At 38.8% G+C, this 72,089-nt stretch overlaps 1 protein-coding gene and 1 pseudogene across 1 annotated transcript; one reads left to right on the forward strand and one right to left on the reverse strand.

Moving 5' to 3' along the window:
- Positions 1–23,489: 23,489 nt before the first annotated feature.
- Positions 23,490–32,974, reverse strand: NAT2 (N-acetyltransferase 2). Its single transcript, XM_032159144.2, has 2 exons — positions 32,911–32,974; positions 23,490–24,704 (listed from the first exon to the last, which is right to left on the reverse strand). The coding sequence occupies exon 2, from the start codon at positions 24,696–24,698 to the stop codon at positions 23,826–23,828; it is 873 nt and encodes a 290-aa protein (XP_032015035.1). The 5' UTR covers positions 24,699–24,704; positions 32,911–32,974; the 3' UTR covers positions 23,490–23,825.
- Positions 32,975–38,541: 5,567 nt separating this feature from the next.
- Positions 38,542–40,940, forward strand: LOC116472479 (large ribosomal subunit protein uL1-like; annotated as a pseudogene).
- The last annotated feature ends 31,149 nt before the right edge of the window (positions 40,941–72,089 follow it).

Here is a 72,089-nt window from a genome sequence, read left to right on the forward strand (position 1 = left end):
GGGCCCAAGTGATCCTCCCACTCTGGCCTCCCAAGCAACTGGGACTACAGGTGTGTATAACCAAGTTCAGCTAACTTTTTAAATTTTTTGTAGAGATGAGGTCTCTCTCTGTTGCCCAAGCTAGCCTTAAACTCCTGGCTTCAAGCAATCCTACCGCCTCAGCTTCCCAAAATGTTGAGATTACAGGCATGAGACATTGTGCCCAGCCACATTTTCATATTTTATTTTACCCATCCCTGGGAAGCAAGGTAGAGCACATTACCCTCAGCCCCAAAGCCTTTAGAGATGGATGCCCTACTGTGGCACCCCTGGAGGCTTTGGGGCTGAAGGTAATGTGATGAGACCCGGGAAGAGGCATCTGGCTGCAGGAAGTTACTGGAGTGGGGAGGTCAGTGGGGACTCTCCCATGACAGTCCAGGAAGTTGAAAATTGCCTGAAGTAGGGTGGTAGCAACAGGAATCTGAAGGAGGGAAGTCATGCCAGAAGCACTGTGGTGGTTGAATTGTCAGGATCTGGTGATGGATTTGATATTGAGGTAAAGAAAAAAGGTAGAACTTAAAGGCAACTGCAAAATTTCTGGCCATGGGTGACTAGGAGACGACGATGCTATGCATAAAAAAGGTTCCATTAGAACAAACAGCTGGCTTGGGGGGCAGGTGCATGAACAGTTGGGTTTTGGACAAGATCTGGCAAGACACTCAGGCGTAGAGGTCTACAGGACAGTTACAAATGAGGCACCAGAAATTGGGGAAAACTTTGAAGCTCGAGATATAAATTTGGGATTTATCTGCCTCAAAGCAATTGTTTAAGTTCTGGGTAAGAATGTGAGGGTCAGATAAAATGTCCATTATAGGGCACAGAACAGTTATTTCTAGGAAGAGTACACTGGTGGAAATGCTCATGAAAACTTTTCTGTACAGCATAGAATTAAGATCATACGGCCTGCTGGTTTTACTGTTGACATGAAAATGAGCAAGTGTATTTGTTCTCCTTAGCCTTCAGTGATTTTAAAAATAATCATAACACCTGGATAATTACTTGAACTCTACACACTTAACTTTGTACAAAGTAACTATGCAACGTTGGATAATATTTTTGCATGATGACATTAAAAGTAGTAATTATAGGGTTCGGTGATATTTTCAGAAATCATAAACATTCCTCCTTTTGGCATATACAAGGAAAACCAAACCAATGCCAGGAATTTGGAGTCTATACAAAGTTAAATAGATCCTATCCAAAAACTACTTATTCAGAAGGGAAACAAATGAAGATATGGATTAAGACAGCATTTCTGTCTTATTGCTTTATTCAGGCAGAGAGCCAAGCACATAGCTGTGGTCATCTGCAAAACATCATTTAGGGAGAAATAGAAAGTTGAGCGTCTAAGAGACCCTCCTGCCACCTTACTTCTCCTTACCTGATTCCCGAAACTCTCCTGTGTGCTTAATACATGCCCTCTTTTTCAGCAGAGTTTCTCAACTGTGGTCATTTTGACATTTCAGGCTCAGATAGTTCTTTGTAGGAGGCAGACTTGTGCACTGTGAGATGTTCTGCAGCATCCTTGGCCTCTACCCTCTGAATGTCAGTAGCACTTCCCCACCCCAAAGTCGTGACAACCGAAAACATCTCCATACATAGCTAAGTGTCCTCTTGGAGGCAAAATCAGCCTGGTTGAGAACTGCTGCCTTAAAGATAAACGCTACTGTGAGCCTTCATTTGGTCTCTTTGTGATGAAAGGACCAGGGAGAGCTGGTCTGGCTAAAGAGAAGGGAAGACTGAACAGCAAGACTCAGGGAGAGTTTACAGAGGCACCTCACAGAGAAGGTGATAAAGAGAAAGTGCAGAATGGTTGTAGATAACAAGAGAATGAGCATACACTTTGCCAAGGATGTTTGCTATATGGGGAGCTTGCCACCCTTCAGTGATACGGCTCAGTGCTGGCTGAGGCTGCCGGTGGCATATTTATAGGCAATGCTCCTTTATGTGTGGCAGATGTTATGAGCTACCTTTACATAACCTTAGCTTGCTTTGGGTGGACTGGTGGGAATTTTGTGGCTCATTTGGGTGGCATTCACTGAAGTATGAAGTTAGAATTGCAGTCACTGGAACTGGACTGCCTGGGTTTCAAATCTCAGCCATGCCACTTAATAATTATGCCTCCCTGACTATCTGTAAAACAGAAGAACCATTATATGTGCTAAGTCAACTCAAGGTGCCATAACAAAGCACCACAGGCTGGGTGGCTTAGACAACAGACATTTATTTTCTCACAGTTCTGGAGACTGAAAGTCCTAGATCAAGGTCTGGCAGGGTTGTTTCTGGTGAAGGCACTCTCTTAGTCCATTTGTGTTGCTATAAAGGAATACTTGAAGTTGGGTAATTTACAAAGAAAAGAGGTTTATTTGGGTCATGGTTCTGCAGGCTGTACAAGAAGTATGGCACCAACATCTGCTTCTGATGAGGACCTCAGGCTGCTTCCACTCATGGTGGAAGGCAAAGGGGAGCTGGTGTGTACAGATCACATATTGCAAGAGAGAGGGTGGAGGAGGTGCTGGACTCTTTAATAATCAGCTGTCTTTGGAACTAATAGAAGGAGAACTCACTCACTTCCCCCAACTCCAGGGAGGTGATTAATCTATTCATGAGGGTTCCATCCCCATGACCTAAACTCCTCCCATTAGGAGCCACCTCCAACTTTGGGGATCAAATTTCAGTGTGAGGTTTGGAGGGGACAAACATCCAAACTATGGCAGGCTTTTTCCAGGCTTGTAGGTGGCTGCCTTCTTGCTATTGCTTCACATGGCCTTTCTTTGGTATGTGCATATACAGAGAGCAAACGGAAGTCTCTTTTTATATGGACATGATATGGCAGGGATTTGTGTCCCCACCCAAATCTCATGTTCAATTGTAATCCCCAATGTTGGAGATGGGGACTTATGGGAGGTGATTGGATCATAGGAGTGGATCCTTCATGAATAATGTATTAGTCCATTTTTACACTGCTAATAAACATATACCTGAGACTGGGTAATTTATACAGGAAAGAGGTTTAATGGACTCACAGTTCTACATGGTTGGGGAGGCCTCACAATCATGGCAGAAGGCAAGGAGGGCAAGCCATATCTTACATGGATGGCAGCAGGCAAAGAGCTTGTGCAGGGAAACTCCCCCTTATAAAACCATCAGATCTCATGTGACTTATTCACTATCATGAGAACAGCACAGGAAGGACTCCCCCCATGATTCAGTTACCTTCTACAGGGTCCCTTCCACAACATGTGGGAATTGTAGGAGCTACAATTCAAGATGCGATTTGGGTGGGGACACAGCCAAACCATATCAAATGGTTTAGCAACTTCCCTTTGGTGGTGTTCTTGTGATGGAGTTCTTATGAGATCTGGTTGTTTAAAACTGTGTGGCACTTCCCGCCTCTCTCTCTTCCTCCTGCTCCAGCCGTGTGAAGATGCCTGCTTCAGCTTTGCATTCCACCATGAGTAAAAGCTCCCTGAGGCCTTCCAGCCATGCTTCCTGTACAGCCTGTGAACTGTGAGCCAATTAAGCCTCTTTTCTTAAAAATTATCCAGTCTCGGGCATTTCTTTATAGCAATGCGAGAATGGACTAATACAGACACTAATCCTAAGGGATCAGGGCCCCACCCTTATGCTCTCACGTAACCTTAGTTACTTCCTTAGAGACCCCCATCTCCAAATACAGCCACACAGGGCTTAGGGCTATGGCATATAAGTTTGGGAGAATACATTCAGTTCATAACACCTACTTCATAGGGTATTGTGAGGATTGAGTGATTTGATACATGTAAGCCCTTTGAACAGTGTCTATAGTAAGCATTGACTATTATTGTAGCTTCATGAGTTTGTTGTTCATTGTGATTCCTAATGAAGCATGGAACATCATCAGGACCCTGATTAAGGTTTACTAGATGGATGAGGCAGGGACTAAATGGCTTCCCTGAAACAATCTCAGGATAAATTCAGAGACTTTGAGCTCTGATAAGGGGACAGATGTATCCTCTGGGAACAAGAAAGCCAATATTTGGGTAAAAAGTGAGAGAGCCTTGAGGATTAATTTGCCTTCATTAAATTGACCTGAACTCCATTTATATATCACATAAAACTTTTTGATAAGAAATAAGTACATTCTGATTTCTTCTACGACATTCATGTCTTCCCAAAGTACAAATAAGCCTGAGAGAATTCTATTTCAAATATAAAAAAATCAGACAGGTGTCAAATAAAGTTCTTGTACAAGTAGGTATCTTTGGTTATAGACTTTTTTTAAAAAAATGCAATTTAGGGATCACAAGGTGGTGCAATTTGAGGACTAAAGATAGCCCACTAAAAAGATTTCCCCTGGAACCTAGCACAGGGCTAGAAATAGTCCTTTATTATTATCAGTCCTTTAAATTATCAGCAACTTACTCCTTTTCAGAAAACTCCTATCCCCTTACACACACACACACACACACACACACACACACACACACACTAAATCTTTGAGGTGTATATTCTGTTTTATTCTGATTTTACAGGTGACGAAATGGAGGGACAGAAATGACTTGTCCGGTCTCACACAACTTGGACTAGGGACATAGGCTTTGAGTACAGACAGTATGGTTCCAGTATCCGTGCTTGTAATCATGGCTTCACATGGCTTGTCACCGGAAGACTCTACACATCTTCTTTGCTCTTTTCCTTTCACTACTCTGACCTGGAAAGAAGAGAAGGAAGACGATAAAGATTTGGGGGCTCTCTACTTGGTACCGTGGTACCAACATAGATACTGGAGTGGACTCCGGTATCTTCCCACAGCCAGATGCCTCTTCCTGGATCTTATCACATTACCCCCAGCCCCAAAGCCTTCAGGGATGCCTATTGTTAAATGTTCCACCTTGCTTTCCAAGGATGGGTAAAATCAGATATGAAAATGTGGCTGGGCACAGTGGCTCATGCCTGTAATCTCAAGCACTTGTTTTGCTTTAGCAGAGTCACACCTGCACAGTTCATCACCGACAGGAGGGAGGAGAGTGGGGACATTCGGAAATGCAAGTTGTCCATGGAGAGGCTCAATCCTGAAGTGGCTTGTTTCAACATTTTGCAGGGAAGGTAGTTGTGAGGTAATGATGAGTAGAGGCTTGTGTTATTGGCACCAGGTGTGACTCTGCCCACCTCTCTACCTGCCCCTTGGTGACCTCCACCAGATTCCTTTGTATTCTGAGAATCCTGCCGTGGTAGAAAGTTCCCACAGGTCTGTACTGTTATCTCAGTCTCCAGTGTATACTCCAACTTCAGAATGTTTTCAATTTTGCCCCTCTTTCCAAGTTAAGGAATTTGTGTCAGTAAGAATATATGCTTATTGGAATTAATCTGAATATATATTTTATGAAATTATTTCCTATTTATATGATTTTACATATAATGCTCACAGAATATTTCTGTAAATTCCTGAATCAGAGGTGTAAGACATTACAATTTAATAACTCATGGGTGGTAAGAAAAAAAATCCTCTAAATCCATCTCATCCTTTGTATAATTCTTTTTTGTTTTGTTGTTTTTGTTGTTTGTTTGTTTTTTGGAGACAGAGTCTCTCTCTATCCCCCAGGCTGGAGTACAGTGGTGCAATCTCGCCTCACTGCAACCTCCACCTCCCAGGTTCAAGTGATTCTCTTGCTTCAGCCTCCGGAGTAGCTGAGATTACAGGCACCTGCCAAGACACCCAGCTAATTTTTGTATTTTTAGTAGAGACGGGGGTTTCACCTTGTTGGCCAGGCCGGTCTCGAACCCCTGACCTCGGATGATCTGCCCACCTCAGCCTCCTAAAGTGCTGGGATTATAGGAGCAAGCCAGCGCACCCGGCCCTTCTTATAATTCTTCACAAACTCCGCACTATTTTCATTTTTCCAACTGGGAAAGAATCTACACCGGCACTAATGTAAAAAGGCAAAAATGGAAATAAGAGGTAGGAAAGAGTATATTGTGTATACAGCACAGTGACCATTACCATCCCGGTTCTACCCTTATTCACTGTGAGCTTGGGCAAGGCAATTAACCTCTCAGGGCCTCAATTTCCTCACCTGTAGCAGGTAAAGATAATAGTGGTATTTACCTCACAGGTTTTTTTTGTTTTGTTTTGTGTTTGAGACTGGGTCTCGCTGTGTCACCCAGGCTGGAGTACAGTGGAGCAGTCATGGCTCACTGCAGCCCCAACCTCCTAGGCTCAAGCAGTTCCCCCACTTCAGCCTCCCAGGAAGCTGGGACTACAGGCACGTGCCACCATGGCCAGCTAATTTTATTTTTGTACAGATGAGGTCTCACTTTGTTGCCCTGGCTGGTCTGGAACTCCGTGTCTCAAGCAATCCTCCTGCCTTGAACTCCCAAAGTTCTGGGTTTACAGGTAGGAGCCACCATGCCTGGCCTCATAGATTTTTTTTAATTTAATTTTTTTCAGGTAAGGGACCCTGTACCTTGTCTCATACGGCTTTTTGTGAGGGTTAAATGGGTTAATATATATAAAGCAGTTAGACTAACACTCAGATTATTACTGAAACAGAGGAACAAAAGTATGAATATACACTGCAGATATAGTCATACACCTAGAGTACCAATAAGTCACTGAAAGACCATTAGAAGTGATACGTGAGTTTAGTAAAATAAATTCAAATTAATCTCAAAAAAATCAAGCTTTTAAAATAATTCAGCAATAACCATTCCTATGAGCTGAATTATGTCACCTCTAAATTCATATGTTGATGTCCTAACTCCCAGTATCTAAAAATACAGAAGTGGTTGGTTTTGGAATTGAGTCCTGGGCAGAGGTTGGCAGGTTTTTGACATGCACATTAGAAAAAGCCTACATTACCTTGAAGAGACTGTTGCTAGCAATATGGACATTAGGTTGGCTGCAGTGGTTCACGCCTGTAATCCCAGCACTTTGGGAGGCATGCGGATCACTTGAGCTCAGGAGTTTGAGACCAGCCTGGCTAACACGGTGAAATCCTGTCTCTACTAAAAATACAAAAATCATCCAGGTGTGGTGGCAGGCACCTGTAACCCCAGCTACTCGGGAGTCTGAGACAGGAGAATCATTTGAACCCAGGAGGTGGAGATTGCCATGAGCTGAGATCACACCACTGCACTACTCCAGCCTGGGCAAACAGAGCGAGACTCTGTCTCCAAAAAAAAAAAAAAAAAAAAAAAAAGAACATTAAAGGTGCTTCTGGCAAGGCCTCAAACACTGGAGGGAAGGCGAGCCTTGCTATCATGTGGCAAAAGACTTGGCTGAACTGTATTCTAGGGTTTTGTGGAAGGAAGAACTTGTAAGTAACGAACCTGGATATTTAGCTGAGGAGATTTCAAACAAAGTGCTGAAGGGGAAAGGGGAGGCCTAGTTTCTCCTTGCTGCTTATAGTAAAATGTGAAAGGAGAGAGATAAATTGAGAAAAAGGAATGGTCAGGCAAAAAGGAACCAGAGCTTAGCTTGAAGATTTAGAGTTCTCAGCCTGTGCATATTGTTTTTCATGTTTAAAAATTTTTATTGGCCAGGCGCAGTGGCTCACGCCTGTGATCCCAACACTTTGGGAAGCCGAGGCGGGCGGATCACGTGAGGTCAGGAGTTTAAGACCAGCCTAGCCAACGTGGCAAAACCCCGCCTCTACTATAAATACAAAAATTAGCCGGGCATGGTCGTGTGCACCTGTAATCCCAGCTACTCAGGAGGCTGAGGCAGGAGAATCGCTTGAACCGGGCAGGCGGGGGGCACAGTGAGCCGAGATCATACCACTGCACTGTAGCCTGGGCAACACAGCGAGACCCTGTCTCAAAAAAAAATTATTGTATTTTTTAAAATTTTAGTTTTGGCGATACTTGTGAAGATTTGCCGTGTAGGTTACGTTGCAGGATGCTGAGGTTTGGGCTTCTCTGGATCCTGTTACCCAAATAGTAAACATAGTACCTGATAGGTAGTTTTTCAACCTTTTTCCTCTCCTCTCCCTCCCCGATTTTGGAATCCCTAGTATCCGTTGTTTCCATGTTTATGCCCATGTGTGCTCAGGGTTTAACTCCCACTCATAAGTGAGAACAGATGGTATTTGATTTTCGGTTTCCGCATTAACTCACTTAGGATAATGGCCTCCAGCTGCATCCATGTTGCTGCAAAGGTCATGATTTCATTCTTTTTTATGTCAGCTTATCCATATTGAAAAAGATGAGAAAGGGTGTTCTGGAGAGAACACCAAGTGTGTGGCTGGACCACGCTTTGATATAGAATTTATGAGGGTGACTCATGGATCCAGTCAGTAATCTCAGCAGAAATGCTATCAGCTTGAACTGAAGAGGACAAAGACAGAATGAAATGAAATAATTCTAACTTCTGGGATTTCTACAGGAGAGGCCAATAGAGCTATCTGGCTGCAAACATGCATTATTTTTCAAGAAAGGGAAGAATAACCCTGAAGGTGATTTAGAGATTAGTAGGACTACCAGTGCCACCATGAGCCCAGAGGGCAGAGGCTAGGGGGACAGAGTTGTCTCCTCCTTGGTTCCAGAGGGCAGGTTACCTCCTCGGTTTCATTGGGTCATGTTGCTGCCTCCAGGCCGAGAGGGTAGGGCCATCACTCTGGTTGGCCTAGAGGCTGGGGATGCCAGCCTTGTGGGTCTGGAGGATTGAGATTGGGGCCAAGGAGGATTCTCCTTGAGTTTTAATATCTAATACAATTTGCCTTCGTTTTAGATCTGGTTGGGGCCTCTTTTTTCTTTCTGATTTTTCCCTTTTGGAATGGAAATGTTTATTCTATGCCTGTCTCACCATTGTATTTTGGAAGCAGATAACTTGTCTGGTTTTACAGGTTTACAGCTGAAGGGGAATTTTGCCGGGGGATGAATCATATCTCCAGTCTCACCCATACCTAATTTAGATGGTATTTAGGTGAGATTTGGGACTTAGAGTTGATGCTGGAAAGTCATAGCTACTTTTGGTGCTGTTAAGATGAGGTGAATGCATTTTGCATACAGAAAAACATCAATTTTAGAGGCTGAGGGGTAGAATGTTATGTATTGAATTGTGCCCCTTCCCAAATTTATATGTTGAAGTCCTAACCTGTACTACCTCAGAATGTGACTGTATTTGGAGATGAGGCCTTTAAAGAGAGAATTAAGGTAAAATGAGGTAATATGTGTGGGTGGACTATAATCCAATATGACTTGTGTCCTTATAAGAAAAAGAGATTGGGACACAGACAATACACAGACAAAGAGGTGCCCTGTGAAGGCACAGTGAGAAGGTGGCCATCTGCAAGCCAAGGAGAGAGGCCTCAGGAGAAATCAAAACTGCCAACCTCTTGATCTTAGAGTTCTAGCCTTCAGAGCTGTGAGAAAATAAATTTCTGTTGTTCAAGCCTTCCAGTCTGTGGTATCCTGCCCTAGCAAAGTAATACAACCAGTTAGAAAATACAATGGGAAACTATCATTTAAAACAGCCACTAGTTCTGTGTTGTCAGACCAAAGCTCTTGAGAGCAGAGCGCATTGCTTCTTTAATGTGGGGCCTCACATGGTCACTTAGGCCCAGAAGCTACTGTGAATGCCCACATTATTATGAAAATCATCCATCAGCTTTTGATTTTTGCTCCTCTCCTGAGAGAGGCTCCTCTGAGGGTCTCCCACGTTCCCATTGTCATCCCATGCTGTGCTTAGGGAACTGCTGTTCCACATTTACTTTCTGGAAGATAGCTTTGCCTCACATTTGCAAAGCTAAAAGGTTCATATGGGGTTTTTCTCAGTGCAAACAATAAAGCGGAGCCAAGGGAGTACTGGAATCTCAGCATTTCGAGAGATGGTGGGGATAGGAACAACAACAACAACTAAGAGTTTGCTTTAGGAATGCAAGCAATTCCTTCCATCAATAGGCATTTCATACACGCTGATATTCGGGTTTCAGAATGGCATGTGGTCGTTTTAGCAGCAGGCACCTCATGGCCGGATGAGCTGTGCAATGAGCTGAATGAATTGTAGTCCCCAGACTTCAGTGTGCAAGAATACAACACATTTCTTTATTTTCTATAAAGGGAAGACTAAATCCAAATATTGAAAAAGCAAGCAGGCACTGAGTTTGTTTACTTGCTAGACAAGGGAACTCACATGAGTGAAGAATTTACTAAGTAGCTCCCTGGATAGGAAAAGTCAGAAGTTTTTATTGCTAGGAAGGGGAGTTTGGTGGTAGCCCCATGAATTAACATTGACATTTTCTGACTACCTGGAGACAAATAATTACTTAAGTTTGCATCTTGGTTAAAATAAGTTCTACTGTTCGTTGGTCAGGAAAGGGTCTTTAATTAGGTCCAACGAGGCTCTGGCATAGCAGCTAGTTTAAAGATCTTACCTGTGTTAAACAAAATGATGGAAGGCCATTGATTTAGACTGAGCTTATGTACTAGGCTTGAACAGACTGAAGCAAACCAAAATGGAGTCACTGATGCTAAATAACACATAATCAACCTGAAGCTTTAAGCAAGCACATAGATCCCAAAACAGACTTTTTTCTTCTGGAAACAGGAGATTCCATCATAATAAGAAAGTCTTCTCTGCTCTAACCCTTACAAAAAAAGTAACCTGAAGTAGTCTGATGTTAACCCATCAGTTTTTTTCTGTTATTCTCTTTCCTTTTTAAAAATTAAATTAAATTTTTATTTTAGATTCAGAGAGTACAAGTCAGGTTTGTTACATGGTTATATTGCATAATGTTGGAGTTTCGGCTTCTATTGAATCCATCACTCAAATAGTGAATACAGTACCTGATAGGTAGTTTTTCAGCCCTCATCCCCTTTCCTCTGTCTCCTCTTTAGGAATCCGTAGTGTCTACTGTTTCCACATTTATGTCAATGTCTACTCGATGCTTACCACTTATTTATAAATGAGAACATGCAATATTTGGCTGTCTGTTCCTGCATAAATTTGCTTAGGATAATGACCTTCATTTGTGTCCATGTTGCTACAAAGGACGTAATTTCATTCTTTTTTATGGCTGTGTAGTTTCCATGGTGTATATGTACCACATTTTCTTTATTCAGTCCATCTTCCATGGGTGCCTAGGTCGAGTCCATGACTTTGCTGTTATGAATAGTGCCGTCACGAACACATGAGTGCATGTGTCTCTTTGGGAGAATGATTTCTTTTCCTTTGAGTTGATACTTAGTAATGGGATTACTGGACCAAATGGTTGTTTAATTTTAGTTATTGGAGAAATCTCCAAATTGCTGTTTATAGGTTGATCTAATTTACATTCTTGCCTATAGTGTAGAAGCATTCTATCTGCAGCCTCTCCAACATCTGTTATTGTTTGGCTTTCTAATAATTACCATTCAAAGTGGTGTGAGATGGTGTGTTAGAATGTTTTGCATTGTTATTAAAAAAAAAAAAAAAACCTGAGGCTGGGTAACATAAAGAAAAGAGGCTTAACTGGTGCATGGTTCTGCTGGCTGGACGAGAAGCATGGTGCCAGCATCTGCTCAGCTTCTGGCAAGGCCTCAGGAAGCTTTTAACTAATGTTGGAAGGCAAAGTGGAAGCAAGCACATCACTTGGCAAAAGTAGGAGGGAGGCAGGGGGATGCCACACACTTTTAAACCACCAGATCTCATGAGAACTCACTCATTATGGTAAGAAAACATGAATCTATGAAGGATCTGCCCCCGCTACCCAGACATCACCCGCCAGTCCCCCACCTCCAACATTAAGGATTACAGTTTAACACAAGATTTGAGCAGGGACAAATATCCAAAGTGTATCAGATGGTATCTGATTGGGGTTTTAATTTTCGTATTTCTGGTGATTAGTGATGTTGAACATTTTTTATATGTTTATTGGCTGCTTGTATGCCAACAAACATATGTATGTATTCCTTTGATAAGTGTCTATAACCCACTTTTTAATGGGGTTATTTGTTTTTTGCTTGTTGACTTAATTTCCTTATAGAATCTGGATATTAGTTTTTTGTCAGATGCATATTTTGCAAAAATGTTCTCTCATTCTGTAGGTTGTCTGTTTACAATGTTGATCATTTCTTTTGCCATGCGGAAGCTCTTTGGTTTGATTAAGTCCCATTTGCCAATTTTTGTTTTTGTCACATTTGCCTTTGAGCTCTTACTCATAAATTCTTCACGTGGGCCAATGTCCAAAAGAGTTTTTTTTTTTAGATTTTCTTCTAGGATTTTTATAGTTGGAGGTTTATATTTAACTCTTTAAACCTTCTTCAGTTAAGTTTTGCAAATGGTGAAAGGTAGGGGTCTAGTTAAATTCTTTTGCATATGGCCAGCCAGTTTTCCCAGCACTACTTATTGAATCTTTCCCCATTGCTTATTTTTGTTGAGTTTGTTGAAGATCCATTGGTTATCAGTGTGCAGCTTTATTTCTGAGTTCTTTATTCTGTTCTATTGATCTATGTGTTTGTGTGTGTGTGTGTGTGTGTGTTTAACCGGTACCATGCTATTTGTGTTAGAATAGCCTTATATTATAGTTTGAAGTCAGGTAATGCTATGTCTCTAGATTTGTTCTCTTTGCTTAGGATTGCTTTGGCTATTTGGGTTCTCTTTTGATTCTACACAAATTTTAGAATAATTTCTTTTTGATTCTGTGAAAAAAATGACATAGGCAAGTTAATAGGCGTTGCACTGAATCTGAGGCTTCAGTGCAACTGAGTTATAGTGCATTATATTATAGTTTGAAGTCAGGTAATGCTATGCCTCTAGATTTGTTCTCTTTGCTTAGGATTGCTTTGGCTATTTGGGTTCTCTTTTGGTTCCATATAAATTTTAGACTAGCTTTTTTTTTATTCTGTGAAAAAATGACATTGGCAATTTAATAGGAGTTGCACTGAATCTGAGGATTGCTTTAGGCAGTATGGCCATTTTAATGATATTGATTATTCCAATCCATGAGCATGGAATATTTTGCCATTTGTTTGTGTCATCTATGATTACTTTCAGCGGTGTTTTTTAGTACTTGTAAAGATCATTTACTTCCTTGTTTAGATGTATTCCTAGGTATTTTATTTTTGTGTGGCTATTGTAAATGAGATTGCAGTCTTGAACTGGTTTTCAGCTTGAACATTATTGGTATATAGAAATGCTACTGATTTTTGTGTATTCATTTTGTATCCTAAAACTTTCTGGGCAACATTTAGCAGGTCTGAGTCTTTTAGAGGAATCTTTAGTGTTTTCTAGGTATAGAATCATGTCAGTGGTTAATAGAGGTAATTTGACTTCCTATTTTCCTATTTAGACGCCTTTTATTTCTTTCAGTTACCTGATTGCTTTCTGGCTAGCACTTCCAATATTATGTTGAATAGGAGTGGTGAGAGTGGACATACTTGTCTTGTTCTAGTTCTTAGATGAAATGCTTCCAACTTTTCCCCTTTCAGTGTTATGTTAGCCATGGGTTTGTCATAGATGGCTCTTAGGATTTTTAGGTATATTCCTTTAATGCCTAGTTTGTTGAGGCTTTTTATCATGAAGGCATGTTGGATTTTATCTGATGATTTTTCTATTCGTCTATTGAGATGATCATGTTTTTTCTTTTCAATTGTGATTATATGGTCAATCACATTTATTTATTTGTGTATGTTAACCCATCTTTGCATCCAGTAATAAATCTCACTTGATGATGGTGATTTATATTTTTGTTATGCTGCAGGATTCAGTTTGCTAGTATTTTTTGAGGATTTTTGCATCTATATTCTTGAAGGATATGGGCCTGTAGTCTTTTTGTGTCCTTGGCAGATTTTAGTACCAGATAATACAGGTTTCATAGAATGAAGGAAGAACTCCTCCTTGATTTTTTGGAATAGTTTCAGTAGAATTGCTATCAGCTCTCCTTTGTACATCTGGTGAAATTTGGCTGTGAATCCGTCTGGTCCATGGCTTTTTTTGGTTGGCAGTTTTTAAATTACTGATTTGAGTTTATAACTCATTATTGGTCTGTCCAGGTTTGGAAATTCTTCCTGGTTCAATCTTAGAAGGCTATGTGTTTCCAGGAATTCTTCCACTTCCTCTAGGTTTTCTAGTTGTTTGCATACAGATGTTCATAGTAGGCTCTGAGGATCTTTTGTATTTCTGTGGTGTCAATTGTAATGTCACCTTCGTAATTTCTGATTATGCTTATTTGGATTTTTCTCTCTTTTTTCCTTTGTTTGTCTAGCTGTCAATTAATCTTGTTTACACTTTCAAAGAACTAATTTTCCACTCTGTTGATCCCTTGCATAACTTTTAAAATCACAATTTCATTTAGTTCTACTCTGATTTTAGTTATTTCTTTTTCTTCTGCTAGCTTTGGGTTAAGTTGTTATTATTATTTTAGTTCCATTAGGGGAAATATTAGGCTTTAATTTCAGATCATTCTGTCTTTCCAATGTAGGAATGTAGCGCTACAAGCTTTCCTCTTACCACTACCTTTGCTGTATCTCAGAAGTTTTTGTATGTTATGTCTCTATTTTCATTTGTTTGAAATTATTTTTTGATTTCCACTTTAATTTTGATGTTTACTCAAAACTCATTCAGCAGCAAGTTGTTTAGTTTCTTTGTATTTGTGTATTTCTAAGAGCTCCTCTTGTTACCGATTTCTAATTTTATTCCACCGTGGTCTGTGAAGATGCTTGAAATAGTTTTGATTTTTTTAAAATGTATTGAGATTTGTTTTATGTCAGAGGATGTGGTCAATCTTATAGGATTTTTCATGCACAGATAAGAATGTATATGATGTGGTTGTCTGGTTGAGTATTCTGTAGATGTCTGTTAGATCCATTTAGTCAAGTGTCCCATTTAAGTCCAGAATTTGTTAGCCTTGATGATCTGTCTGACAGGGCAGGAGCACCATCGTCTCGAACAAACACTGCCACTTTAAGTTCCAGCTCCCTTTCTAGCCTCATGTATTTAAAGGAAATCACTTCTCTTCTAACTACAAGCAACTAGAAAGAGCAGACAGTAAAACACAGATAAGACAGCTCAGACACAGAGGGAGGTGGGGGGAAACTCTCCTGGGTAAGTGCCAAACTTCACCCTCATACAATGGCCTTAATAAGTATATTCCTTTCCCTTCAGGTGCACTAAGACAGGGAAGCTAAAACCAGACTCAGAGTTGGGGGTAGGGTGTATGCCTGCAGCTGCAGGAAGATGTATGGGAACAGACACACAACTCTCCCTCCCAGACAAGCACAACAAAAAGACACAGAAGCAGTCAAAGCCTATGATAAACTCTCACACCCTGAATCCTTAAAAACTCTTAGTCTTTAAGAAAGTGTGGCTCTGACCTAACTTGGCCAGAAGCCCCACTCATGTTTGTTTTCTAAAATAAACCTGTTCTTGTCTGTCAAGCCACCTTTCATGTTTCTTTCCTCTTTCTTTAATTCATACAGTGTCTAATGCTGAAAACCAACAAAGAAATTCTGGACTGAAGTGGTAATGCTGTCAGTGGGGTATTAAAGTCTCCCACTATTATGGTATGGCTACCTATGTCTTTTCTTATATCCAGTAGTAAGTTTTTGTAAATCTCAGTGCTCTGGAGTTGGGTACATACATCTTTAAGATAGATAAATCTATTGAATTGAAACTTTTATCATTATACAACATCCTTCTTTGTCCTTTTTTGCTGTTGTTGGTTTAAAGTTTGTTTTACCTAACCCAAGAACAGTGATCTGTTTTTTGTTTTCATTTGCTGATCAATCTTTATCCATCCCTTTATTTTGAGCCTATGGGTGTCATTACATGTGAGATGGGTCTCTTAAAGACAGCATGCTTGGCCTTTTTTTTTTTTTTAATCCAACTTGCCACTCTATGAATTTTAAGTGGAGCATTTAGGCTGTTTACATTCATGAGAGGTTTTGTTCCTGTCATTGCGTTACCTAGCTGCTTTGCAGTCTCTATTGCATAGTTGCTCTATAGCGTCTATGGGCTTTGTATTCTAATGTGCGTTTGTGTTAGCAAGTACCATTATTTTGTTTCCATGTTTAGCATTTCTCGTAGGGTCAGTCTGGTGGTAATAACTTCTCTTAGCATTTACTTCTCTGTGGAAGACTTTATTTCTCCTTTGTTTCTGAAGCTTAGTTTGGTGGGATATGAATTTCTTTGCTGGCATTTTTTTTTTCCTTAAGAAAGCTAAAATGCTAGGTGCAGTGGCTCATGCCTGTAATCCCAGCACTTTGGGAGGCTGAGGTGGGTGAATCATGAGGTCAGGAGATCAAGACCATGGTGAAACCCTGTGTCTACTAAAAATACAAAAAATTAGTCAGGTGCGGTGGCAGGCACCTGTAGTCCCAGCTATTTGGGAGGCTGAGGCAGGAGAATGGCATGAACCCGGGAGGCGGAGCTTGCAGTGAACTGAGATTGCACCACTGTACTCCAGCCTGGGTGATAGAGCGAGACTCCGTCTCAAAAAAAAAAAAAAAAAAAAAAGAAAGCTAAAAATTGATTTCCAGTTGCTTCTGGCTTGAAAGGCTTCTGTTGCGTATTCTGCTTGAAAGGCTTCTGTTGCATCCCACTGTTATTCTGATGAGATTCCCTTTATAGGTGATTTGACCCTTTTTCCAGCTGTCTTTAAGTTTTTTTTTTCTCTTTCATTTATGTTGTATAGTGGATTAGGCCATTTTTACATTGCTATAAAGAAACATCTGAGACTGAGTAATTTATAAAGGAAAGAGGTTTAATTGACTCACAGTTCTGCAGGCTGAACCAGCACAGTGTTGGCATCTACTCTCCTTCTGGGGAGGCCTCAGGGAGCATTTACTTGTGTTGGAAATGGTAGCATGCATGTCACACAGTGAAAGTGGGGCCAAGAGAGAGTAAGGGGGAAGATACCACACACTTTTATGAAACCAGCTCTTGTGTGAATTCACTCATTGTTATGAGGATAGCACCAAAGGGGTGGTGCAAAAGCATTATGAAAAAATCTGCCCCAGTGATCCAATCACCTCCCAACAAGCCTCACATCTCCAACATTTGGGAACACATTTCAACATGAGATTTGGAGAGGACAGCCAACACTATATCAGATACTCTAATAACTATGTGCCTTGTGGATGGTCGTCTTATATAGTATCTCATATGAGTTCTCTAAATTTCTTGTATCTGCATGTCTACCTCTCTAGCAAGAGTGGAAAAATTTTCCTGAATTACACCCTCAAATATGTTTTCCAGGTAGCGTTTTCTTAGTCTCTACTAGAAATGCTAATAAGTCATAGGTTTAGTGTTTTTCTTCCTCTTGGTCTGGTCTATTTAAAAAACCTTCAACTGTATTTTGGAATTCTGGTAGTGAATATTTCAATTCCAGCAGTTCTGTTTGGTTCTTATTTAATATAGTTACATTATTCTTAGCTGGCCTTTTTCCACAAGGTCTTGAATATATCATCTTATTCCTTTCTGACCTACAAGGGTTCTGCTGAAAAATCTGTTGATAATGTCATTGGGGTTCCATTGTACATTACAATTTGCATTTCTCTTGCTGCTTTCAAGACTATTTTTTTTGTCTTTAACTTTTGACAGTTTCAACTTTCTTCTGGACTTAAACTATATAATTGACTAAATGGACCTAATAGATATCTACAGAATACCCTGGCCAACAAACACAAAGAATATACATTCTTCTCATCTGCACATGGAACATTCTTTAAGATTGATCACATGCTCTGACATATAGCAATGTTAAAGTCTCCTACTGTTATTGTCTTGCATTCTATCTCTCCACATACACAAACTCTATGGTTTTACTCCTCTTCCCCCCATGTTTTATTTATACTTTTGATGCCACAATTTACATCTTTTCATAAGTCATATCTCTTAAATTATTGCAGCTTTAGTCATTTTTAATAGTTTTGAGTTTCAATCTTTATACTAAGTTTAAAGCTTATACCTTTAACCTTTAACCCTAGGCAATGAGTAGGTCAATTTAGTATATGTTAAAACAATAAAGGTTAAAGGTATAGAATATACTAAATCGTTTTAACATATACTAAATTGACCTACCCATTGCCATTACAGTATTAAAGTATCTTGGATTTGAAAATGTTCTTACTTTGATCAGTAAGCTTTATCTTTCATGCTACTAATTAGCATCCCCTTCCTCCATCTTGAAGAACTCCCTTTGGAATTTTTACAATGCATGTCTAGTGGTGATAAACTAAGCCTTTGTTTGTCAGTCTTTTTCACCCTTCATTTTTGAAAGACAGGATTGTTGGGTAGAGTATTCTTAATTGGATTCCCACCCCGTACCCACCTCCACCCCGCCCCTGCAAAGTTTGAAAATGTCATCTTACTCCTTTTTGGCCTACAAGGTTTCTGCTGAAAAATTTGTTGATAATGTCACTGGGATTTCTTTGTATATAACAATTTGCTTTTTTCTTGCTGCTTTCAAAACTCTCTGTTTTTCTTTAACTTTTGACAATTTGATTATGATGTTTCTCATTGTATTAATCTTACTTGGCATCTTTGAGCTTACTAAATCAGGATTTCTGTTTCCTTCTAAAAGCTTAAAAGTTTCTGGCTTAATGTTACTTTCTATATTTTTCTGGAATGTTGATAATGCATATGATGGTCAGTAGATGGTATTCCATTAGTCTCTTAAAATGATGTCACTATTTTCTATTTTCGCTCCTCAAACTGGGTGACTTTTTTTTTTTTTTTTTTTACTTAAACAACAGAGATTTATTTTCTTACTGTTGTGGAGGCTAAAAAGTCCAAATCAATGTGCCAGCAGAGTCAGTACCTGGTGAGGGCTATTAAATTAAAAATTATAGGAGGCAGTTGTTTTGGACTGAGATTCTACACCAAACCCCAACAGTCCAGACCAAAAATCACAATGGAGTCATTCAGGCTGTGGATCAACATCACTAAACTAAAACTAAGTTGTTACCTGACCTTCTGAGAAATCAGAAATTTTCATCTCTACTGGGCAGTAATAAGGCACCTTATCTTGAATGGCAAGGAGATTGAATGGGGAACTTGGATATTTATGTCCACCTGGCAGTAGAAAGGTGGCACTGCCCTTCATCCACCAGCATGGTATCTGAGGAAGCCTCTTAAAACAAAAGATAGAAAGAGATAACAGCCAATTTCTCAAACAGGCCAGTTTGAATCTTCAATCAGCATGATAAAGTTCCTTCTGTTTTAACCCTTAACCTGAAGTAATCTTAAGATTACTTGAATAGTTATTGTTCTATTTTTCTGCCTTAAATGGAAAGTAAATTTGACCAGTCTACTTTCCGTTCTTTATTTCTGCTTTCTTCTGTCCTTCTCTGTCTATAAAACTAACAACCCCTTTTGCTCAGCTCATTGGAGCACTAATTCTATTTTATGAAATGAAGTGTTGCCTGATTCCAGAATCACAAGTAAAGCCAACTGAGATCTTTACATTTGTTGTAATTTTGTCCTTTGACAGATCTCTCTCCTTATGTTGCAGATGGCTGCCTTCCTGCTGTGTTCTCACATGGCCGTTCCTTGGTACCTGCACTGGGAAGAGAGAAATCTCCTTTTCCTTATAAAGCCACCAATCCTATCAGATTAAGACTCCATGTTTATACCTTTATTTAACCTTAAGTATCTCCTAAAAGCCCTATTTCCAAACACAATAACTTTGGGCTTTAACATATGAATGTTGGGAGAGCGGACATAATTCAGTATATAACAAGCTGTAAACAAAGATTTATATGCAGATATTAATCTTATTTTTTTAACTTAACTTTTATTTTAAGTTCAGGGGTACATGTGCAGGTTTGTTATATAGATAAACTCGTGTCATGGGGGTTTGTTTTGCAGATTACTTTGTCACGCAGGTGGTGAGCCTAATACCCATTTCTTTTTTTTTTTTTTTTTTGCTTCTCTCTCTCCTCCTACTCTTCACCTTCCAGTAGGCCCCAGTGTGAGTTGTTCCCCTCTATGTGTCCACATATTCTCATCATTTAGCTCCCACTTACAAGTAAGAACATGTGGTATTTGGTTTTCTGTTTCTGCATTGGTTTGCTAAGGATAATGGCCTCCAGCTTCATCCATGTTTCTGTAAAGGACATGATCTCATTCTTTCGTATAGCTGCATAGTATTGCATGGTGTATATGTACCACATTTCTTTATCCATTGTATCATTGATGGGCATTTAGGTTGATTCCATGTCTTTGCTATTGTGGATAGTGCTGCAGTGAACATACCCAGGCATGTGTCTTTAGAATAGAATGATTTCTATTTCTTTGTGTATATATACCCTGTAATGGGATTGCTAGGTCAAATGGTATTTCTGGTTCTTGAAACAGAAACTTTCAATAACCTGTCTTTGAGTTCCCTGATTCTTTCTTCTGTTTGATGCAGCCTGCTGTTGAACATCTCTATTAGATTTTTTAGTCAGAGTATTTTTCAGTTCTATAATTTCTGTTTGGTGTTTTAAAAACTTTTTTTAAATGTCTTAGTTGAAATTCTCAGTTTTGTTCCTGCGTTGGTCACCTGATCAGTGAGCATCTTTATGACCTTTATTCTAAATTCCCTGTCAGGTAAATTGTATATCTCCACATCACTTGGGTACAGTTTTGGAGATTTATTTTGTTCTTTAATTAGAATATATATCTCTGTTTCATCATTTTCTTTGACTTTCTATGTTAGTTTCTGTATGTTAGATGAGACAACTGCCTCTCCCAATCTAGTCAGCTATAATTTTGTGTCTACTGATTCCTCCTAGAGTTTGTCCACATGATGAGCATCCCACTATTACAGCTTCCACCTAAGACTACATCCTCAACCTACTACCTCTTGGAGTAGAGGGAATTAGACATGTGCAAGTCTCTCTAGACCACAAGAAAAACGTGATTTTATACAGATGCATAAGCATTTCCAGGAGCCTTATCCCCCAGAAGCAGTGTACAGAAGGGGCTTTAAAATGCAGCTGTCTGTCACTTCCTGGAATGGGTTTATGCCACACTGTTCCAGTGGCTACTTGGTGGCCTGGTTTCCAATGTGCATTGGGGAGAAAGGAGACAGACAAATATCCCACTAGCAGCCTGAGAAGTAGGTTGCCTCTTCGCATGCTTTCTCCCCTAGCCAACCCCAGTGATAACTCCAGGTCTATTAATCCTACTTGAAGAGAGTTTGTCCACTCTTTCCACTCTTAGGACTGCATCCTAAACCTCCCAACTCTGGGTTGAGAGGACTAGGCATATGCAGATCTCTCTAGGCCACAGAAAAAGCAGTTTTATATCAGCCTGCATGCACTTCCACAGACTTCATACTGTGGGAGGAGTGTGGAGAAGGAACTCTAAAAATGCAGCTCCGTGTTTCTTCCCAGAAAGGATTTATGCCATGCATTAGGTGCTGCAGCTTTTATAGCAACCACGATTAACTGAATCCTAAATACCTTCTAGCTCAAAGAATGGAAGAAGGCATGTGTGAGTCTCTCTGGATTATAGGACAAAGAGGTGGTTTTCAATGGTCATCTAAGTACTTCCAGGGGCTACATCCTCTGGGTGCAGTGCAGAAAAAATACTGGAATGCACAACTCCCATTTTTCCCTCCAGAAGGATTTTCCTGCACATTCTTTCCAGGACTATTTGACAGGCTTGCTTCTAATAAATTTGCATTGGTGAGCAAATAGTAGCCCTCCAGGAATCTGAGCCACAGCTTGGCACTTCCTAAGCCTTTCTTCCAGCTCACCCCAGTAATAAATCTAGGCCCATTCATTTTTCTTGAAGAAGTTATTTCACACACCAAGAGCCACAACTTATATAGCTCCCACCAAAGGCACTGTCTTCCTAATGACCTAGCTCTGGAAATCAGTGGGGCTTTCCATTCCTGAATGTCCCTAGGCCACAAAAAACAAATAGGTGGATATGCCATAGGCTTACTTCCAATAGGTATCTCCCTAGGATTAGAGGCTGCCGCCTGAACACCAGTATAGGCACTTGCCCCATATAATCTCCCTGGCTTACAGCAGAGAGAGTGGCAGATAAACACACACACTCAGCTTCACCTTGAAAACAGAAGAACTGGAATATACATCCAACACCCTACCTTCCCAGTTACGTGTAGAAGGTTTGGTTTCTACCTTACTTATCTCAGAGTTCTAACAAGACACGCCACATCCTACTCTCTAGGGGGCCACCAAAAACAGAGACATGGGTTTGGACAAACACAAAGAATTAAGAGGCACCTTAAAATCTCTGGCCAAATCAATTGGTGAGATTCTTCTTCACTCATTTAGATTTCATTAGAGAAAAGGTAACATTGCATAATAAGGGCAGAAGTCTTCAACCTGGAAGCGAAATTGTATATTTCTGAATCTCTCTAAACATATTTTTGCTTTTTCCATTACGTACTATACATAATCAAGAACAAAACAATTGAATTGGGTTTCAGGATACTCATTGTGCAATATAATTTACTTGAGTCATTTGTATACAACTGTATAATCATACTTGAGCCGCATTTTTATCTGGTTTTTGTTTGATTATTTTGTTTTCATTTTTGTTTTTTGCCACCACATCCTCCTGTGAGGTGATCTTGGTCAGAATGTGAGAAAATTGGGTCTGCCTAGGAGTACCATTGGTGACCTGGCATTGCAACAAGATAGCAGCAGAGCTGAACAAGGCTGATAGGTAAGAAAGATGACAAGCTTTCAAATACTGATATATGTCTTTCATTTGTCCTTCCCACTGAGGCCAGATCTCCTACCCACCTCTTCCTAGCATATCTACACTCACCAGTATCTCCCAACTATTACACTGCTGCCTAAAATACTGATGCTTCAATGTAATTTATTCTGTTAATGAATATGTATCCATTCTAATGTCTGCTTTTCTCTTAAGATTATTATAGTCATCACAAGTCGAAGAGGGAGAATAGTGTTAAGAACAAATCTGCAGTTTATACTATAGCCCTGATACTGGAATTTACAAAAAGAAAATCTGACTTATGGATAAGTAAAGATTCAGATTTTGAATCACAAGGCACACTCTCAGATCTGGGACATCTGACATCCTATCAATATTTAATTAAGGAAGAAGCAGGCAGATGACAGTAGGACCAGAATTTCAAGTTACAGGAAAATAAAGCAAGATGGAAGGAGAACTTTCAGTAAATGCTGGCCCAATAACCAAAATATTAATGATGTTATTCATCCATATAACAAATAGCTTTGAAAATTTATATCTGACAGTGAATTATATCAATATTATTTGCATTTTATCTTTGAGGAATCAGAGCCACAGATTTTAAAAGTAATTCACCCTGTGTCCACAGGATTTCAAATCAGATCTACACAGTAAAGCTCATGTTCCTTATCTTGTGGCAAAGTATGGATGGAAGTAAAAGAACGTAACTAGGAGACAAGAAAGAGGATGAGAGGAAGACTCTATTGAGGAAAAAATGCCTAGCCCCATAATATCCTAAGTCGTCTAAAGAAAAATTTTGATCCGCAATGTATTAGCCAACAATGTTTTCATATACTTTAGAGATGATGAGTTTTTCCACAATATTCTTTTTCATTTACCAGTAAAAATTTACTATGAATTCAAAAATAAATCAAATTAAATGTTTTCTAGCATAAATCACTCTGCTTCCCAAGATAATCACAGGCCATCCTTAAAATGCCTTTATCTTTATTAATTTGAAAATGTGTCCTTATGTTTCTTTAAAAGGTTGTTGTTTTTCAATAAATGCTGACGTTTTTATGGGTGAAACTATTTGATGTCTAGGATTTTCTTCAAAATAATGTGAGGGTAGAGAGGATATGTGATAGCACATAAGTTGATAGTGAGTTGGGTGATACATACACAAGGGTTTATTTTGTTCCTTATTCTAAATAGTAAGGGATCCATCACCAGGTTTGGGCACGAGCTTTCTCCCCAAGGAAATCTTAAATATGTTTTTCAGCACTTCTTCAACCTCTTCCTCAGTCAGAGTTTTAAACTCGACCAGATCTGTATTGTCTTTATAATTGAATATTCTATAGGTGAGGATGAAGCCCACCAAACAGTGAACCCCTTCTGGGGTCTGCAAGGAACAAAGCGATGTGGTTATAAATGAAGATGTTGGAGACGTCTGCAGGTATGTATTCATAGACTCAAAATCTTCAATTGTTCGAGGTTCAAGTGTAAAGTAGTATATTTTTTGGTATTTCTTCTTTGGCAGGAGATGGGAATTAAGAAATTCTTCATTTGGAATATACTGCTCTCTCCTGATTTGGTCCAGGTACCAGATTCCTCTCTCTTCTGTCAAGCGGAAAATGCAAGGCACCTGAGGCTGATCCTTCCCAGAAATTAACTCTAGAGGCTGCCATATCTGGCAGGAACTTCCAGACCCAGCATCGACAATGTAATTCCTGCCATCAATGGTCACCTGCAGGAGAAGGTGAACCATGCCAGTGCTGTATTTGTTAACTGGAGGGATGTAAAAATACCCTCCTAACATTGTGGTCTGAAAACCAATTGTGGTCAGAGCCCAGTACAGAAGCTGATTGACCTGGAGACACCACCCACCCCGGTTTCTTCTTACAATGTGATCAAAAACAGCCTCCAAGCCCAACTCCATAGCTTGTCCACAATGCATGTTAAGGTTCTCAAAGGGAACAGCCCGGATCTGGTGCTCAAGAATGTCAGTTAATGTTTCCAAGTCCATTTTGTTCCTAGAGTTCTTATAGCCAATTCTTTCAAAATATGCTTCAATGTCCATGATACCCTAAGCAAGAAAAACAAAACATAAAAACATATCATACTTTAGCACTTGATTTCCTTGAGTGGCTAATTATAGGTATAATCTATTTTAAATATGTAAAAACACAATGGTTATAAGTATCTGTCATAGTAATTCTTTTGTTAGTATGTCTACTGCATGAATCCCTTTTACATGCATAAGTTCACTTAGTAGTCTCAGAACCCTGTAAGGAAAGTATTATTGTATCTTCTGTCTTTCAAGCATGAGGAGTTGGAAATCCAGATTAAATAAGGAGCCAAATGGTAAACAACTTGTTTGTGGTTTTCTTGGTGATGAGTAAAAAAGAGATTCCAATTGGTATCAATTATAATAGGCTTATAAACAGTTTCTGATATAAGCAGGAGAATTATACAATAGAGTATATCGTATTCATGGTACATGACCCACTTGATTTCCCATTTAGCTGTACCTAACACAAAGCTCCTCACCCAAAAAATATATTGATTAACTCATTCATTCACTGATTCATTCAAGAAATAGTTTACAGAATACTCTCGATGTGTTTCCTATTGACCTAGTGCTTGCTTGCCCTCAAAAATCTTATATTTTAATGGGAGTTGAAGTGACACAAATAGGAAACTGAATAAATGGATGAAAAATGCAGTCTATTAGATTGTGGTAAGCGCCTGGTGAAAACGAAAAAAGGGGTTAGTGGGTGCACAGGAGAGCACTGATTTCAAATAAGATGGTTAAAGAAAGGCTCACTAAGACTTTAAGGATGCTAGAGAATAAGTTCTGTGGATATGAATGAGGAGGATTGTTCCATGCAGTGGAACAGAAAGTACCAGGGTCCTTAGCTGGAACCTGTCTCGAGTGTTCAAGAAACATCCAGGAAGCCAGGGTGACTGGCGCACAGTCAGTGAGAAGGAGACTGGATTGAGATGAGATCTGACAAGCAACAGTGGCCTTGGAGCCAATGCTTACATTTTGGCCTTTATTCTAAACGAGATGAGAAATCAAAGTGAGACAGGATGAGAAAAGGGTTATAAGGGGAACAGTGTTTGCCTAATCAAAGTGATCTGTCTGGCTACCGTATGAACAATGGGCTGCCCATATTGAGCTCTACAGGCAGTCAGATGAACTATGTAGGACCAATTCAAACACAAGAGCTCTAGGACCAAAGCTTGGCTGATAGGTGGCATGTGACCTAAGTAGATCAGTGAAACTCTATTGAGGCATTTTTGCTGAAATCTAAGCACATATATTCTGCTGCAAGGCTAGAAGCTGGGAAGATATCAACCCAAAGCTACTGGGGAGAACCCACTGAAGAACAACACTAACAAAGAATTTACTAGTAACTTGAGCAGGGGAATATGTGACTCTTAGTAACAGCATAGGAAGTTTCATGGTTTTGTTGAAGACTTTAAATACACGTTGTAGCTTAGAAGACAGTGCTCCAAGGTAAAAGCTTCAGAAGTCAGTTTTTCTTTGGCCTTCTCCTGGCCTCCTAATCTCTCAGTCCCATTATTCCTCAAAGCTGGCCGTACAAACTAGAATCTCTTTCCCCAAGGCAGAACCTAGAAATCGGAACTCCTTTTTCTCAAAACCAGCCACAAAGCCTAAAAATATTACTCTAATTTGCCCTCTGCCTTTCTTTGTATGAATTAGCCATAAAGAAATTATCCAACTTACCTTGTTGGATTGTAGATCATAAGATCCCTATACCCAGAAGGAAGGAGTACATGCTCACAGAGGTCAAGAGGAATCTAGACAGACAGGTCTTGCTGGGTTTCCCCAGTCTATTGGCATCAGGTTATGCCTTTTGGCTCAATCATATTTTTATATGTGCCTATACCTTGTTGCACCTAAGCATGAAAAGGACAATTTCCCCTGTGTTTGGGTCTTTATTCTGAAGACTCCAGCATACACACTCCAAACAAATCTGCATGCCTTCTCTTCCACTGACCTGTCTTTTGTGAGTTGATTTTTCAGTAATCCTTCAGAGGGTTTCTGGCCCTTACTCATAGGAAGAAAAGCCAACAGCACAGAATTAAGTTATAATGAAAGAAAACATTGCTTTTTTGAAGCTTTAAGATGAAACACTTCAGCATCAGGCTATAGCAACAGATTTAGACCTGAAGAAAAAAAAAGTTGCCAGAGCCAACAAAAAGTTGAAAGAGAGAGTTAACATCCCAGCTGTTCTCAAATGAAGAAAAGGCTGAAAGCAGCAGGATACACCAGAAGTTGAACTTCTGAGATATCTGTCTGAGAAGTTTCAAAAAGAAAAAATAGGATTAAACATTAAAACTTCTTGGAATTTAATGAAGAGCAAATCAATACTGTAAGAAACCCTTATTGTTCTAACCAGTGTTTTGGTTTTGTATTTTTTTTTTTTTTTTTGGTTAAAGCTCAGTTTCCAGAAAGATGACTATAAATAATTCAATTTCAATTAAAGCCAACATAACCACAAACAAAATTTCTTTTATGAATTTGATTATACCCATGCCACTTCCAACATGACTGGACTTTCTGTTGTACCCTAAATTTCTCTCTTTCTTAGATAACCAGTCATCTTACTTCAGAAAAAAAAATTTACTATATAAAATTATTTATCATACAAAATAATTCTCTTTTCTTTTTAGTCTCTCTTATCACAAATACATCTTTATATCTGTAACTTTCTTTACATCTCTTTCCCCTACTTACTGGTTCCTTTTTACTTTGTTTCATAAATAACATTTGAATTAGACAAAAATGATTTTAATGAGAATACATTTTTCTATTTGTCTTATATTATTTTGTTTTTTTCATCAAAAACAGGTCTTTGACAGACTTTATATACAGAATTATATATTAAGTGGAATTCTTATTTTTAGTGACCTTAAACCTAGGAAACGTGAAATCCTAAACTGCATATTGGGTATCAGTACTTTATAGATGAAATCACTCTACAACTTTTAGGCATGTTTCTCCATATCTCTATTTAATTGGAAATGAGCCAAACTATTAATTCTTTAATCCAAAATAAGTTTAAGACTTTAAATTACATAAAAGTCAACCAACGAGCATTTATCCCTCCCATTTATATTTATTCAGTTTATTCATTGTTAGCAGTTTACCTAGATTGCTTTGAGAACTGAGACATTAGACAAAACTAGTCACATTTAAAGTTATTTCCTTGTTAACCATTTTATAGCCTGTGAATATCAGGTGTTCACCCAAGTATAAACCTTAATGTTAAACATATTTTTTTTTATTGATAGCTCAGGATTTAGCTGTTTTTAATGAAACGAATATTAAGCTAGTCTTATTTATTAAAAAAATTACAGGCTGGGCGCAGTGGCTCATACCTGTCATCCCAGCACTTTGGGAAGCTGAGGTGGGCTGATCAAGAGGTCAGGGGTTCGAGACCAGCCTGACCAACGTGGTGAAACCCCATCTCTACTAAAAATACAAAAATTAGCTGGGTGTGGTGGTACACAGCTGTAATCCCAGCTACTCAGGAGGCTGAGGCAGGAGAATCGCTTGAACCCTGGAGGCAGGCAATCCAGCCTGGGTGAGAGAGCGAGACTCGGTCTCAAAAAAAACAAAAAACAAACAAACAAAAAAAGATTTTTAGATTTTAAAGATTGTTTCAAGTTAAGAATTGGACAAAACTAAAGGTTTATGAAAGTTTGATCTTGTAAAAGGAATTCTATATATAAGCCAGCTGGCTAAAATTTGAAAGGGATTATTTAGTTTTTGCATAAATTAAACCTTAAAATAAAAAGCATACTAATGCAGGGCCAGAATCTAGGCCCTTATGTCAAAATATTAGGGTTTTATTAGAGTAGTAATCTGCTCTTTTATAGAAAATTTAAAAATGTTGTAAAAGATTTATAAAAATCTTACGTTGTGTTACAACTAATTAAAATTAAATAGATTTGTTTGTAAGATTTTATTAATGTTAACTTTAGCATTAATAATAAGCTATGCAATGGTAAAATTTAGATTTCCCTTGAATAAGATTTTCTTTTAATATTAAGAGTTAGTGAAAGATTTTTGCTTACCTTTTGAGAAAACTGCAAAAAAAAAAAAAAGAGGGGTTGGGGAAGAGAGACAAATTTAGTTGGTCTCACGCTGTCTTTATTAGGCATTATTGTTTGTGAAAGTGAGTCTTCTCTCTCAAAGAGTGAAGGTTTTTACATTTTGAAATCTTTGAATTATCACTTTGCCTAAATGAATGACTTATTTTACAATTACCTGTTTGGTGATTGTAATTTGTTTTTCCACCACAATATCTGTCTCTATCTAAATACCCCTAACCCAAATCTTTCCAAAGATATTACCTTGGCTTTTAATATGTGAAACTTGTTTTAAGTTTCAAAGTGGGGCGTGAAGAAAATCAAACTTTCCAAAATCAAATTCTAAATTCAGTCTTGTTGACCTCATTATCTTTTTTGATATTAAGTCCCCTGAAGCCAAAAACAGACACATTCGGTGTATTTGGCATGTTAAAATCACATAGGAAACATTGTCAAATACAAAATGGTGTTCAAATTTATTTGGTCTACATTTATATTAAACCTGTTACTAGTATGTTTTTCAACATCGTGTGATATTTCTATCATTCTAATGTCTTCATATATGTTATTAGTATTTATAATTATTATGTTAAATTGTTATATGCCACAGAAATAACCAAATTTCCTTAAGTGTGTCCTTGACCATGGCTGTCCTAAGACTTCTGTCATTGACAGCTGTTCTACTTTGATCCTTTTAAAAAGGTGGTTTGCAATTAGCTATAGGACTCTAAGGGGTGCTTTTGAATGAAGCTTTATGATAACTTTGGAGATTGTGCCACTGGTATAGAGAAAAAAAACCTCCCAGGACTCTCATGGAGAACTAATATGTTCATGAAGATTGCTCACCCAATATCTAACAGAATAGGAGTTAATTGCATGGACTGAACTAATAGAAGACTGAAATAATCTTTTTATAGGTTTTGTTGAAACATTGCTACTTTTGTTTTTCAGAGTCAAGAAATTTTTTTCTTTTTAGACATTTACAGCTTTTAATATTTGTGTAAAGTATACTCTTGTGAGCGAAATTTGAAGCATATTTCCTTCTATCTGCCTGATTTCTCTGAAATTTGGAAACTCTTAGTGATTATTGCTAATTTATGGGAATATAATTATTTGCATAAATTCAATTAGAATCTGTTTCCTTTTGTAACAGGACACAAGTGGAGCCAAAAATCAAGGATTTGACTGGAATGGCATATTTTTAAGAAATTGACATTGGGACTTTATAAAGCTGATAATAGCCCTGTGGGTAAAACTGGCGTCACACCTTGTCTATGCAGTTCCTTTACAGGTTCCTTTACGGGTTTCTGGCCTGTAATGGGTAAAAGAAGGTCACATTCTGACAGGCCCAGGATCCCCAAGTTATTTTGGGACCTTGAGAGAGAATTCACTTAATTCATACAGGTATCTCGTAGAAACAGATAAATCCTTAGTTGGGCTCAGGATGCTTTTAAGAGGTCTAATCTGAGATTCTTTATAAAAAAGAATGTTCCAGCAAAGCCATTTTTTAAAAAGCCTATGTAGTAAATAATTATTCTTGCTGCACTTTATGCAAATAATCAGACCAAGTATAGTAACAAAACTTATTTTGCAAATAAATCAGTTCTACTATGTCTTTCATAAAATTGAAGAATTGGAAGCAGAAAAATTATGTTTTAAAAACTATAGTATATCTGTTATTATCTTCTACCCTTGTCCATTGTTTTTTCAGTTTTTATTATTTTTTACAAGTTAGACCAAATCCTGAATTTTCTTCTGGCTACAAGTCTCCAAAGTAACATTTTCAATGTTTTCTCCCATTTTTCTTACTTGAATTTACTAGAAATTAAAACTGGGGTTTTCTTAAAGTCTTGCAAACTGAAGGTATCAGGAGAAAATAACAGTAACTTACAAACAACCTTCATGCACATCTGCTGATGCAAGGCCTTCTCAGAAAGTTCAGTTGAACACCTGGTTTGAACTTCCAGGGAAATCTGGGAGATTGCCACTGCAATATGAAGGTGCCTCAGAGAAAAAGCTATAGACTAGCTTTTCTAGATATATAGACTACTCCAGATAGTAACCTTTATTTATTTATTTTTTTCTGTTTCTATAGAAATGCCTCCTACTGGAAATTTGATTGCCTACATTACGTCTAGAGGCCTAAACCATTTGCAGTGCCACCTCCTGGAATGGGACATAGCTGTTTAACTCAACTGATCTCGCCTCAAAGCCAAGAGACTGCCTAAAGAAGATATGGAATGATATATTTAAATTTGCTCATTTATATTTATCCCAAATGTGTTTTTCCACTGCTATGATTGTCTCTAAATACCTCTGACCCAAATCTCTCCAAAGCTATTACCTTGGCTTTTAGTATGTGAAACTTGTTTAAAATTTCAAAGTGGAGACTGAAGAAAATCAAAATATTTTGCCCTCAAATATATTTCTTTGACATATTTAAAAATGGTTGCCACTGGCCAACAAGCAAAAGTGTCACTGCAAAACTGTCAACTGAGGAAAATTTGCATCTGTGGACAATGTCCATTAATGCAGCCATGCCCCCTCCCGTTTCCAAGCCTTTCCCAGGATCCAGAGAGATTGAGAGTCTGACACCTTTAAAGATCTGGATAGAAACATTTACCATCTATTGCTTCTGAGAAAAGTTTCGTCTACATAACAAGGTCACCTTTGCTAGCCGAGTTTCTTCCTTCCTCTCTCTCTTAACCTGTGTTGCCACTAAAACTAATTTACCTGTTTCTGGCCATGCTTTGAGTCTCTACTCTTTACTGTGGCCTCGGAATAGTACATGAGTTTCTGTAACTTATTGGGAAGTTGGGTCTCCATTCTCAAGTTTCCCAAGTGTGGTGGTTAATAGTGAGTGTCAACTTCATTGGATTGAAGGATTCGAAGTATTGTTCCTGGGTATGTCTGTGAGGGTGTTGCCAAAGGAAATTAACATTTGAGTCAGTGGACTGGGAAAGGGAGGCCCACCCTCAATCTGGGTGGGCACCATCGAATCAGCTGCCAGCACAGCCAGAAGAATGTGGAAAGACTAGAGTGGCTTAGTCTCCCAGCCTACATCTTTCTCCTGTGCTGGATGCTTCCTGCCCTCAAACATCAAACAGCAAGTTCTTCAGCTTTTGGACTCTTGGACCTTTGACCACAGACTGAAGGCTGCACTGTCGGCCTCCCTACTTTTGAGGTTTTGGGACTGGGACTGGCTTCCTTGCTCCTCAGCTTACAGACGGCCTATTGTGGGACGTCACCTTGTGATCATGTGACTCACTACTCCTTAATAAACCCCCCTTTATGTATACATCCATCCTGTTAGTTCTGGCCCTCTAAAGGGTCCTGGCTTTAAATAAATTTGTACACCCTTTCCCCTATTAATCAACCTGTCACATGTCAGTGACTTTTAGTGAAGCTTTAGGGGGCCAACAGCCTATGGCCCACACATAAGGTATATATTGGCTCTGCCTGAAAATCTGAGACATATTGCAGTAGGAGAGCTTACAGGACAAAGGTGGATTCAAAGATCTTCTGATTGGCAATTTGTTGAAGAGTTAAGCTTTGTCTAAAGACTTGCAGTCAGTACAATGAAATGCTTGAGTTAAAGGGTCTTGTGGGAACCATGGTTCATGTTATGTAGATGAAACCTCCAGCTAGCAGCCTTAGAGAAAACAGATGGTAAATATCTCTTTTCAGATTTTTAAGGTGTCAGACTCTCATTTAATCTCTCCTCAATCAGAGCAGAGCCAGAAACCAGCAAATTTCCCCACAAAAGATGGTTTTGCAAGACCATTTCAATATGTGTCAAAGAAATATATTTTGGGGATTGAATATATTGATTTCCTTCAGGGTCTGCTATTGTCATGTGAGGCTAAACCAGAGTCAGATTGGAATTTGGTATCTTATTCCCACAAACAGTCCATTTTGCCAGTCTTATGATCACTATTTCAATATTAATGCTGGTCAGTTGTGCCTGAACTCCAAAAGGGAGTGTGTATAATAAGGCGTGTCTGACCTCCCCTTCCATCACGGCCTGGAATTTAGTTTTCCAGGTTTCTCTGGGGTCGCCTAGGACAAGACGGGATCCATTCAGTCAGTAGGGGTACTTGATTTTATTTTTGATTTATACCACACTTTCAAAGTATACTGCAAATTACTTTCAAAGTTCTACTTACTTTGGCCAGCAACCAGGAACTAGGCTGAATGCAATCCTCTTGCTTCCAAGGTCTGTAATAAAGTGCTCTCCCTTCCAAAGTCTGCAAGGGAAGTGATCTCACTGGAATTGCGTGTCACCTTGACCCCAGAGTCTAGTTAGGATCACCTCAGGGGTCTCTGGGAAATGTAGTTGCAGAGCCTCAGGTTGCCTCTGTGAATCTCTTCTACAAATCTTTCCATTAAAAATGGTGTGGATAATTATATTATCTGATGATACCCATGCCACAGGCTAGGAGAGCTGTGACCTTGTATTTCACCTAGTTCTTGCTCTCTGGAAGTCTGATGCCAGACTTCCCATGTGTGATATGGAAGGTGAGAGCTTGAAACAGGTCAAGGAAAAGCAGAACCAATAACTTAGAAGAGGCAGAAGAGGAAGATGAAAGGTTTTAGTCACACTCTCAGTTTATGGCACACTTTCATCAATTCCTATAAGGCCTCTCTTTTTCTTCTGCCTCTTTTCATCTCTCATCCTCACTCTCATTCACTTCTCTACCCAAAAGTACCACACAATATGTCTGAAAGAACTCTATGCATGTGGTACAAGTGTCACATGTATCATATGGCTTTGTTTCTGCTTGTTTTTTAATTTACATTACTATTAATGTAAATTTTTATTTCTCCTAGCCTGTGGCATGGGTATCATCAGATAATATCATCCACACCATTTTTAATGAAAAGATTTGTGTAAATTTTTATTTACATTAATAACATAAAATATAAACATTGTTATGTAATGTTTTTTGACACATAACAATTGTATATATTTATTTGGTAGAGTGTGATGTTCTGATACATGTAGACATTGTGTAAAGATCAAACCATGGTAATTAGCATGTCTGTCACCTCAAACATTTATCATTGCTTTGTCATGAGAACATTCAAAATCCTTCCTTCTAGCTTTTTTTCTAGCTTCCATACCCTCTTTTCTCTCCAGTAACAACTCTTAACTTTCTGCTAGTCTAACTATTCTACTCTTAACTTCTATGAGATCAATTATTTTTAGATTCCACATATGAGTGAGATCTGCAGTTTCATGATGTAACTGTTGCCTTCAGCACCTACTGTTCCAGTACATACCTCTGGCATCCTGCCACATGAACTTGGGTCTCTCTGTGGGAAGGCTTTCTTTTGGCCTGTGCTTGGGAAGATGGACTACAAATTAATGCACCTGGGACCACCACTCAGCCCAGATGATGGGAATTGGAGACTAAATATCCTTGTGTTCCTCATGCTAAGGTGGGATTACTCTTAGGCATGTACAAAACTGCCTCCTGGTGTTGTCTACTGGGATTATGCTCCCTTTCTTCGCAGGCAGCCTGCCAACAATGCACCTTTTTATTGATTGTCAAGGTGTTCTGGGTTCACTGTTATACTCCCGCACCGGTGATTCCTTATATCATCTCCTAAATCAAAATAAGCCACTGGAATACAAATCTTTGTCTTGGGGCCTGGTTTTAGAGAAACCCAACGTAAGTCTCCTTAACTTACCGGTTCCACTTGGAAGGACATTTGATTGCCTCCTACTCCTGGTTATTATAAACACTGATGTGATGAATGCCTTTCTAGATATCCACTATAGATTATCAGAGCATCACTGGGATATATATATTAGGAATGGGATCTGAGGAGGGGCAGATCATAGATGTACTTTATTTTTCTTTTGGCACTTCCAGATTTCTGTCCTTTTGTGTAGAAGAATTCCTACTTTCCTCATATCCTGATTGACACTTGGTGTTAGCCACCTTCAAATGTTTGACAGTTTTATGTATCTAAGATGATAGCTCAGTGTTCTTTTCATTTTCACTTCTCTGATTCCCAGTGAATACGGGTGAATAGGTTCTTCACATACCTATTGACCCTTCACATTTCCATTTGTGAATTAAATGGCAAGGTTTTAAGAAAGAACTCCTTCTGCCAAATTAGTCAGGACACACAGGTGAAGAGAGATGGATTAAAATTCAGACCTTGCTAGAAAATCTTTGGCCAAGGTGGGATGAGAGAGAAGCAGAGGAAATAATTCCAGCATGTAAGACTGTGATCTGGACCATTTTTGACCAAGTATGGGAGAGGAATTGTCAATGGATTATGGCCATTTTTCTCCTTGATTATTGGAAACTTGACACTTGGAATTAAAGTGTTACAATCCAGATTGGCACATGTATAATTCTGAGATTGCCTCTAATTATTGTCAGTTTGACAGAGATCCTTGAGGATGTCCAGCAAGAACCATCATGGGAAACTATGAGATGAGGAGACCTGTGACTAAGGGAGAGTAAGACCAGAGTCAAGGATCCTGGTGTCCAAGGGAAGAAACACGTGATGCTGGGAGTTTGAGGTGTCAGAGAGCTTGACAATACCCTACAGCCTCCCACAGGGTGGTCATCAAGACTTTCAAGCCAAAATTTGACTTCATCAAAGTTTTGCATATGGAAGAAGAGCAGAATTGGGGAATACCTGAGCTGTCAGTGAGTACTTCCTCACCATACAAGTAAGAGATACAGAGATGGGCTGGGCAACAATAGTGATACCATAAAGAAAAGCTCCTTCTTTACTGTGACTTATACACGTAGAAAGCATGTTCTTTGTGTCTTTAAAGAAAAGCATTAGAGTTAGTTATGTCTAGTTTAAAGATTCTCACATGTGCTAAATCACTTTTATGTCAAGATTCTAAAGTTTGATAATTGACTCTGTTTCCTTGCTAACAACAACAAAACTTGTATGTTTGCAAAGAGAAATAAATGTTCTTCCTTTCCTGATCTTCTCTGAAGAAGGGCTGTATATCCAAGCTAATTTTTTTTTTTTTGCTTATTATCTATTTTAACATTTAGCATAACTTCTGGTTTTCACTTTAACAAGTAAAGTTTGGGATTATCCCTCCCATCTTTTCATCAATGAGAAAACTAAACAAACTGAAAATAAATCATCTGAGATCCATGACAGAATTGAAGTCACAGAGCAAAGTGCTGTCCTGAAAAGAGACAGACAGCTAAAGACAGATAATCACAATTTATTCTCAATTCTAGGAACTAAAGCCCAGGTTTAGAAGACCACAGATGAAGCCAGTATTTTTTAGCAACATACAGACATGTAATAATTCATGAATTGTTGAGACTCAGTGTAGACAAGGTTGAGAGTTTAAAACTCTTGGGTGCTCAGTCTCAGGGGGTCTTCACACTTTTGTGTTTTACCTCCAGGATGCCCGCCAAGTTGTCACTGTGAATACTGGAGAATAGTCTCTTCATGCTCCTGGTAGAAGGCGGAGAAAGATAACCATCGTGATGTAAGTCCAGAGGATTCTGGTCCTCCTTCCCTTAAGGGAAATTACAAGGTCCTAACTGAAGTGAGGTAAGAGAAACATTCAACTCCAACCCCTCTAGCATTCCTGTCTGACCTAAGTGGAGGGGAGGGTGGAATAGATGATGAGAAGCACTTTCGAAGGTCACATCCCAGAGCAAACGCTCACTAGAAGATAGCGACCTCGTCAAAGGACTATAGAATGGTTCTCTTTCCCCCATACATTAAAACCACTGCGACTGCAGGAGAAAATACAGGAGTCCCGGGGCTAGGACAACGCTAAGGAGCTGAGGCCAGGCGCTTTGGAGAAAAGGCGACGAGAGGAGCGGGACCAGAAAAAGAAGCGAAAGAGCCGCGGCAAAAAGGGAAGGCAGCAAAGGCCACGGCCGACCAAGCCCACCCCGAGGTGGCCTGCAAGGAGCTGCAGGAGCCGTCGGGGCTGGTCGTCCACACGGTGGAGGTGAATGAGCCCGAGCCGGCCAGCAAGGCGCAAAGAGGAGGAAGAGGCAGGAGGTGAAGGGGAGCCTCGCGCAGCCGAGAGGAAGTAAGTCCGGGCGCTGCTGAACTCTGGGGCCGGGACCAGCGGAAGGCGCGAGAGCTGGAGGCCAATGTGAAGCGGCAGCGGACAGACCTGCCGAACCAGGCGGAGGGCGCGACAATCCGCACCGCCCAGCGCGTGCCCTAGGAGACTGAGGCGCAGGGAGAAGCGCGGGAGCAGCGGCGGCGCCAGCGGGAGGAGCGCGGGGCGGACGAGGTGGAGAAGGACTGGCGGCGCCAGAACCTGCGCAGAAAGAAGGCGGCCAGCGCCCCGCGCTCCCTGCACTGGGCCGGAAAGGAGTATCCAATCCCGTCCGGGACCTGGAGCGCGCCGGCCTTGTGGGGGCGCCCGAGGGCTTCCCTTTCCCCACCACAGGCCCAGCGTGTCCCTGGCCTGGGCCTTTCCCACCTGGGGCTGCCGTCCCTGTCCTGCGAGTCTCGAGGAGCCCCTCCGAGTCTTTGTGTGATGCCGGCTCCTTACGCAGCCTCCATGGAACTCGGCTTCTCCATGTGAAAGGGACACAGTCTTGCTCACCTGAGCTGTGAGGCCTCAGATCAGGCACACAGAAAAGAATGTTTCAGCGTCGTCCTTGAGCACAGGGCGCAGATCCTTCAGACCCTAGGGAAAGAGTGAACCAGATCCGGCCCTCCAGTCTTCTCTGCGAGGCCTGAGAGCTTCCCAGAGGTTTGCAGAGTCAGAGAAGAGGAACGTTGGTAGGGGTGGGTGGGAGGAGTTTGGGGTCAGTCACTGGCACTTCTTCCCCTGCCCGTGTTCACAGGGGCCACAGGACAGGAAGAGAATGTCCTTTGCCAATTATCCGCCTTAGTCCAAAACACTGGAAGGGAGGATAACCCCGGGGTGGGGTGCATGGGTACCCGGCACTCTGGAGAAGCTGGAGCCCGTCCAGGCACCGTGTGTCCGGGACAGAACACCATGGCCTTCTCTACTCTTGGCTTCTGCCTATCTGAGTCTCATTCTTTTCTCTTCCTTAGTAGCCCGGGGCAGCATCCTGCAGCTCAAAATTCAAAGGGTGGAAGGGAGCTGTCTGTACCTTTCCAGATCATGGATGTAAGTTGGGCCGCATGGCCACCTCTGAACCAGTTGCTGGCTCCAGTTGTGGGGCAGCGACTCACATGCCTCACTACCCTCCTGGAGTGAGGAAGGAAAAGTTTCCTGACAGAGGGTGGAGCTGAGTGGGGGCAGAGGGAAGTTTGGTGTTACCTAATGAGAGGGGTAGGGGTGAGGACAGACAGCAGATGTCAGATGGCTTCTGTCCCAGGTGAGTGCTTTGTTGCAGAAGTGATCCAGTGTGGCTGGTGTTTTCTAAGTGTCTTGGAGTGAGGAAATCACACTTATTGAGCAGCTATTCAGACCTGAGGCCCCTCACTCCTTAAATATTTAATAAAATGGGTAATTTTCCCAGGGTACACAATTTAAAACAGACTTCTAATTGGCAATGTAGCATGCTAGATGTTCTCAGAAGCCTCTCTGGTGTGGCTGAACTGAAAATGCTTGATAGAATTTATTTTTTTAACGAATGACTGGGTTGGTGGGAAATGAAGAGATGACTGGGCTGAGATTTTCCCGGCTTGGTGAAAGAGAACAACAGTCTTGAGATTTGGGAAACCTGTGGCAGCCATGGAGGTGCACCTCTTGATCTTTTTTGAGAAATAACTGGCCATTCAGCTGCAAGGAGTGTAGATTGTTGACAGTCCAGACCATTGCCTTCTGCATCTGCTTCAGCCATTGAGCTAAGGACATGCACTGTGTGGGTGGCCTCCACCCAGTGACTAAGCGCTCCTTTAATAGGCAGACTGATCCACGGTTCCCCGTAAGTTATTTGAGACTGTCCTCTCTGCATCATGGTATGAGGCTCACCCAGTACCATTCTGCTTCTGGCCCTTGTCTTTCGCAGGTGTTAGCTCTTGATAGCCCTTTTACACTAGTCTCTTAGTCTCTGAATCTGTTTGCTGGAGGAATGAAAGTGACACAGCTTCCAACAACTTCCAAGTAAGTTTTAAACACACACCCTGGGGTATCTACACATCACTGTAGAACATAAAAACAGGATCCAATAATCTTACAATCCTTAGCCAGAGAAGAAAAACAGGTGCCCTGAGAAGGAAGACAGATTGACAGCTGATTTCTCAACAGCAACAATGAAAGCTGGAAAAATGAAAATTGCTGAGGAAACTAGAAGTCTAGAATTCAACACCCCTGTAAGTATTTTTCACTTTGAGTGTCAGTTGTTAATTATTTTTGCTTGCTGAAAAATCCCTTCATGTCATCCTATCTCTTAAGAAAATGAAACTTAAGAAGGAAGATGATTTTACAAAGAAATGGTGAGCACAGACAAGGGGGATGTTTTGAATCTAAACATGCCCATTGCATGAAACTGGTCTTCATTTTGGTAGCCAGCAGCCATCAGTGGCTATTTAAATTAAATAAAATTGGCCAGGCACGGTGGCTCATGCCTGTAATCCCAACACTTTGGGAGGCCAAGGCAGGCAGATCAATTTGAAGTTGGGAGTTTGGGACCAGCCTGGCCAACATGGTGAAACCCGTCTCCACTAAAAATACAAAAATCAGCTGGGTGTGGTGGCAGGCGCCTGTAATCTCAGCTACTTGGGGGGGCTGAGGCAGGAGAATCACAAACCTGAGAGGCAGAGGCTGCAGTGAGCTAAGATCACACCACTGCAAGAGAGCAAAACTCCATCCCAAAATAAATAAATAATCACTTAATAAATTGAATTAATTAAGTACTCAGTTCCTGGGTTGTATTAGCCACATTTTAAGTGCTCAGTAGCCCTAGTGATTAACGTATTGGATAGCACAGATACAGAACATTTATATATCAAAGAAGGTTATTGGTCAATGCTGGTATAAAACAGTGTTTTGTAATGTGTAGGCTTAAAAATCAAGGTATATCTAGAATATTGGACAATATGATATGTAAGTTATAGAAGTGGCTGGAAATGAATTATTCTCAGGTTTTTTATTTGTAAGGAGTAAAAATTAGAATTTAAATATGCATTTTCTAAGATAACCACCAAAAGATAGAAACGGTATAAACTAAAAGGGAAAAACATGGAATGAGGTGGAAAGATCTCAATCCAGCAGGAGGGCAGAGAGAAGGAAAGAATAAAACCTAGGAACTAAGTGAGGTGAATGGAAGATACAAACTATGATGAAAGAATTAAGTCCAAATCTATAGGCAATCAACATGAACGCAAATTGATTAAACTCAGATGAATTTTGGTGGCATGTAAATAATAATAAAGCTGTAAATAAAAGCCTTTTGACTCTCCAAAGAGACAAAGATTGTAATGCTCTCCAAAAAATTATAAAAATGAATCACCCTGAGGTTATAGAATCTTTGTACAGCTTCCAAGTGAGTCATAAACTCCAATATCACCACCTTCAGCTGGATGATTAGATATCATTTGGGAGATTCCCTCCTTTAAAAAGAGGTCTTGCTCTTTTCTGGTTACTGCTGTGCGAGAAGCCACGAACAGCAGGGTCTCTGGCGACACTTGGCACGAGGCAGTGCAAAGAGTCCTGCGAGGGAACCAGCACAAGCACCGGAAGTTTTTGGAGAAGGTGGAGTTGCAGATCAGCTTGAAGAACTATGATCCCCAGAAGGACAAATGCTTCTCAGTCTTAAGTCCACTCCCCTCTCCAAGTTCTCCCTCTGTTCCTTGAGGGACCAGCAGCACCGTGACGAGGCAAAGGCCGTGAGTATCCCCGACGTGAACATCGCGATGATGAAAAAACTCAACGAGAATAAGAAACTGGTCAAAAAGCTGGCCAAGAAGTATGATGCATTTTTGGCTTCAGAGTCTCTGATCAAGCAGATCGCAGATCCCACGAATCCTCGGCCCAGGCCTCAATAAGGCAGGAAAGTTCCTTTCTCTGCTCACACACAGCGAAAACATGGTAGCCAAAGGGGATGAGGCGAAGTCCACAATCAAGTTTCACATGAAGAAGGTGTTATGTCTGGCTGTGACTGTTGGCCATGTGAAGATGACAGGCAATGAGTTTGTGTAAAACATTCAGCTGGCTGTCAACTTCCTGGTGTCATTGCTCAAGAAAAACTGGCAGAATGTCTGGGCCTTATATATCAAAAGCACCGTGGGCAAGCCCCGGCGCCTATATTAAGGCACATTCGAATGAACTCTACTGCTACCAGAAAAAAAAAAAAAAAAAAAAAATCTCTATCAAATCTCGTTAACTAATCTTTGTGCTGTTAAATTACGAGGCTTTGACCCCTGGGTACACTTATCTCATCTAAAAAGGGACACTTGACTTCTATTGAATCTTAAATGTCCACCCTGGTATCTGACACTAAATTCAAGTTAACCAAAGCTTCATCTTCAGACCTGGGAGAAGATGACAGTCAAAATAAACTGCTTTCATATGACACTGGGCCAGTTAAATCATAACTATTGATTTAGTAATTTTCCCTTCATCTAAATTAATATACTTTGTTCTATGCCTTAATGCTAGATACTTTAAATTGTCCACATACCTATGAGTTTCCTTTTCCTGTCATTGTCAGAGCTAGGCAGCGCTTATGTCCTTTTAGTTTAAAACATTGGTAATTCTATACATGGCTTACAAAATTGGGTAGGACAACGAAGATTACCTTTCTCCTCTCTGTCTGATGTCTCTGAAGTTTAAAAACCAATTAGAATCCACTGAGCTTAATCTATTTTCATTGCTAATGCTCCACTGCTAAAACTGTATAAACACCTTCCCTCTAGGCCCAGCCACTATCACAGAAGAGGTGGAAATGTGAGAATGTAAGGGCCAAATTTGAGAGATAAAAATTATTGATGCTGTTTTTTGGTTGGTGAAAGAAAAATTAAGTTAGATCCTCTAAATCAAAGTAAGGCATACAGATGCCTAAATGGCTGGCAAAATAAGGGACTTTGCTTCCTGGTTCATTGTATGACCCCTTTTTAGCCATCCGAACCATAAAGAATTTTCTACTTCTCACAGAATTAAAAGAAAATTACTAAGAAGATATCAAGATACCTGGTTGCAAAGCCTCCTAGGTATAATGTCCCCAGTTATGAGATTTATGCAGGTAAATATATACAATTTTTTTAATCAGCCACCTTAGAACAAATTACTAAAAAGGCTGCAAAAAGCATTGTGGCACAACAGAAGTCTCAAAACTTAGCTTAAATGGTTTTAACAGAATGCTTATGTTTTGTATAGCTAGTTGCTGTAAGTATGTAACTAAAACCATGGCAGTAGCTCAATGCATGGAATTGATAGTGAAGTCAATTTTGTTGCCTTGCCTTTTGACTTTTGGTTCTTCACTGTTATGTTACAACTCTCCACATAATTCTGTAATTCTTTGCATTAGCCATACCAAAGTAGCTATTTCCTGAACCCCATTTTTTCTTATCTGTATGTCTGAGTGCAGTGAATTCTATAGCCTCAACGCATTATATTGTAGGTTCATTTAACAAAACTGCATTATCTCTATTTACTTTTATCAAGCAGATGCTAGATACATGGTTACTATCCAATAAGTGCTGATTAACTGAATGCATTCACAACCCAGTCAGAGATTAAGTGAGGCAAACAAATAAATAACACACCATGACAGACTCTAAAATGGCCTGGCATACTAGGTATAATTGGAACACAAACGAAGAAGCCATTATTTGTGTCTGGGTGACCTGAAAAAAGGTTTCACAGAAAAGGAGCATTTTAACAGAGATTTAAAAATGAATTCAAATTTGTTTATATTTCTCTAGGCCTATGTTGCCTTTCTTGGGGCATGAAAAACACAAATGAGGATCAAGAATGAGCATGAGCTGGCGTGACCACAGAGAGGGATGGAGGGGCTTCAGACCAGGGGTGGCTTCCAGGAGAGTGACGGGAGTAAAAATGTAAAAGTAGGTTAGGGCTTGAATTGATTACCCTTTTCAGACATCTTGGCCTGTAGAAATCCTAAGAGCTCAAATGTCACCCCCTATGATGCATTCTCAGAAGTGTCAGTCAGAATTAATCCCATTTTCTCTTCGCCAGGAGACAAAAACTAAATGTGTGTTACAACAAGCAGTAAAAGAAACATGTTTTGAGGTCAACATTAGTTGTTTTCGTATCAGTTTCCTCCCTGAAGGGGAAGTCAGGGAGAATGTGTCTGTCTCGTTTCTCATAGTGTCTAACTGAGGAGCTTGGCATATGTTTCCTGGGTGTTGAACAAATGCAGGGATTGGCTTTTCACTGCAAGGGAGTGAGATTCAGTCGGAATTGTTTTGCTGCTCCTCAGACTCACCAGCTCTATAGCCTCCCGCCTCATGGCAACCAAGTCCATCCCTCCCTTCCTGTCCATTCGTTTTCATCCATGTCCCTGTCTCCTGGAAGCTTCCAGTTCCTGCACCAGAGACTGAAGCAGAACAATGCTAATGGCTCAGTGTGACCTTTTTCCTGACTTCCTCAGTATTTGTTTATGCTGCAATCTGCAGTCTTCAGCCTGCCAGCCTGCCACGCTGGAGTCTGCCCCTTGACCAAACCGTCTTTTTCTGCCCTTTGAAATTTTGGGTTCACCATATCTAGCAGGCACCCTGGCAGCTGCTCCTCCCATAGGAGGTCAATACTCCTGGAGGAAGCAGACTTTGTTCGCGACCCTGGGGCTGGGCTGCTAGAGGCTGGCGACCACAGAATACAGGGACAGCCCTCACTGGCTGTTCTTTCCTAGTCTTTGCTTCTCCCATCCCTCAGGGCTGGCCAGCCACACCCTGCATGGTGGTGTGGCCTGGAGTACCGGTTCAGTTTGTTTAATCTTTAACTTGTTTACAGACAGAATGGAATGTGGTTTGGCTCTGTGTCCCCACCCACATCTCAACTTGAATTGTAATCCCCGTTATCCCCACGTGCTGAAGGAGAGACCCTGTGTGAGGTGATTGGATCGTGGGGTGGTTCACCCCCACTGTTCTTATGATAGTGAGTGAGTTCTCGTGAGATCTGATAGTTCTGCCTTGTTCTGTGTTTTACCGGAGCCGGGCTGGCACTAGGTTGCAAGGCCCCTGTACCCTTTCCACTCCTTCCCCCAGGCAGAAGGGGTGTCTCCTCTCTGTTGCACTTTCTGGAGCTGAGGGAGTAGTAACCTGGGCACCCTTGTGGCTACAATAGCTAGTGTTGCACTGGATCACACCCTGAATTTACAACCTCCTAAACCAGTGCAGCACCAGGGCTTTCCCAAGTACCCCATTTGTTTCATGTGGCTGGCTGGCATTGAAATGTATTTGGACCCTGAGACAGTCATTGGTGAAGCAGTCTGGGACTTGAGTTCCCCCTAAGAGGGAAATGGATTCTCCTCTGCCTGAGGCAGGTCTTAAATGCACTCTGTGCAGGAACTGGCCTGGAATCAAAGGCTGCAGTGTTCTGCCAGGTGCAGTGTTCCACTGTGGTGGACCCAGCACTGAATTCCAGAGCTAAGTCTCACACACATGTCCATCTCCCCTCCACCTGCACACAAGTTCTCTCTTCCTGCTGCCCTGCCTGGGGTTGAGGAACAGCAGTGTAGGCAATGAAAGACTTCCTATCTTCTTCAATGTGTCTTTTCTTGTTATTATACTAAAAGCAGTTACTGTGATGTCTCACCTGATTTTTTTAACCTTGTACAGGTGCTCTTTGGCGTGGATAGTTTTTCAATTTGGTGTTCCTGTGGGGACTATCTTGGAGGGCTCTATTTGTTCATCTTGCTTTGCCTCCTGTAAAAGATCTTTATAAAAAATAAAAATCTATCAACATATATGTTGCAAATACTTTCACAGATTTTTATTTACCTTTTAATTTTTTTCTTAAAAAATTTAATATGAAAGGCCAATATTTTTTACAGTCAAATCAATCGGTCTTTCCTCTGCAATTCCTACTTTGGTGTCATATTTAGAAAGTCCATTGCTTTCCTGATAGTGCATAAATATTTACTTATATTTACCTTTCCACTTGGCTCAATGATCTTCACACTTTAATGATATTGGAATCATTTTCAGTCCTTTAACAAAATATAGCTGCCCAGGAAACACTAAAACCAGTGCAATCATTATGTCTTATGATAAGGCCTAGGAATCTAAGCTTTGATAAAGCTGTCCAGATGACTTAAAAAATAAACTCCTTTTAAAAAATTACAGAAATACCTAATAAAAGCCAATATTTATTGATGTATTTAGGACCATATTAAACCCATAGTAGTGTAGACAAACAGACACAATAAATCTTCAATAATGTGTAAAAGCTGACAGTGTTTGCTTTCATGGAGTTTACCATCAAGAAAGTAAGATGGTTCTCATCAAATCACACAAAAAATAAAATCTTTCAACTGTGATAAGCAATACGGAAGTTTTAAATGAGAGGTCCAGGGTGCCATGAGAGCTGAAAACAAGGAATTTGACCTAATTTTAGGAAGGGAACTCAGGGAATGTGTTTCTAGTGTTTTGAGATGAAGTTTGCAAGTCATATAGGAAAATTGGAAAATGCTGTTCACTCAGAGGACGGGATAAGCAAATACCCCATGAGCAATGAAATAAGTCCTAACCAGAGATTGAAAAGAGGCCAGCATGGCTATATTGCTGAGATCTCGGCTGGAGAGGTAGATAGGGGAAAAATCATGTGGGATCTCAGAGTCAGGAGAGGTGTTAGCCTTTTTTGTAGATGTAATGGGAATCTATTGAGTTTTAAGTTGTGGTGAGGATTGGCATGTTCATACTTTTATTCTGAATAAGTCACTGCGGCAAACTATATGACCAGCCCATCATAATATCCTCCCACTTTTTGATTTTGTGGGATAGACCTTTCATTGTGTTCCAGATGGCCTCTGATTCCTGGACATGCACATAATAATGTCCTTTCAGGGCATTTCAGAAGTCTCTGAATTACAGCATGCCTCTGGCTCATATTCATCTAATTATCTTTTGTTAATTTACTGGGAGTTATTGCTCCCAGACTGCAGCCAAAGTTCATAATGACCTTCATTTTTTTTTTTTAGGAACATATTAATTAGAGGCTTTAATGATTAGAATTATGGAGAGCAATCCCCAAAGAAGACAAAAACTATATTTGAATATGTAAAATCCAAAAATATTTGTAAGTTTAAAATTTTTTTTTTATTATTATACTTTAGGTTTTAGGGTACATGTGCACAATGTGCAAGTTTGTTACATATGTATCCATGTGCCATGTTGATTTCCTGCACGCATTAACTCGTCATTTAGCATTAGGTATATCTGCTAATGCTGTCCCTCCCCCCTCCCCCCACCCCACAACAGTCCCCGGAGTGTGATGTTCCCCTTCCTGTGTCCAGACCTTCATATTTTTAAAAGACTTCAACAAGTCTCTCTTTCCTGCTGAATTTTTTCTCTTTTTTTTTTTTTTTTTTTGAGCATTTCCTTGAGGGACCTTCAAGACACTATGAAAGTTTTATATATACTTTTTATAAAAGCTTTAACATACTGGGATCTCTTCTTTTATTTTTTAACTGCAAGATACAGTACTGTAACTCATAACTTAAAAAAGACATCGTGGTAAGAACATGTAACATGAAATCTGTCATCTTAACAAATTTTGAAGGGTTCAATACAGTATTGTTAACTATAGGCATGATATTAAATAGTAGATTTGTAGAGTTTATTCATCTTGCATAACTAAAACTTTATACCTGCTGAAAAGCAACTCTACATAGCCTCCTCCCCCCTGCCTATAGCAATCACCATTCTGCTCTCTGTTTTTATGAGTTTGATTGTTTTAAATATTCATATAATTAGAATCATGTGGCTTTGCCCTTCCATGTCTGGCTTACTTCACTTAGCATAATATACTTCAAGTTTATTCACATTGTCACATATGGTAGGAGCCCTTATTTTTTATGGCTTAATAATATTCCATTGTATTTGCATACCGCATTTTATTTATCCATTATTCAACAATGAATATTTAGGTTGACTCCAGTTAATAATGCTGTAATGAACATAGTAGTGCAAATGTCTCTTCCAGATTCTCATTTCAGTTCTTTTGGAAAAATACCCAGAAGTGGGATTGCTGAATCATATTGTAATTCTATTTTTAACTTTTTGATGATTTTCTATGATGTTTTCCACACTGGCTGCACCATTTTACATCAACTAACAATGTGGAAGTGTTCCAATTTCTGCACATCCTTGCCAACACTTATTATATTTTCTTTCTTTTTATTATTATTATAGCCATCCTAACAGGCATGAGGTGGTATTTCATTCTGACCTTGATTTGCATTTCCCTGATGATTAGTGATGTTGAGCATTTTTTCATGTATCTGTGGCTATTTTTATATATTCTTTGAAGTAATATTTATTCAAGTCTTTTGGACATTTTAAAATTAGTTTTTTGGCTATTGAGTTGTAACTCACATAGCTTAAAAAAATCCTTACATATTTTGCATATTATCAGGTATATTGTTTGCAAATATCTTCTATTCCACAGGTTGTATTTTCAACTTAATTCTTTCGTTTGATGTGTAGAACCTTTTTGTTTCATTTGGTCCCACGGTTTTTTTTCTTTCATTGCCTGTGCTTTTGGTATCATATCCTATAAGTCATCCCCAAAACCAATGTTGTGAATCTTTCCCCGTATGTTTTATTCTAGAGTTTTACAGTTTCAGACCTTACATTTAAGTCTTTAATCAATTTTGAGTTGATTTTTGTGTAGGATGTAAGATAAAGGAACAATTTTATTATTTTGCATGTAGATATCCACTTTGCCCACACCATTCGTTTAAGAGAGTATCCTTTCCCCATGGTGTATTCTTGGCACCCTTGTCAAATATAAGTTGACCATATATATAGGGGTTTATTTCTGGGATATTTATTCTTTTCCATATTTACATAGGTATATAATATATTTTTAAATCAGGAAGTGTAAGCCCTCCAGCATCTGTTTTCTTCTTTCTCAAGATTTTTTTGGCTACTTTGGGTCCTTTGTGATTCTATATGACTCTTAGGATGAATTTTTCTATTTCTGCAATAAAAAATGTCAGTGTGACTTTGATAGGGATTGCATTGGATCTGTAGATTGCTTTGGGGAATGTGTTAGACCCTTTGTGTTGCTTTAAAGGAATACCTAAGACTAGGTAATTTGTAAAGAGAAAAGGTTTATTTTGGCTCATGGTTCTGCAGGCTGTACAAGAAGCCTGGTGCCAGCATCTGCTTCTAGTAAGGGCCTGAGGAAACTTCTGCTCATGGTGGAAAGCAAAGTGGGGCCAGGATGTCACATGGCAAAAGAGAGAAGGGGGAGGTCCCAGACTCTTTTAAACAACCAGGTCTCATGTGAGCTAACTGAGCGGGAACTCGCTCATCACGAAGGGGATAGTGCTAACCATTCCACCCCCATAATCCAATACTTCTCACTAGGCCCCACTTCCAACAATGGAGATCACATTTCAACATGAGATTTGGAAGGGACACACATCCAAATCATATCCGGTAGTATTGACATCTTAACGATATTAATGTGTTAATCCATTAACATGGATTTCTTTCCATTTATTTGTGACTTCTTTCATTTCTTTCAGCAATATTAATTAACTTTCAGTTTAAAAGTCTTTCACCTTCTTAGTTAATTACTAACCATTTTATTCTTTTTGATGCTATTGTAGATGCAGTCTTTTCTTAATTTCCCTTTTGTATAGTTCCTTCTTGTTGTAGCATCTGATTTTTGTATTTTTGTGTGTTAATCTGATTTTTTTGTTTTTTTATCCTGCCCTTTACTAAATTAAACTATTAGTTATATCATTTATTGTGTAACATTTAGGGGTTTTTTTATATGTAATATCATGCATCTGTATCTCTGCAAACAGAGATAATTTTATGTCTTCCTTTCCAACTTAGATGCCTAGTATTTCTTTTATTTGCCTAATTTCTCTGGCTAGAAATTCCAGTATGACGTGACTTAGAGATGGTGGTGGTGAACATCTCCTGTGGTTTGAATGTTTGTGCCCTCCAAAACTCATGCTGAAGTTTAATTGTCATTGTAACAGTATTAAGAGGTGGTACTTTTAACGGATGTTTAGGTCATCAGGGCTCTGTCCTCATAAATGAATTAATGCCAAAATGAAAGGGGCTTTAGGGCTGAGTTTGCTGTCTTCCACTTTTCTGCCATGTGAAGACACAGGATTCCTCTTTGCCATTTTGCCGCAGCATGTGATGGGACAGGAAGAAGGGCTTTGCCAGAAGCTGTTATCTTGGTCTTGGCCTTCTCAGCCTCCAGAACTGTAAGAAAATAGACTTCTGTTTATTACACCTAGTCTGTGTCATTCTGTTAGAGCGGTGCAAGATGAACTAAGACAGCATCCTTGCCTTGTTCCTTCTATGCTTTCAAGGAAAAACTTTGCATTTTTAAGCTGTTGGGTTGTCATAGACATTCCCCTTATTGTGTACATTTGTTTTTTACCTAATTTGTTGAGCGGTTTTATGATGATAGGTTGTTGAATTTTATCAGATGGTTTTTCTCTGCATATTGAGATGATTGTATATTTTTACCCTTCATTCTGTTAATATAGAGTATTATATTAATTGCTTTTCATACGTTGAACTACCTTGTATCCCTTAGATGAATTGCACTTGGTCATGGTATATGATCCCTTTAATGTGATGTTAAATTTGGTTTGCTAATATTTTGTTGAGGGTATTTGTATCCTCAGGGCTTTTTGCATTTATCAGTGATATTGGCCTATAGTTTTCTGTTTGTTTGTTTGTGTGTTTTGAGATGGAGTCTCGCTCTGTCGCCAGACTGTAGTACAGTTGCGCAATCTAGGCTCACTGCAACCTCCGCCTCCTGGGTTCAAGAGATTCTTGTGCCTCAGCCTCCTGAGTAGCTGGGCTTACAGGCGCCTGCCCTAACGCCTGGCTAAATTTTTTTGTATTTTTAATAGAGATGGGGTTTCATCATGTTGGCCAGGGCGGTCTCGATCTCCTGACTTCGTGGTCCACCTGCCTTGGCCTCCCAAAGTGCTGGGATTACAGGCATGAGACCTCACACCCAGCCAGTTTTTTGTTTTTGCAATGTCTTCGTCTAAGTTATCAGGGTAGTGCTGGCTTCATAAAATGCGTCTGGAAGTGTTTCCTCTTCATTTTTTTTGGAAAAATTTGAAAGATTTGGCATTAATTCTGAAGTGTTTAGTAGATTCACCTGTGTAGCTCTGGTCCTGGGCTTTTCTTTGCTAGAGGATTTTTGGATATTGATTCAATCTCCTTGTGAGTCATAAGTCTGTTTAGATTTTCTATTTCTTCAAGACTCAGTCTTGGTAGGTTGTCTGTTTCTAGTAATTTATTTATTTCTTCTAGATTATCCAGATTGTTGGTGTATAATTGTTTATTATGATCTTATGATACTTTTTATTTCTGTGTCACTGGTTGCAATACATTCTCCTTCATTTCTGATATTATTTATTTAAGTCTTTTCTCCTTTTAATCTCAGTCTAGTTAAAGGTTTGTCAATTTTGGTTGTTTTTGTAAAAAACGACCCTTTGGTTGAATTTTTTCTGTTTTTTTATTCTATATATTTTTTAACTGTGTGCTCTAGTCTTTATTATTTCTTTCCTTGTGGCAACTTTGGGCTTAGTTTGTTCTTTTGGTAGTCTGTTGAAGTACAAAGTTAGGTTGTGTGTATATGTATATATATATATATGTATATATATATGTATATATATATAAAATAAAAATAAAAGTATAAATATTGAGTTATATAAAATATACATTATTATATATTTTGTGTCATATATTTGTATTAGTCCGTTCTCATGCTGCTATGAAGAAATATCCAAGAGTGGGTAATTTATAAAAGAAACGTGTGTGTTTAATTGACTCACAGTTCCAAGGGCTAGGGAGACCTCAGGAGACTTACAATCATGATAGAAGGGGAGGCAACTATGTCCGTCTTCACATGGTGGCAGCAAGGAGAAGTGCAGAGCAAAGTGGGGAAAAACCCCTTATAAAATCATCAGATCTCATGAGAACTCACTCACTATCATGAGAACAGCATGGAGGCAACTGCCTCCATTATTCAATTACCTCCCACCAGGTCCCTCCCACAACATGTGGGGATTACGGGAACTACAATTCAAGATGAGATTTGAGTGGTGATACAGTAAAATCATATCAACATTCTAATATATAATGTAATTTTATATTACATTACATTATATTATATATAACGTATATATTTTTTCAATGCGGGTGTTTATCACTGTGAACTTCCCTCTTAGCACTGCTTTTGCTGCATACCATAAGTTTTGAAATGTTGTTTCTTCCTTTTCATTTGCCTCAAGATATTTTCTAATTTCTCTTTTCATTTTTTCTTTGAGTCAGTCAAGAATGTTGTTTCATATTCACATATTGTAAAATGTCCAGGTTTGTTTCTGCTACTAATTCCTAGTTTTATTCTGTTGTGGTCAGAAAAGATACTTGGTATAATTTCAGTCCTCTTAAATTTGTTAAGGCTTGTTTGGGACCTAATGTGATCTATCTTGGAGAGCATTCTATGAATTTGAGAAGCACGTGTATTCTCCTGCCATTGGGTAGAATATTCTGTAAATGTCATACGTCCATTTAGTCTGTAGTGTTACTCAAGTCTCCTGTTTCCTTACGAATTTTCTATCTGAATCTTTGATCTGTTATTGAAAGTGGGGTATTGTACTCCATTTCTACCTTTAGTTCTGTCAGTATTTGCTTTATATATTAGGTGCTCTGATGCTGTATGCATACATATTTATTGTTGTATTTTTCTGTTAATTGACACTTTTATCATTATGTAATGTCCTTCTTTGTCTCTTAGAGTTTTCTGTGATGTCTATTTTGTGGAATGTAAGTGTAACCACTCCTGCTCTCCTTTGGTTACCATCTGCATATAATGTCTTTTTCCATCCCTTCATTTTCAGCTTATGTGTGTCTTAAATGTAAAGTGAGTTTCTTGTAGACAGCATATAGTTAGATTTTGCTTTTTTAAAATCCATTCACAGACAGCATATAGTTAGATTTTGCTTTTTTAAAATCCATTCAGCCACTCTATATCTTTTTATTGGAGAATGTAATTATTTGCTTTTAAAGTAATTATTTATAGAGAAGAATTTACTATTGTCATTTTGATAGTTATTTTCTGTCTGACTGTAGTTCTTTTGTTTTTCTGTTCATTTCCTATTTTCTTCCTTGGTGTTTTATTTCTTTTGTATTGCCTCTTTTCTATTTTCTTTGTGGTTACTATGAGGTTTACATAAAATATCTTATAGTTGTAATAGTCTATTTTAGGCAGATAACAGCTTATCTTCAATAGCTTACAAAACTTGACACTTTTACTTCTCTCCCACCCACTTTGTTAATGTCACAATTTACACATTTTTATGTTTTATAATGTGTTTTATGTTATAATTATTTTAATACTTTTCTCTTTTAATTATTATAGTATAAGTAAAAGTGATTTACCCATTATTACAGTATTACAGTGTTCTGTATTTGCCTATATATTTACCATTACCAGTGAGGTTTGTACTTTCATATGCTTTCATATTGCTGTTAGCATCTTTTAATTTCAACTTAAATAATTCTCTCTGTATTTTTCCAGAGGCAAGTCTAGTTGTAATGACCTGTCTCAGCCTTTATCTGGGGAAGTATTTATCTTTCTTTCATTTTTGAAGGACGTTTTTCCTGGGCATATTATTCTTGTTTGGCAGTTCTTTTCTTTTAGCACTTCGAACATATCATATTGTTCCCTTTTGGCCTGTAAGATTTCTGCTAGGGAATCAGCTAATCATCTTATGGAGATTCCTTTTCATTTGACATGTCACTTCTCTCTTCATAATTTCAAAGTATTCTCTTGACTTTTGAAAATTTAATTATAATGTGTTTCAGAAAAGAATTCCTTAGGTTTATCTTACTTGAAGTTTGTTGAGCCTTCCAGAGATGGTTGTCCATTTCCTTCCCTTGATTTGGGAAGTTTTCAGCCATTATTTGTTTGTATAAGCTCTCTAGCCCTTTCTCTTGCTCTTCTCCTCCAGGATTTCCATAATGTGTATGTTGGCTTGCTTGATGGTATAAGTCCCACAAGCTATCATCATTCTTTTTTTAATATTATTTTGCTCTTCTGACTGGAGAATTTCTAAGGACTTGTCTTTAAGTTTGCTGGTTCTTTCTTCTACTCTCTCTAGTTTGTTGTTAATCCCCTCTAGTAAATTTTTCAATTCAGTTAGTGTATTCTTAAGCTTCAAGGTTTCTGTTAGGTTCTTTTAAAATAAATTCTGTCTCTTTGTTAAAATCTCACTGTATTCATGCATTGTTCTGACCTCTTTGAACATCTTTATGATGATTATTTTGAATTGTTAGGTAATTACATATTTTTGTTTCATTAAGGTTAGTTTGTGGAGATTTATCTTATTCTTTCATTTGGAATATAATTCCCTGTTTCTTCATTCTTCTTGAATTTTTGTATTGGTGTCTTTGAATTAGAGAAAACGACCATCTTTCTAAGTTTTCATAGACAGGTCTTGCACAGAAGACCCTCATTAATGGGCTCAGTCAGAGAATGTGCAGGCCTCTCAAATATTTGTGGTAATCCAATCCACAGTCTTTATTTTTAGCAGCTCCCAGATCTCAAGAGTATGTTGTGTACCATCATTGCTCCAAGACATGCATAACGAAAACAAAAGCTCCCTTCTGTAGCTCCTTGAAAAACTGGAAAGTTGGACATACAGTTCACTTTTTTTCCTTAATAGGGAAATGCTAAAATTTAGTATTTGTAATCCACTTGCTCTGGCAGAACCAGGAGGAGGGGCTATGGTGAGTGCTTGTGTGCTAGCTTGAACTGCCTTGTTTTCACTTTCCCCCAGGCATTGAGCATATGCTGTGTCCTATCAGTGCTCCAAGACAGCTGAGACAGCAGCCAGTTCCTTGGACAGCCCCAGGAAAAATTGAAAGGTTGGGTGAATGGCTCAACTCTTTTCTTCCCCAGATAGAAGCACCAGGCTAGGGTTTTCTCCCAATAATATAGCATTGTGCTGGGGTGGATTATGATAGAGTGTCTCAAATTTTATTTACCAGCTTCTGTGTGGCTGTTTTTCCATTCTCCCAGGGTATGGTAGTTTCTAAACTAGTTTTCATAGTTCTCACGATGAAAATTTATCCATGTATTGCTGAATTGGTATATCCATAAAGGGAAGGAGGGCCCAGGGCTTTCTAATCTGCCATCTTGTTGACTCACATATCTTTTTTCAGCCAAGTGAGAGTCGAAACGGCTCTGAAAAGCACAATATAGGAAAAAAGATTTGTCACATTTACAACTTACATTGTAGAACCCATTGAGCACATTGAGCACAGAAAATCTGTTGTCCAAAAGCAAGGGTAATCTACTATTATGAACATGAGAAACGTATGTTATTAAGGATTGCCACGCTGGTCATGTTGGTCAGTGCCTATAGTCCCTGGAAGGTATTTTAGGTATCTTGGAAGGCTGAGTCAGGAGGATCACTTGAGGCCAGGAGTTTGAGTCCAGCCTGGGCAATGTGGCACCCATATCTAAAAGAAAAAACAAAAAACAAATGAATAATAAAAAAAGAATTGCTGTATGTTGAGAAATAGAAAATACCTTTTACACTACACAGAAGTATATTTCAGCAGTATATGCCAGCACTTACATTTAGTCCTAAAATATTGCTTTGGTCTTCTCTTAGCTTTTCATCTTAGATCTTATTATCCAGGCTTTAAATCATCTTACCTGACTCCAATTCATATTTTCTATTTTTATTTTCAATTTTTTTTCAGATTTAAACAAAGTGGATCCAATGTGATTAGTAAAATGTGTATTCTACATCTCGCAAGGAGTAATTTAATTTTAGGCTATACTATGCCCGCATACTGAAGTAAGAACTGCCTTGTGTTGAGTTTCTACTTGGTTATGGTTGTCATTCTCTGTGTTTTACTAGGCTTTCTCAATTGATTTCATTGAAACCCTTTAGCAACAAAGTACAAATCAACTTAATTTTTTGTGGTGTAAACATTAAAAATCCATTTTTTTAAACAATTTGGAAATTGCCTGCTTTCTTGCTTCAGCAAAAAGAAGCCTCATGACCTTCTTGCAGAGGGAGACTTCTGTTCTCGAGTTATCACTGAGGCAAACTGGAAAGTAAGTTATGGGAGTTCCTACTTTGCTTTTCAGGCGCAGAGGGGTTTCCCAAGCTCCTTTTATAGAGAGATTCCAGAAGTTTATGTCTTGAGCAAGTTGAGGAAGAAGGCATGGAGTGTCGTCGCTTCTGTTCTTGTTGAAAGAGGCCTTCAACAGGGAGAGATTGCATGGCTGAAATTATCATGAAGCAAGCTGAGGAAGAAAGTGCAGTGAGTGCCCACTGTCCTATTCAAGCAAGCAGAAATCTCACACCCTCCTTGCAGGGAGATACTTCTGAAGCAATCACTGAAGCAAACCAAGGAAGAAGGCTCAAGATATGCTCACTTTTCCTTTTAGCCATGGAGATGTCCCCAGCGTCCTTAAAATGAGAGATTGTAAGGGATTTATTGCTGGAGCAAGTAAGAGAAGAAGACACAAGAAGTGCCATCACTCCCATTTAGGCTGAAGAAGCTTTCATTTTTATATGCTATGTAAGCTTCCAGATATTGGCTTCTTAGGAACCAGAGCCACAGATAGCTGCTGGAAAAGTGTGAAGCCAAACTCATTCCACGGGTTAGGTTGGAAGCTGGCCTGATCCTAGTGGTTGTGGTTGCTGGAAGTGCTCGCATGTTTTAAAACCGCCTTTGCTCTTAAATAAATCTTCTGATGCTTTGTCCCTGATGTTCTTCAAGCAAGGTGGTTTAATAGCCAGGTTCTCTGGCAGAGACTGTAAAATTGGGGCACTATGTGTGTGGTACAAACCCCTAACCCTTCAGGAAGAAGCTAGGAATTGAGGATTCCTTCTAGGTTGTAAGGCACTTTGCTCAGGATGGGGTTAGTGTGCAAGTTTTTCTTCGTTTTTTCTACTCGTTTTGATGTGGATATTTTCTCAGTCATCCAGTGTGTAGGAGTCTTTTAACTAGAGTTTGGCTTTCTCTTGGAGAGAACTGATCTGTGTGTAGGTGTCTACTCAGTGTGTCTGTGGGAGGAGAGTAGTCGAGAGCCTTCTATTCCACCATTTTGTTGCTGACATCACCCTGAGGACTTTTTCCTTTATATATGAGACAGAAGCCATTCTCTGTGCTGTGTGTGTGTGTGTGTGTGTGTGTGTGTGTGTGTGTGTGTGTGTGTTGTGTGTGTGTGTGTGTGTGTGTGTGTGTGTGTGTGTGTGTGTGTGTAAAAATATATTTATGCATATAACATATAAATAATATATTTGTTTCCCTGGAAAAAGTATAATCCAGGGAAAAGGTTTCAGAGAATAAACACTGATAGTCTTTCCTCCTCTCTGGCCTTTTAATGAGGAAGTATTTTTTGTTTTTCTAATCAAGAGAATATGTGGATTTGTGGAATTAAAAAAGCCTGAGTAAACAGGTGGGCTATTTTGTAAAACATCTTTTAATGAAATGTGGTTCACATAATTTGACAGAAAGCGAGCTGAGTTTCCATGGTTTCTGCTTGCCATCTTCATTGTGTTTAACTTCTTTGGCTGCTGACTCAAGTGTTTCATCTGAGGTAAAGGTGACCCCAAACACCTCAAGAAGATCCTCAGAGCCCTTCTCTGTCCTTGGGAAGAAGAATGAAAGTGCCCTGATAGCCTCTAGAATATGTTTGATGAACTAATTATTAATTGAAGGTATTGCCAAGACAAAATAGATTTCTAAAATCTAGCCCTGTGTTCAGTAAAGTAAGAATGCTTCTTTAACTATTTTGCTATGTGTTTCTTTGCATTACAGAAAAATATATCAGGCTACAATTTCAGGTTTCGTTTCTATAAATAAAAATTCCTTACTATTAAAATTACTATTGGGATGGATGTGATGGCTCATGCCTGTAATCCCAGCACTTTGAGAGGCTGAGGCAGGAAGATCGCTTGAGCCCAGAAGTTCAAGACTAGCCTGGGCAACATGGTGAAACCCTGTCTCCACAAAAAATACAAAAAATTAACTAGGCACGATGATACGTGCCTGTAGTCCCAGCTACTTGGGAGGCTGAAGTGGGAGGATCACTTGAGCCCAGGAGGTCAAGGCTGCGGTAAGCTCCTGCACTTCAGCCTGGGCAACAGGGCAAGATTCTGTCTAAAATAAAATAAAATTACTATTAATGTCAATACTGCTTGACTTATAATTTTAAAAAATAAACACACTGTATAAGTTCTGATAAAAGAAATATAATAAAAGTAGTTCTGCAACTTTAGATAAGCCAGTTAATCTCCCTGAGCCTCAATTTCCCCATTTGTTACAGAGTGGAGTTGAGCTATGTGATCACAAGATCTGGAACAGTGACTTTTCACCAGTAGGATATCATTAGGATCTATAAAAGTTACACATGGTTTGTATTTTTTAAATAATGAGGAAGATTGAAAATACTTCTTCAAACTTATACACAGAGGCTTTGGCTCTGTCGTCTCTTGGTGGGAAATCTTAGAAGATACACCAAGAGTTGAACATAGTGGGATGTGATAGAAATGATTGAGTGGCACCAAATTTGATCTATCATTACTACAGATCTGTGACTTTGATGTCCATTACATAAGTGACCTAAATATATGTGTGCTTAATATAAAATAGATATAAAATAACACCTGATATTAATAATAACTACCATTTTAAGAGCTTTCTGTATGCTGGGGAAAAGGATAGAATACTTGAATAAAGTTTAAAAGACAAAACTATTAAAAATAATACTACCTACAATAATTCTAAGGGATATATAACAACTTAACTTCGACCACAAAGAAAAAAATAAACAAATACACTTTAACATTTTTATATTGCCTGTCCCGTAACCAATTGTCGTAGTTATTGTTCTTTTTAATAGTTTTGCCTTTTTAAAAAAAAACTATTTTTCTGAGATGGAAGTCTTGCTCTGTCATCCAGGCTGGTGTGCATAGCATAATCTCAGCTCACTGCATTCTTTGCCTCCCAGATTCAAGTGTTTCTCCTGCCTCAGCCTCCCAAGTAGCTGGAATTACAGGTGCATGGCACCACACCTGGCTAATTTTTGACATTTTTAGTAGAGATGGGGTTTTGCCATGTTGACCAGTCTGGTCTTGAACTCACCCTCAGGTGATCCGCCTGCCTCAGCCTCCCAGAGTGTTGGGATTACAGGCATGAGCAACTGCGCCCAGCCAGTTTTATCTTTTAGCCTTCCTGCTTGAGATGTAAATGGTTTACTGTAGTCTTAATTTGTCTGTATTCTTTCTTTTGCCAGTGAGTTTTATACGTATACCCATTAGCATCCTTTTCTTTCCTACTGAAGAACTCCCTTTAGCATTTCTTGTAAGATGGGTTTGGTGGTGATGAATTCTTTCAGCTTGTGATTGACTGGGAAAGTCTTTATCTTTCCTTCATGTTTGATAGGAAGCTTTACCAGATAGAGTGTTCTTGATTGACAGTTTTTTCTCTTCAGCACTGTGAATGTATTATCCCATTCTCTCTCTCATCCCACAGGGTTTCTACTGACAAATCCATTGAAAGCCATACTTGGGCTCTGTTGAATGTGATATGTTTCCTCTCTGTTGATGTTTTGAGTATTTGTTCTTTGTATATGAGTTTTAACAATTTGATTATAATGTGCCTTGGGAGAATCCCCTTTGGATTGAATTTTATTTGTGACCACTCAGCTTCCTGTACATGAATAAGGTTTGGTCTTTCTTTAGATTTGGGAAATTTTCAGCCGTTATTTTAGTAAGTATCCTTTGTAGACATTTTTCTCTCTCATCTCCTTTGGAAATTCCTATTATCTGAAGGTTACTTTGCTTGATGGTGGTCCGTAATTCTCATAGGCCTTCTTCACCCTTTTTTAATTATTTTTTACACTTTGATCTTCTGATTGAGTAATTACATGTGTTCTATCTTCAACCTCATTGATTCTTTCCTTTGTTTGAGCAAATTTGTTGATGTCTTCTAATGAGTTTTTCAAGTTTGGTCATTGTATTCTTTATTTCTAGGATTTCTATTTGGTTTTCAAAATTGTTTCTATTTCATTTTAAAATTTCTACTTTTGTTCCTGGATTATTTTCCAAATTATATTTAGTTTTGTATTTATATTTTATTGTGATTCCCTGAACTGATCTAAATTATTTTCAGACATATCATAGATTTTTAATTTTTCTAGACCCTTTGTTAGTTTCTTTTGTTGGAGTTGTATTTCCCTGAGTTTTCACAATCCTTGCACCTTTACAGTAATGCCTGTGCATTTAAGGAGACAGCCACCTCTTCAGCTATTGCAGGTGTTCTTTGGTGGTGTTAGATCTTTACTAATTAGTTTCAGATCTTAATTTCTAGCTTGTTATTCCTGTTCTGAGAAGAACTTATAGTGCATACCAGAACCAGAACATTGCACTGAAACTAACTTTCTGCCCCACCATTATTTCCTGGTTTGGGAAGTTCTTATGGTGAACACTGGAACTTAAATGCTACACTGGAACTAAATCACAGCCCTGCCTTTGTTTCCCAGTCTGGTGAAAACTTACAGTGAGCACCAGAACTCTCATGCCATCCTTTTAGTTGTTCAGGCCAGGGGATGTCTTCAGACAAGCACCTGGGATTTATGGGAAATAGGACTAAGGATTGGGGCCTTCTCATGAATTGTGCCCCCGGTAGTGCAAGGTGCTGGCCAATCACTTTAGTATGGCATTACCACTGATCCGAACATAGAATGTCTACCAAGTTGCTGCAATCAGTGCCCTGCACTTTGGCCTCAACCCACCGCAGGAGGTTCACTCCTCTGGCACTCCCACTGGTTCTTGTAGGGCAGGACCAAAGTGGGTTTCCCACAGAGATTCCCAGATCTGTGGAGAGATTGGATATCCACCTCCAATTCTCTCCTCTCATTCAGCAGCTGTGAGTTTAGGAAAATTTTCTGTGAGTGGCATTGGGGGGCTGGCTTGGGGGAGAGGGTGGCACAGTCTAAAATGACTGTTACTCTTACCAGTTGTGATTTCATTTGATTTTGTGGGCCCAGGGTGTTTCTTCATTTTTCCTTGAATTCTGGTAAATTCAGGATGGTTCTCTTGTCTTTGAATAGTTTCTAATTATACTTTTGTTGTGTGAGTGATGCCAGGGGAATCTTCTGTTCCACCATTTTGCTAACATCTTCCCTTAAATGGACTCTTAAACCCTGCCATGGCCCATGTCTTTCATGGATAATTGTCTAATTGTTGTAGTGGTTTTTTGGTAATTTTTTTTTTTAAGGACAAAGACTGGTATTCTTTGCTAGCTTGCTGATGTCATCGATGAGTTTTATTTTGGATTATAAATATAATGCATAAATGTGAGAAAGGCAATGGGAAGTGGGACTGACAGAGGCGAAAATTTTGCATTTTTTATGCTTTTCTTGGAGGAAGTCATTATTACAGTTTGAAAACATTTTCATGTGTATATAAGTATGACCATAAATTTTTTTCCACATTGGCACATACAGAGTTATCTATTATTACCAACCATAGATTATTCTGTTTCATAAACTATAATTGGCAGGGCGCGGTGGCTCACGCCTGTAATTCCAGCACTTTGGGAGGCCGAGGCGGGTGGATCACGAGGTCAGGAGATCGAGACCACGGTGAAACCCCGTCTCTACTAAAAATACAAAAAAATTAGCCGGGCGTGGTGGTGGGCGCCTGTAGTCCCAGCTACTCCAGAGGCTGAGGCAGGAGAATGGCATGAAGCCAGGAGGCAGAGCTTGCAGTGAGCCGAGATTGCGCCACTGCACTCCAGCCTGGGCAACAGAGCGAGACTCAGTCTCAAAAAAAACCAAAAAAAACAAAAAAACTATAAAAACAATTCTCTATTAAAAATATTTAGTTTCAGTTTTTTGTCATTACATATTATGCTGTAGTCTTTATACTTACACATTATTTCACAGACGTATTTGCTTCTATATAATGAATTCCTGTAAGTGAAGGTGCTGAGAAAGTATCTACATATTTGTATAGCTATTGCCAGATTGCTCTGTAAAAGAGTTTACCAATTTTCTTCTCTGACTAAAAGTGTATGAGGGTGCCTATTTTCCATATCCTTAGTAACGGTGAGTACAACTTCATACTCTTTGCCATATGATGGGCAAAAATTGTTGTTCTTGTTTTCATTTGTTTTTCTATAAATATGAATGACATTGAAAATCTTCATGTTTAGTGGATATTGGTACTGTTTTTTCTCTTTAAACTACTTATTTACATACTTTTGACATTTTTATTAATTTACGAGTTAGTTACATATTAGGGAAATTTTTCCTTTATCATATCAATTGCTATCACATATGTTGAAAATATACTTCCAGTTTTTCATTTATAGTTTGAATCTCTTCATTTTTTTTACTGTAATTTCTTTCTGTATTCATGAGTGATATTTCTTGATAATCTATTTTTGTGATTTTTTCTTCCTTTTTAAAAATTTCAACTTTTGTTTTAGATATAGGGAGTACGTGTGAAGGTTTGTTACATGGAAATACTGTGTTAAGCTCAGGAGTATGGATCCTGTCACCCATGTAGTGAACATAGTACCCAATAGGTAGTTTTTAACCTGCTCCCTTCCCTTCCCCATCTAGTAGTCCACAGTATCTATTGTTCCTATATTTATGTCCATGTGTGCTCGATGTTTTGCTCCCACTTGTAAATGAGAGCATAAGTTTTCTGTTTCTGCATTAATTCACTTAGGATTGTGGCCTTCAGCGTCATCCATGTTGCTGCAAAAGACAGCATTTTATTTTTTTTTATGACTGTATAGTATTCTTGGTGGATAGGTCCCTTGGTGGATAGGTCCCATATTTTCTTTATCCAGTCCACCATTGATGGTCACCTGGGTTAATTCTTGTCTTTACTGTTGTGAATATCACAGTGATGAATATACAAGTACATGTGGCTTTTTGGTAGAATGATTTTTTTTTTTTTGGTTATATAACCAGTAATAGGATTGCTGGGTTGAATGACAGCCCTGTTTTAAGTTCTTTGAAAAATCTCCAGACTGGTTTTCACAGTGGCTGAACTAATTTACATTTTCACTAACAGTGTACAAGCATTCCCTTTTCTCTGAAGCCTCACCAACATCTGTTGTTTTTTTAAACTTATTAATAATTACCATTGTGACTGGTGTTGATATCTTATTGTGGTTTTGATATGCATTTCTCTGGTGATTCATGATGCTGACGATTTTTCAGGTTTGTTGGCTGCTTGTATGTCTTCTTTTGAGAAGTGTCTATTCATGTCCTTTGCCCATTTTTTATGGAGTTATTTGTTTTTGCTTGTTGTCTTGTTTAAGTTTCCTATAGATTTTGGATATTAGGCCTTTGTTGGATACATAATTTGCAAGTATCTTCTCCCATTCTATAGGTTGTCTGCTCTGATACTGTTCATAAATTGTTAAAGTTTTAAGTTTTCAAGTTGATATTAATCTTTTCTTATATAATTTTTACCATGTTTTAAAATTTTCTTTATCTCATTATTTTCAGCACATTCATTTGTATTCCTTTATGATTTCATTTTTACAGGTAATCTTTTTTATCTATCTGGAAAGTTATTTTGAAACTTTTTGGACTCCATCTCATTCCATTCCCTAAAAGCTAGCCAATTACCCAATACCACCTATTGAGTCATCTGTCTTTCCCACATTGTTATGAAATGTGATTTTTATTCTGCTGTAAATTCTTCCCTATATTTAGATATATTTCTCTTGTACTTAAAAAGAAATTTGTTTTTCTTTTTGTACCAGCACAGAGTTTTTTTTAGTTACCTAGCTTTTTAACAAGTTTTAATATCTGAGAGGCCTGTTTTGAGTTCTGTTTGAACAGGAGTGCTTTTTGCATCCTATGAGACTTGCAGGGTGAAGTCAGAAGATTTAGCAGGCAGTCAGAAAAATGAGTCTTAATCTTTGAAGAGAAATCCAGAGTAAGATAATACAGTGAGAGCCATCAGTTTGTAGGTAATAGAAAAATCCATGAGAGTGGATGAGAATTCACTGAGAGAAATTCTGAGGAAGATGTAAACTTGGAGTCTTTCTATGTAATGGATTTTTTCCACACATGTAAGCATTTCTGTTAAATGTTTGTTGATTCTTAAAATTTATTTGCTTTTAAAAATGTCTACCAACAGGAGAGACAATATACTAATGTGTTCATCTAAAGTTGAAAATCAGTGAATATTAAGCAGAGGTTAGGACTCTTCATACCTGAAACTTTAAAGCATGACTTTTAAGTTTTATTGTGACCTCTGTGATAGCATGGAAAAGCTGATTTGGGTGTGAGTGTGTGTGGGGGGGCGGTTAATCTTGCTCTTCATTAATCTGAACTCTTAGAGGTCAGAAACTATCTGGTTAATTTTTTAATCCTGAAAGCAAAAAAGGTGCTCAATAAATGTTACAATATAATCAGATATACCAAGCTCCCTAAGAGTAGGCCAATAATCTTGTTTTATTGAACCATACAGGCAGGAGGCAAGTTTCTTTAGTTGTAATAATCTTAGCTTTAATGTGGACATTGCCAGCTCTTTTAGATCCAAATTGTCTTTGCTTAGACTGATAACTTGTGGATCACTTGTGAATTAATGAGCTGCTGTAATTAATTATTCTAAATCAGCTCAAGGGCACACCTTGTATATGGGGACTGCTATTGTAAAACCAAACAAAACAAAAAAAACCTCAAGCAGACAGAAGTTTGCTGGTTTCGGAGAATTAGGCTATTAAAAAATGCCACCTTTTTACTTTTTAAATTGAGAAAGATGTTTCATCCATAGGATGTAAAACAAGTCTATTTACACCTACATTATCTCACACACATCTCACATCCTGGCCTTTACAAGTGTTGCCTAGTAAGGAGGAGGGGAAGGCAGGTGTTCTCCAGGGAGAAAAAGTGCTGGCATATTGTAAGAGGTATTATCAGAGTCGGGCTACTTTTCCTTCCTAGGTGAGTTTCTTGCTGACGTTACCCTTTGTCCATGCTCAGATTTTAGGAAATAGAGTATAAAATTGATTTTCATCAAGGATTACCTTTTCCTGTAAAGTGAAAAATAGACCTCTTGTTTTATTCCACACATTTTTTAAATTCTTGGGTCTGGATTAGTAGCTCAGAGCTCACAGGGTTGAGGGAACATAATTGAGAGACTAAAATGGTGAAGAGCAAAATGTCATTATCAGGTTTGAGGATGGAGTTGAAGAAGAGTTCATTGTTTCCAAAACCCATTTTTCAAAAATAATTTGTAAAAGTTTACAATAATTTTGTATCTCCTTTGACTCTTTAATCAGCAATAATGACTAAATCATTCATGTCTTTGAACAGTAATTACAAAATATTTTGACATAGTTATCCATTACAGAAACCATAGTGTCTGAGAATGACTGATTAAATAGTAGGAATTTCAAGAAATCCATGGGTCACCTAGACAGCATATATCACTTTAAAGGGAAAATGTTATTTCATGTACTTATTCAAATCCATTAAAATAGGTGTTTCTGTGTTGTAATTTGTATTCATTGGTTTTATAAAACAAAGCTCTTCCTTTCCATTGATCAATATTTGAGATTCTTCTGGATGTTTGATCAGTGAGGCTCTCAGTAACAAAGAGAATTAATCTGTGGATTCTAAAATAGTTCTGTTTTCCAAATATTTGATTCTTCTCAGTTTTATGTAAAATGTCAAACAGAATAATCTGGTTTTGGCCAATTTGAGTTTGGATAGAACTAAATATCATAGAAGTTAGTCCTAAGTATTACATCACCCATACAGGATCCCTTTTTGAATTTTTGCTTCAGTTTATGGACTCATCCTGTATCCCAAAATATACAAAGCTAAAGCACCTAGCACACTGTCTGTCATAAAGTAGGCTCTCAAAATTAATGTCTTTCACTGAAAATTTAAAAGATATTTTAAGGGGAAAGAAACTAACATTTATATGGGGAAAATGATGAGGGATACTAGGAGTCACTTGCGGGTATTGTAAAGTGACTTTCATTATAAGTAATCAACTTTTATTGTTGTATTTCAGTCAGGAGGAGGATATAGAACACTGATGCATCAAAAATGTACACACACACACACACACAGAACCTCCAGAAGTTATTGTCTTTTTCCATATTTTTTTCTCTCTAAATTTCAGAGCACTGATGGTTAAATGCTTTAGATTAAGTGACTCATAAGCTTATTCTGCCAGATTTGGATGGTTGAGAGCGTCTACAGTTTTGTTAATGAGTGTCTGCACAGCAGCTCCCATGCCATTTGCCAAGAAGTAACAGACACTGGCTATTAAGGTAAAAGGCATCTGTATTGGCTTATGAAATCCCAGCATGCATATTTCTCTGAACATCTTTTACAAAAGACTGAGAAATATCGTGTTACATGCCAAGTGTAGGGCTCTTAAAGTTTTTAATAGATGTGAGAAATGTGCTCCCACTGACGGAGGGGTCGGGTTTCTACAGTGTCATATCATAGGTAATTTCAGGGTGAGAAAAGGAGTGGAAATGAGTGCTCGCTTCTGCCTAGGAGGCAGATGATGTGGTTGCAGCACAGGGTGTAGGAGGTGGAGAGGGAAGAAGATGTCGAATGAGGAGAGCAGAGTGCCGGGAAAGGACCTCAGTAGATGACAGAGCAGTGACATTTCTTCTTTAGAAACCCCGAGTTGTCAAACATTCAAGAGAGGCAGCAATGTCTAGATAGATTTATAGAAAGTTTCTGTAAGGTCTGTATTATTTAAAATCCCTGGATGTCCCCCATTAGAAGATACACAATAAAATTCCAGTGTATTTTTCAAGATTGCCAAACTGTGCTTTCCCATATGGCCTCTGTGCAAAGACAGAATCAAGTCAAGTGCACTTCTTGTGGTTAGAAGGGTAATACTTTAAAGCATCTTGTTTAGGCCAGGCATGATGGCTCATGCTTGTAATCTTAGCATTTTGGGAGGCTGAGGTGGGCAGATCACTTGAGCCCAGGAGTTCGAGACCAGCCTGAGCAACGTGGCAAAACCCCATTTCTACAAAAAATACAAAAATTAGCTGGGCATGGTGGCTACATGCCTGCCATCCCAGCTTCTTGGGAGGTTGAGTTTGGAGGATCGCTTGAGCCCAGGAGGTTGAGGCTGCAGTGAGCTGAGAATGCACCACTGCACTCCAACCTGGGTGACAGAGCAAGACCCTGTCTCAAAAAAAATAATAAAAATAAAAATTAAAGTGCCTTGTTTAGAGGCCATGATGGTTAATTTTATGTGTCAACTTGACTGGGTCATTGGGTGCCCAGATTAAACATTAATTCTAAGTGTGTCTGTGAAGGTGTTCTCATATGGGAAATAAGGTTTAATTTATTCAGTCCATTGAGGGCCTGAATAGAACAAAAGGTGGAAGAAGGAGGAATTTCCCCCTCCCCACCTTGTTTTCTGCCTTACCACTTGAGCTAGGACATCTCATCTCATCTTCTCTTGCCCTTAGACTGAGATTTATAACATCAGCTCCCCTAGTTCTCATGCCTTTGGGCTTGATTGAATCCACCACTGTGTTTCCCGAGTCTCCAGTTCACAGATGGAAGATCATGTGACTTCTCAGCTTCTATAATTGCACTTTCTCATTATTTATCCTCTACATCAGATATAGATATCTGTTTAATTAAGGACTCATGGACAAAGGTAACAGAGAGAAGATGGCAGAGATGTTATCTACAATGTCCGAAATTAATGAAAAACTGGTTTGTGTGATATGCAAGATAGTCCTTGCCATCAACAAGAATAAGACAGAAGTCCTAGGAGTAGAAGGCAAGAATATAAGTAGACAAATTACAGAAATGGTTGCAAGCATATGAAGAGAAGTCTAATTCATTACTAATTATAGAATTGCTGATTCAAACAGCAATTAGGTATTATTTTTCTCCCATAAGACTGGCAAGATATTAAAAAGTTGGATAAGGGCATAGGCACCCTCACCCGTTTATCCACTACATGTGGGAATGTGGGAAGTAGACTTGGCATCCATTCTGCAGAGTGAGCTAGAAGTATGGCGGCAAATAAACACACACACACATACACACGGACACACACACTCACAGACCTGGGTGAGAATTTATTTGTAATGTATCTTGGAGTGATTATATATATTACAGATTACAGCAATTATGCTTCCAAGATACATTACAAATAAATTCCCACCAGGTCCATATGGGATCATGAAGCTGTTCATTTATAGCAATGTTTGTGGTGGCAGAGAGTTGGAGGCAATCAGGGAGAGTAGGTAGAGAAAATTGATGCTTGCATACCATAGAGTTAGTAGTAACAGATTAGATGTACACAAAGCCATATGGATTAGAGTTTAAAACTATTGTGTTAAGTGAAAGAGTATGAAATAGAATGAGATCCATTTATGTAAGTTTAAAATACATGCCTACAAATACACACATGTGCATATACACACAAACAACATGCATTTCATTGCTTAAGTTTTACAGGGACAAACCCCAGCCATTTAGAATGAACAAATGAACAATATTTAATTTCAAAGAGTGAGATTGATAATAGCTTGACATTTTAGCGCTTACTGAACTTTTCTCCATCTCCCTTGGGAGGAGTCTAGTTGCAAATTAGAGTGACAGCTCTGTGCACTGATCTAAGCTAAGACATTGGTCTTGTATCTCTATTTTCAAAGTGTCTGTGTAAGAACCTATCCAGACAGTAGGGAAACAAGGAAAGAAAAAATAATTAAATAAAAATGTTCTATTTAGCACATAGGCAACCCAGTATATCTGTATATCACATTGTGCATACAAAATTTATAGAATTTGTTATGATTACCACAATTAATGCCGTAACAACCTGGGATAGATTACAGCATTTGGCAGTGGAAGTCTCTCCTGTATCAGGACTCAAACTATAGTATTTCACAAATACGGTTTTTTTGTTGTTCTTGTTGTTCCTTTGTTTTGTTTTTTGAGATGGAGTCTCGCTCTGTCGCCCAGGCTGGAGTGCAGTGGTGCTGTCTCGGCTCACTGCAACCTCCGCCTCCTGGGTTCAAGCAATTCTCCTGCTTCAGCCTCTTGAGTAGCTGGGATTACAGGCGCCCACCACTGCTCCAGGCTAATTTTTGTATTTTTAGTAGAGATGGGGTTTCGTCTTGTTGGCCAGGCTGGTTTCAAATCCCTGACCTCAGGTGATCTGCCTGCCTCGGCCTCCCAAAGTGCTGGAATTACAGGCATGAGCCACTGTGCCCAGCCAAATATTTTTTTAAAATCACTTTTATTTAGCTTCTATAATAAATAAAGCTATAATCAATAATGGGTACATATAGACATAGAGTGTGGAATAATAGATATTAGAGATTCAGAAGGAGGGATGGAAAGAGGGTAAGGGATGAGAAATTACTTAATATAGCCAATGTACGTTATTCAGATGATGGTAACACTAAAAGCCCAGACTTCTGCACTATGTAGCAATATATCCATGTAACAAAACTGCGTCTGTACCCCTTAAATTTACACCAATAAAAATAAGTCACTTTTTAAATTATCACACACCAATGAAGGGTTCTTTGTGCTGTAATTTTTCTTATAATGTGTGGCTGCTCCCAGTTTTCCCAAGATGTGATTATTGTAGTTTTAATTTTTTTAAGATTTGTCTTCTCAGAACACAGAATGCCTTTGTTAATCTTATTTAGATATCAACATAAAGAACTTTCTAAATTTCTTATTAAACTAGTTGTAAGCTCACTTTTAAAATTGTAAAAGTAATGTCTTTCTCATTATAGAAAATGTAGAAAAGTGTAGGAAGAATATAAAAATTACCTATGATCTCACTATTCAGGACAGCTACTTTGAACATTTGATGAATATATATATGAATTATCCTTTTTTTCGATGCCATTACAAAACTGGGATCATACCGTATTGTAGTTATTTACTTACTTATACAATGGTTTTCTTCCAGAAATGTTTTAATTTGGCTTATATAAATATACACAAATAAAATTTAAAAAATGAGTGGAAAAGAAAGGAGGATGATAGGAAAAATGAGACTAGGGAAGGTAAGAGAAAGTCAGGTGTGAGATTAGAATACAATGCATAATGAGCTCCAGTATGTTTGGGAGAAGTGGAGCACACATTCGGCTCTGAGTCTGCTAGCAGCAAATGTTAAAATCCAGGGCATGATTTCTAGAGTCCATAAAATATATACTGCCGTGAAATCAGATGATGCATAGGTCTTGCTGACAGGGGGCCTAAGGAACTTCTCTCTCAAATCATAATCAGTAGACAAAGAGTAAGATAGTGAAAAAGAGCCTCCTTAATGTTTTCCCAGTAATTACAACACTCTCCTTCTTGGGGCTTGGGAGAATATCTTTGCAAAATCTATACCTGATAAGGGGTTAACATTAAAAACACTCAAGGAACTTAAACAGCTCAATAGCAAGAAAACAAATAACCCAGTTAAAGATGGGCACAGTGCCGGAATAAATATTTCTTAAAAGAAGACATACAAAAGACCAACAGGTATATGAAAATATGCTCAACATCACTAATCATTAGAGCAATACAATCAAAAACACAATGAGATAGCACCTTGCACCTGTTACAATGGCAATTATAAAAAAGACAGAGGAAGCTGAGGCAAGAGGATTGCTTGTTCCCAGGCGAGTGAGGCTTCCATAAGCTATGATCATGCCACTGCACTCCAGCCTGGCCAACCGAGTGACAACATATCAAAAAAAAAAAAAAAAACCTCGGACAAAAAATAACAAGTGTTGGTGAGGATGTGGAGGAAAGGAAACCCTTGCACACTGTTGGTGGGAATTTAAAATTATTATGCCCTTTATAGAAAAAAGCATAAAAGTTCTTCAAAAAAATTAAAAATAGAATTAACATATGGTCTAGCCTTCCGACTACTGCATAGATATTCAAAGGGAATGAAATCTGTATGTTGAAGATACATTTGCACTGTACTCATATTTATTGCAGCATTATTCACAATAGCCAAGATAAGAAATGAAAAGTATCCATTAACAGATGAATGATAAAGAAAATGTGGTATACATATGCAATGGAACACTATTCTGTCATAAAAAGAAAAGTAGTTTTGTGACTTGCAACAACATGGATGAACCTGGAGGACATTATGTTAAGTGAAATCATCCATGTACAGAAAGACAAATACTGCTTCATCTCACTCACTTGTAGAATCTAAAAATTGTGATCTGGTGGAAGTAGGAAGTAGAATGGTGGTTGCCAGAGAATTGGGCAGTTGTGGCTGGGAGTTGAGAAGATGCTGGTCAAAGGATCCAAAATTTCAGCTAGACAGGAGGAATAAGTTCAAGAGATCCATTGTACAACTTGGTGACTATAGTTGGTGATATGGTTTGGCTCTGTGTCCCTACCCAAATCTGGTGAAATTGTAATCCCCAAGTGTCAAGGGAGGGACCTGGTGGGAGGTGATTGGATCATGGGGGCAGTTTCCCTATGCTGTTCATGATGGTGAGTGAGTTTGCGTGAGATCTGATGGTTTAAAAGTGGCAATTTCCTCTGTGTGCTTCTTCTCCCGCTTCCTTATCCAGAAGGTACTTGCTTCTTCTTCCCCTTCTGCAATTTGTAAGTTTCCTGAGGCCTCCCTAGCCACGCAGAACTGTGAGTCAATTAAACCTCTTTCCTTTACAAATTACCCAGTCTCAGGCAGTTCTTTATAGCAATGTGAAAACGGACTGTTACAGTTAGAAACAATATATTGTGTTATCGAAAAATGCTAAAAGATTAGATTTTAAATGTTCTCACCAGAAAAATGACTTTGTGAAGTAATAACATGTTAATACTGCTTCTCAGAAATGTATATGCATTTCAAAACATCATGTTGTCAGTGATAAAAACATATAGTTTTATTTGCAACACAATTTTCTTTGTCAATTAAAGTAAATAAATAAATAATGTGTGGGGGCTGGTACCACAACATCTAGGACATAGGAGCTCTGTATCAAGGGTTCCTGCTTTATTACTTTGCTTATTGTCACTGCATTATAACTTTGCAAAATATAGTTGTGTGTTTTCCAAACTGAAAATCCCGATTAAGCAACTGAATTTGTCCTTGAAGAAAAAATAACTGCTAGTAATATCATCAGAAGCCAGACCCAAAAAGGCTTCATAAAACCTATTTAATCCCTTTAAATGAAAATGTATTTAAATATATAACTTCATGTATTCATTTGAAATAAGCTGCTAACTCTAAATTAATGTAAATATTCCCAACTACACTCCTGTAAGTTGTACAGAGCAAATTTTATTTTTTACCTATCATTATTTTCTGCTGTATTTCACACTTAAGCCAATGCTCTGGTTTCAATTTTACTCAATAAATATTTGTGACTGGAGGTATGTTTTCAATCACCACCCAGGGTAATATGGTAAATGTCAGTTGTCCCTAGTTCAAGTGGACTTTGAGACTATATTATCTCTCATCAGCTATTCTTCTTTAGTGAAATACCCTCAGAGAAGGTCGCATATTAAAAAACAATGTATACTTCCTCAGGCAGATTTATGTTTTTTATAGGACTTATTTGTATTTTTACTTCTGTATTTTTATTCTCTTCCCCAAGCAAAGTGATAAATTTAATAAATATTTAAAAACTCCATCAATTACCTCCCCTCCTGTATATTCAATTGCTCTTCCTTTTATTCTCATCAATATTGAAATGGCTGCAGTATCTTCTGTGTCTCTTGCCCTTATTCACTCTCTCCTTACAATTTGCAGCCAAAGATCTTCCCACTATCCTATTACTCTAAGGGAAGAGACCACTCCTCATGTTGTCTTATGCCTAATTTCTGCCTCCGAAGAAAGAAGAAGTAAAAACTAAAAGGCAAAAATGAAGTCCACAAGCAGACAGCCTGGCACCACACCCTGGGCCTGGTAGTTAAATATCAAACTCTGACCTAATTGGTTATGTTATCTATAGATTACAGACATTGTATAGGGGAAAGCCCTGTGAAAATCCCTGTCCTGTTCTGTTCCGATCTAATTACCGGGGCATGCAGCCCCCAGTCATGTACCCCCTGCTTGCTCAATCGATCACGACCCTCTCAAGTGGACCCCCTTAGAGTTGTGAGCCCTTAAAAGGGACAGGAATTGCTCAATGGGGGACCTCAGCTCTTGAGACAGGAGTCTTGCCAATGCTCCTGGCCGAATAAACTGCTTCCTTCTTTTAACTCAGTGTCTGAAGGGTTTTGTCTGTGGCT

The sequence above is a fragment of the Hylobates moloch genome, unplaced genomic scaffold (assembly GCF_009828535.3).
Source record: "Hylobates moloch isolate HMO894 unplaced genomic scaffold, HMol_V3 SCAFFOLD_8, whole genome shotgun sequence".
Taxonomy (NCBI): Eukaryota; Metazoa; Chordata; class Mammalia; order Primates; family Hylobatidae; genus Hylobates; species Hylobates moloch.

Excerpts from the sequence above, each read along its gene's own strand:
- NAT2 (XM_032159144.2), bottom strand. The coding sequence starts at position 24,698 with ATGGACATTGAAGCATATTTTGAAAGAATTGGCTATAAGAACTCTAGG.